Source organism: Talpa europaea (genome assembly GCF_964194135.1).
Source record: "Talpa europaea genome assembly, chromosome: 6".
Taxonomy (NCBI): Eukaryota; Metazoa; Chordata; class Mammalia; order Eulipotyphla; family Talpidae; genus Talpa; species Talpa europaea.
Window position 1 is genome coordinate 29,432,115 of NC_140072.1, and position 72,089 is coordinate 29,504,203.

The 72,089-nt window shown below is 38.3% G+C and overlaps 1 protein-coding gene across 3 annotated transcripts; it reads left to right on the forward strand.

The window, feature by feature from the left end:
- Positions 1 to 4,402: 4,402 nt before the first annotated feature.
- On the forward strand, positions 4,403 to 55,657 carry PPP1R21 (protein phosphatase 1 regulatory subunit 21; the record flags this gene model as incomplete). 3 transcript variants are annotated; one of them, XM_084234948.1, is made up of 22 exons in its annotated part: positions 4,403 to 4,664; positions 13,473 to 13,541; positions 16,259 to 16,405; positions 18,498 to 18,599; positions 20,315 to 20,479; positions 20,659 to 20,717; positions 21,749 to 21,843; positions 26,736 to 26,788; positions 26,910 to 27,059; positions 29,141 to 29,242; positions 29,333 to 29,421; positions 30,858 to 30,994; positions 33,796 to 33,888; positions 36,999 to 37,126; positions 39,469 to 39,621; positions 40,030 to 40,122; positions 42,842 to 43,090; positions 48,672 to 48,704; positions 49,799 to 49,915; positions 52,018 to 52,116; positions 53,234 to 53,362; positions 55,628 to 55,657. In XM_084234948.1, the coding sequence occupies exons 1-22, from the start codon at positions 4,608 to 4,610 to the stop codon at positions 55,655 to 55,657; spliced, it is 2,349 nt and encodes a 782-aa protein (XP_084091074.1). In that variant the 5' UTR covers positions 4,403 to 4,607. The 3 variants fall into 3 exon arrangements, with proteins under 3 accessions (XP_084091074.1, XP_084091075.1, XP_084091076.1); XM_084234949.1 differs by lacking the exon at positions 48,672 to 48,704; XM_084234950.1 differs by lacking the exons at positions 40,030 to 40,122; positions 48,672 to 48,704.
- Between the last annotated feature and the right edge of the window lie 16,432 nt (positions 55,658 to 72,089).

A 72,089-nucleotide genomic window follows, 5' to 3' on the forward strand; every position in this document is an offset into this window, starting at 1 on the left:
CTCTGTCTTATGCAACTGGATGCCATCCCAACTCGACTGACTCAGGGATGGGCACCTCACCCAAGTTGGGCCAGCAGAGACTTCCTTGGGATATTCAGACAGGAACTAAACAACCTAGTTCCTCTCTAGGCAAAGTTTCGAGATGGGAGGTGTGGGGGCTCCCATGCTTACTACTCCAAATAGTAGAGAAGCAGCACAGAGAGTATGGAATGATCCAAGCATTCAGATCCCTGATCTAAGTTGTCCTGGAGGTCTTGCTACTCCTTTCTTCCTATTGTTTTGTGAGTTATAAATACATTCTTCTAGTAAATTCCCTTGTGGAATCCAAGCTAATTTGATTAAGTTTCTGACACCTGTTACTGAAACAAAAATCCTAAAATAGAATACCTTATTTTTAAAAATTGAAATACCATTGGTTATAATAATATAGGGGTTTTAGGTATATCATATTCTAAATCTTTGGAAACTATTGCTAACAAGCATATGAAATAACCTAGAATTTTAAAAAAATTGTTATTGGAAAGGTAACACCCATATAACATGTGAGTAAAATAAAAATGTACCTCACGAGAAATTATTACCAACACCTGTGTAGTGATCACACATGAATAGAAATACTGCCAACATTCCCCAAAACAATCTCATACCCACTCCCAATAGTTACCTTCCTCTTCCCCCAAAACCCTCAACCATGACATTTATGGTTATCACTTCTTTAGTTTTCTTTCTAGTTTTATTACCCAAAAATGTATCCTTGAAACTTAAAGATCAATTCTGTCATTTTTTTTTTTTTAAAGATTTTATTTATTTATACAAGCACTGGGTACAGTCAGAAGTGCGGGAGGGTGAGAGAATTCACCAGAGCCAGAGCGGGGAGCAGAGCAGGCAGAAGGACCGAAGTACACTGCTGAGGGGAGCAGCGGGCGGCAGGAGAGGTCTGCGCGCCATGTGGGACCCTCCTCCGGTGGCCGGGGAGCAGCCGGGGATCGAACCGGCACTGCAGAGGCTGCGGGCAGCTTCGCAACCCAGCGCTCAACCCCTGAGCCACCGGGGAGGCCCAATTCTGTCATTTTTTGAATGTCATTTTTTGATTGAAGTCATGCAGTATTTTTTTTTAATCTGGCTTCTTTTGGACTGGATTATTTTTTGATATTTATCTAGCAATTAACTGTAGCCACAATTCAGTTATTTTAAATCACCGTATGTATTCCATAACATGAATGTGCTATAATTGATCTATTTATTGTGTTGAAAGACATTTTTTGGACATTATGAATAATATTGCTATGGATATTCTTTTTTTAAAAGAGTTATTTATTTATATAAGAACTGGGGTACAGGTCAGAGGCGTGGGAGGGTGATAGAATTCACCAGAGATATAGCAAGGAGCAGAACAGGCAGATGGACCAGAGACACTGCTGAGGGGAGCAGCAGGCGAGACAGGAGAGGTCTGCTGCGCCATGTGGGTAGCTCCCTGGCCTGCCGGTAATTGAACCCTCGCTGCAGAGGCTGCGGACAGCTTCACAGCGCTGTGCTCAACCCGCTGTGCCACCGGGGAGGCCCTACTATGAACATTCTTGCTGACTACATGCATACATTTTTAAAGTATATTTACATCTATATAGTAGATAAGAGCCTCCCCTGGTGGCGCAGCGGTTGAGCGCTGGGTTGCGAAGCTGCCCGCAGCCTCTACAGCGCCGGTTTGATCCCCGGCTGCTCCCCGGCCACCTGAGGGAGGGTCCCACATGGCGCGCAGACCTCTCCTGCCGCCCGCTGCTCCCCTCAGCAGTGTGCTTCGGTCCTTCTGCCTGTTCTGCTCTCCGCTCTGGCTCTGGTGAATTCTCTCACCCACCCGCCCTTCTGACTATACCCAGTGCTTGTATAAAAAAAAAAAAAAAAAAAAAAGAGTATACACTTAAGAATGAAAGATACATGAACATGTTTCCATTCAAGCAAATAGGTAATACCAAACTCTTCTCTTAAACGACTGTTCCAATTTACACTCCTACCAGCAATTTATGAGAATTTTTTTTGTTCCACATCTTCAGTAACACTTGTCAGTCTTTTTAATTTTAGCCATTTGTGTGGGTGTGCATGCTATCTCACTGTGGTTTTAATTTCACTTCCTCCTGATTACTAATGAATTGAAACATCCTTTGCATGCTTAATGGTCATTTGTATATTTTCTTTTGGGAAGTGACTGTTGAAATCTCTTGCCCGTTTTTCTATCTGGTTGCCTGTCCTTTTCCTTATTGATCTGTTATTCCCCTCCCCCCCTTATTGACTTGAAAGAGCTCTTTATATATTTAGATAATAAACTTTTGTTGGATATATATGTTGCAAACATCTTCAACTCTGTGGCTTGCCTTTTCATTCAGTGGTGTCTTTTGAGAAAGAGGGTCTTAACTTTAATATATTCAGATTTATCAATTGGGATTTGAAAACAATGCATATGACAGAACAACTAAACTAACCAGTGGTAAATACATTTCTCAATTCAGGAAAATGACTTTACACAGGCACTTGAGCTAAAGTTATACATTCTTTCTTTAGAACGTTATTTCTGAGATGTCATTTTATTTTAAAATGAAAATTCCACTAAGTCAAAAACCCCAGAAACACACTTACAATATTTAATTCTGCCTCTTGGTGGTGCCATGGAACACTAATCGTCATCATCATTATCATCATCATCATCTTAAAGACTAATTTTCTGAAAGTTTGCTTAAGAGTAAGACTTAGCTATTAGCAAATAGAAATATACAGACATTTAAAAAGTTTGTAATCTTCTTACTCTTTACAATGACTGAAAAATGCATATAAGCTCAGCTTTTTACTATAAAAATCAGGTTTACTTAAAGCCACACAAGGAAACTAAGGTATGGCAGTTTTTTTAAACATAGAAAATTGTCAAGTATCTTAAAAAGTCAATGTCACTAACATTCCTACACTTAGTACCTAAAAAATAAATCTAATATTCTGTGGGCCTCCCTGGTGGTGCAGGCGGTTGAGTGCAGCGCTGTGAAGCTGTCCATAGCCTCTGCAGTGCCCATTAGATCCCAGCCAGCCAGGGAGATACCCACAAGGCATGGCGGACCTCTCCTGTTTCGCCTGCTGCTCCCCTCAGCAGTGTATTTCGTCAGTCTGCCTGTTCTGCTCCCCGCTCTCTCTGGTGAATCCTCTCACCCTCCCACACATCTCGCCTGTACCCCGGTTCTTGTTTAAATAAATAAATCTTTCAAAAAATCTAACATTCTGTTGTATTTATTTTAAAAAGTTAAATCAAGAAGAAAACTTACACTTCTTTGTTCTACCTCCATTTTCCTTTCTCTTTTCATTAGAGGCTACCATTATCCAGAATTTGATATGATTCTTTCCAGTTCTTATTTTTCTATTTTTAATACATATTCAAATACCCATGAGCAATACAAATGTTGCTTTGTATTTTAAAAATATTTAATATATAGCATACTATAATTTTTACATTTAACATATTGCTGTCTCATATATATCTGCACAAGAATACATATGTATATATCTGCCTATATTGACATATACAGCTAGGTCACTAGTTTTAATTGTCATGCTGTAATTTGTAACAGACATATATTGCAATTTATTCATCCTTCTATTAATGAACATTTCAATGTTGCAACAAATGCATAATTTCGAACACTAACAATTTTCAAAACATATTTAATGAGTACAGCCCAGCTTTTAATTCAAGCAAGTGACATATCTCAATCAGACTAGGTTTTGATTACAGTACTTGCCGTTAAGGTTCACCCTATCTGCATGCGTGGCAAGAATCATTCCCTTAAATTTCTTAACGGTTTTTACCCTATTCCCTGCCAAAGGCTCGAACGTGGTTTACGCAGTGGGGCAGTGGTGGGAGGATGGCGTGAACCGAGAATGGACACAAAGACACCGCATTGTCAAAATATAAAACCATGAAAGTTTGTCGAGTCCGGCGCAAGCGTTATAAATTCGGGGGCGATCTGAGAGTTTACAAAGCAAGGCATGCCCGGCGCTACCATATCTGGATGAGACAACAGGACATAGAGGTCTTTCTCTTCGTGCGCATTCGGGAACCATCAAACGCCAGGCGGTTGCCATGGGAACCAGCTCGCGGGTGGAGAGTGTGAGGGAATCGGCCGGAATTCTTGATGCGCTCAGAATGTTTCTTCTTCCGGTCCTTTGCTCTTCGCAACCACCGCCCCTCTCCTGGGTCTCCCGCCCATTATGTGGGCGCTCATCATTCTCTTCCTCTCTTGTCTCTCTCCTTCTCCGTTCTACGTCGCCATCTTGGACCATGCGTCAAGATGGCGTCCCCTGGTCCTAAAGGCGGCTGAGGCGACTCAACTAGGCTGCGCGCGCACGTCCTCGGGCGCGGGAGGGTGACTTGGTGACGTCAAGACGTCGCCCCGCCCCCGGGCCTCACTCCGCCTTCCTGCCACCGGGCGAACCCGGAAGTGGAGGAGGCGCGGCGGCTGTGGCCCAGGAGTCGGGCGCTGGCTGAGCTGTACCCGGGAGCGTGTCTGGGGTTGGGGGCGGGGGGCGGGGCTGAGCGGCCTGGGCAGCCAGGCCTAGACGGGGCGGGTGAGGCCATGGCCTCGGCAGAGTTGCAGGGGAAGTACCAGAAGCTGGCCCAGGAGTACTCGAAGGTACCCACCGTGGGCGGGGAGTAGGGGGACCCCGGCCCTGCAGCCTCGGGTTGCCTTGGCAGCGACCTGTCGGACGGAGTGGGGACCGTGGAGTGTGCGCGCGAGCGCGCCCCCCTTCTCTCCTCCGGCCCCTCTGTCCACCATTACCGTGCCTCCACCTGCAGCTCCCAGGAGATGGGGCAGGGCGGTTCTGCGTCCGTGTGCGTTTCTGCGGGCAGGAGCAGGAGTTTGATTCTTTTCCTCACTGAGCTAGCGGGTTTGGGGCTGGGATGTCAGAAATCCTGGCTCCTGTCGCTGGTGCTGGCCGGGAAGGGATGGGGAAATGAGGACCACCCCTGCCCTGCAGCTTTCTCAGTTTTCTCAGCCCGGTGATAGGGTAGATCAGCCTTTCTCCTTGCCCACAGGGATGATGTGAGGATAACGAGACTGACTTACCCTCGAAGCAATTCAGGAGGGTGAATAGAATCATGCGTGTAAACGGCTTCACCAAGCGTGATTGGTTACGAATGTATTTAGAGTTTTGATAAGATGTTTGGAAATGATTTTGAAATCGTAGGTGCTAGGGCTGTGTCATTTTCTCTCTCCCCTGGGTCACCTGAAGTGCGGCAGAGTACCTAGCAGTTGCTCAATACATGTTGAATTAAGCAAAATTGAGACCTGCCAGCCCTTTATATTTGTGGTATCAGTGCTTTAAATGACGAAACTCTGTCCTTGGAAAGTGGCCACTGCTTCTGGATAGGGTGTTTCTGCCTTGAGAATATTTTAATGAAGTTAATGTAAAAGCAAAATCTTACGTGTTTGGAAATCGAGTCATTAAGCTTAGTTCTCAATGATCTTGGCATTCTTGGGAACAACGGGAAGACAGCCTCCTTTTTACAATTTGGAGAAACTGAGGCTCATTTTTTTCCTTTAGATTTCATTTAATTTTCAGCAAGGTGGAATTAATTGTTCTTTGAAAAATGAAACTGTGCCTCACCATAGACATTTAAGTGTTTTCATCATCAAATAGGAGACCTCTAAGATACTGAACTTACTCCAACAGTGCTACCACTGGTAAAACTTGAATTGCCATTTGACATTTGTCTTAAGAGCCAGTGGTATAGTGTCAGTGATGCAAGTTTTCGTCCTTTGAAGGAGGCTTTTCTTGTTTGGAAGGGCCAGAAGTTGTTTGGAACAATCTATATGATGAAGGAGGGTGGGTGGAGAATGGCAGTACTGAAACTTGGCTCTGTTATTTTTGGGTGAAAATGTTTCATGAGTATTAAGTAAAGGGAACTGGTTTTCTTCTCTGGAGAGTAAACAAACTCATAAGGGAATTCTAAATGGCAACAGAGTACCAAAAATGTTTGGAGCAGTAACTGCTTTGCTGAAAGAATAGAGCTTCCCAAAGTAATAAAAAATTTGAAAGATTTTATTCTTTTGGATATGAAGCTATTTTGTTCAATAGACTTATTATTTATTATGTACCACCCCACTGTGAACAGTCTACCAGGATCTGTTGAGTGAGGCAGAGTACCTTGGGAAGAAGAATATTCTCTAATAGAATTGTGTGTAATTATGATACAGTATAACAAGTGTTAGTTCAGCGGGAACACAGGAGATGGTGGACAAGGATAGAAGTTACTCAGCTTGAAGAGTAGGGAAGTGGGAAGGTGGGAAGAAAGCATTCCAGGCAAAGGGAACAGGCTCTGCTTTCTGACCTGAAAACACACTTAGATACCTACTAGGGAGTTGTGGTATACTTGAAGAGGTAATTTGGATCCAGTCATGTAGGAACATGGATTTCAACTAAGAAGTATGGACTTCCTTTTGAGTAATGGAGAGATGTCGAAAGTTTTTAAACAGGGGACTGACAGTTACTTTTGGGAAGGGAGATGATAATTATGTGGAGGATATGATGAAATAGGGAAAGATGGGTTCAAAGAAGACTAGGCTCTATATTGTTGAAACAGTTTTGGGAAGAAGAATATAGAATTAAGTAAAGTTAGTAATTGTTGAGATGACAGAAGGGCTTAGATATAGGACTTATGGTTAAAATTACTTTGTTGCTTACCTCTTTTGTGTTTCTATTTTGCACATAGCACTACACTTACAAGGCTATAAGAGGATTTAAGGCACTTGTCCTTGTGTCTCATTCATTCTGTAGCTTGTGGAAAGACAGGTGAACCTGAGATTCTGAAGTGAGAGAACGTGACTGTACTGACAGAGGAGGGCTGGTCATCTTGGAATGAAGGCCATCTTGGAATGAAGGGCTGTTTTAAGATTAGATGCAACTATAGAACTTTAGACCTGGGAGGCACATTAAAGCTTTATTCACTGAGTAGTCTGAGATTCCCCCTTAATCTGTAGAATGAGGCCGTTGTATCAAGAGAGCAACAAGTGTGATTCCTAAACCAAGGACATTTGCAGCTGTTTCTCATTCCTGTTTGATGTATATATCAACCTGTGTTCCAGGACGGAACCCATTTCCTGCTTAAAAACACTGCTCATAATCTTCTTTCAGAGAGGCCCTTCTATTAAAGAGAGTTTAGTTGGATAAAATAAGAACCAAAGCAGATGAGAATTTCTGAGGCAGACAAGTTGCTAAAACTAAGTGTTAGAAAAAGGTCAGTAAATGTGGAGATTAAAAGTGCCTTGGACAATTACAAAGTCATTGGAGGCTTTTAAAATTTCAGATTTAATAGAGTATGGGGCAGGTGAAAGGTAAGTAGAGGCTAGTTTTCAGAGATTTGTAAATTAATACGGAATAGACTCAAGCTGCCTTTTTGAGATATCAGGGAAAGCTAGTAAGACCTCAGTTACTACACTATAGTTTAAGAATCAAAGACCATTTCTTACAGCCTGCTGTGCTCTGATGCTCTGGCATATCTCATTAATGGAGAAGAGGCTAGGAGTTCTGAGTCCTGGCTCATTTGATTTCGGTCTGCTTTCTTTGCAGGAACTCCAACACTCTTGCCTGCCACTGTATTTGTGTGTGTTTCAGGTTCTGTCTTCCCAATATTTGTGTTATTCTGGGCTAGTGGTTCTCCAGGCTGACCCTAGATTTATTGAATCTGCTGGTCAGTCTCTAGTGATTTGTTAATACATCAAAGTTTGAGAACTATTGTTCAAGGAATGTTATCCCATAGAGTAGCTTTTGTTCTGCTAAAGAAAGACAATCTTTTGTCATTTCTCAAAGCAGTAAAAGCCAATGAATGGGAACACCAAACATTTGTTATTTCTCCAACAATTTACTTTGAAATCAATGCTTTTTCAGTTATGAAGTAGATTGCCTTTGGGAACTTTTTGGACTTATATTTGCTCAGGAGCTACTTCTAATGGGAAAGGGTCAGTTTTTATTCCATGTATTTGCTTTCCAGCTAGTAGGGCTTGCTTGGCAGAACCTGATTAATCATCCCTTCCTGGAAGAGATATAGATTCAGGAACTGGATTGGATTAAAATTGATTGTCAGGATTTTTTTTTGGTTTATTTTTACCCTCTCGTGCAGGGTTGACTACAGGTTGGATTATAAAGCAGCTTCTGCTCAGTACTATCTAGTAGAACTTCGCATGAGAATTCAGTGTTCTGTGTCAGTGCTGTTCAGTAGCGTGGCATGTAGCGTGGCATGTTTGCTAGGCATGTAGGACTCTGGAGCCCTTGAAAAGTGACTAACACTACTGAGAGGCTAGGTTTTAGATTTTTTAAATGTTAATGAAATTAATGTGGCTATTGGCTATCCTGTTGGACATGCCAACTTAGCTCCTTTGCAGTGCATCACAAATGTAGATGTCTATGTGACTTGCCTCAAGACTTTGTTAAACTGCACATTCTGGTTCAATAGGTCTAGGGTGAGGCCTGAACTTCTACACCCAGGTGATACTGTTGGAGCAGGCTGAAGACCACATTTTGAATAGAAAGGCATTAGAAAGATGGATGTGGTCTTCTCTTTTTAATTCAACTGACCTACTCATCTAGTCACTGAAGGGGCAGCTAGATGACAGGGGTTGGGAGGAGGAGGGGTTTTGTCCTAAAATGAGTTTCCCGAGCAGGAAAAAGGATTCCATTTGCCTTCAGGTCTGAGAGGAGAATTTTTTTTTCCTGCTTTAGTGACAAAATAAACCCATCACTAGTATTTAGTATGTAGCTGCAGAGACTTGATCCCCTTCTAGGGGAAGGAGCAAGCAGTATTTCCAGCACTTTAGAATGTTTAATTATTTTAAATGTTAGATCTAGAAGGAATTTTAGGCATTATCTAGATCTGAGACACTGAAGCAAGGTCTGCAGATGGCTTTACTCTTCTGACACCTTGAATCGGGTACTAGAGAGGCTTAACGATGGGCTTCTTGTGTCCCTTGCACACATTACTTTGTAGTGTAGAAAAGCCACACAATTATAGATTAGTTTTATAGGGTCATTAAACATGTAAAATATCAAAATACTCACTTCATGAAAACAGCTATGTTGGAATGGTTCTAACATAGATTTTTGAGAATTAGATGAGAAAATGCATATAAGGTGATTCATCTCTCTTTTCCCACTAACTTTTCCAGCACTTTGTGATTGAAAGTGGTAAATCTCTAATCTTGGATCAATTATCTATTACAGATTGTCAAAAGTGGTAAAAGAGAGATTCTGGTGGATGCACCATACCACCTTTTCTATCTCAGAGAAATAGTTTTGTGATAGTCTTGACTGAAGTTGGACTTTCAGAAACAAAGTTATATATGGGTCTAGACATACCGATCACTAGAGAGCTAGTTAAGCTCGGCACTTTTGAGGATTCTTGGTGTCCAGTAGGATCATGAGGTTCCAATCATTTGGAGATTTTGGACAGGGACTGTTGAAGTAATAACAGTCTCTTTTAGTTGTATAGTGCGTTACATTTAAATACCTTTTATACACTGTTTATTTAATAAACTTAAAATTACTGAAGTACCTTCTCTATCCATAGCATTGCTCTTTCATTATGGGTGTCAGGTAATACATACTGTAGTCTCTACAGTGAAGGACAGCTTAGATGGGAGATGAGTACAGAAATCATACATCTAAGTGAATAAATGGAAAATTTGCAGTTTTAAAAAGTAAAATTAAAATCTGAACAGTTTAATAAGGGATATCATATTTCTAGTAAGTGCTAAAGGATCTGAGGGGCAAATCCACTGTGGACCATAGGAGGACCATTGGAAATGGTTAGGAAAAAATTATGAAGGAAGTAGGACTAGAGGGAGGAGGTAGACTTCTAGAAGTACAACTGGGATTTGGTCAAAATGAGGAAAGCTTTTGCTTCCACAGTAAAGGTAGTTAAATAGAAGATTAGTGGATAATGAAAAATGATGTTTCAAAGGACTGAATAGGGATTCAGAGGCATCCCTACTGAATGGAACACAAGAGCTCAGCGCGCAACTGTGGAAATAGGCTGTATGGTCCGAGGGCATTGGAGTCTCCATTCGTGTTTCGTAGAGCGAGTAGTGGCCTTCTGGTCATCTTGTACTTACTTCTAAAACAGAAAACTGCAGGTGCCTCCCCTCTGTAATGAATGCTGGTGAGGAGAAAGATTCTCCTCACAGGCTTATCACAGCAGTATCAGCATTTGACAAGCTGCACGTTCTAATACAGTAAGCATAGTGACAGTAGTGATACAAAAATGCAGGAAATTTCCAAATGCATCAAAGTATAATTAACACGGTGGTGGAGTATGCAGGGCTTATCAACATCGTTTTCTCGTCACTAATACAATGATATTTTAGAGAAATATTTCTAAAAGGCCTATATTTTTTGTTAAACATTTTCATTGAAAACCTGTTTGAGGTGTTTCAGTTTAGCAAACAACATTTTCTGAAGGAAGGTCCTAACCATTTTCCTTGTAATAGAATAAATTCTGAACAATAATTTGAAAGGTTTTGTTTTGCTTTTTAATTAAGTAGGCTGTTCAGTGTTAGTAGTTTTAAAAATGTGCCTCAGAAATGAAATGAAAGGTCAGGTTCTTACAGTGGTTCTGGTTTGGGGGCTTGAAGCTTCATCACTGGTACTGGAAGCAGTTTTTAGGCTCTTCTAAAGAAGCACACAAAAAGACAAGTAAGAGATCAGAGACCAGAGTTAGGACAGGGGTATGAAATGAAATCTAGATGGAAGTAGTATGATTGTTTTTTTGCTGTATGGGTTTCAAAGTATTTATTGAATTGTTACTTAGGTAGCACATTATCCAAGAATACATTGACATTACTGTCGACACTAAAGTGGTATTTCTTTCTTCTGAACTTCTAGACCAGAGGTGTTCAAACTTTTTTGTTAAGAGCCTGATGGATATTTTAGGCCTGGAGCCATATGGTTTTGATTGCAGCTACTCTATTCTGTTGTAGTTCAAAAGCAACTGTATAGATAATGCATAAGAAATGAGTGGAACTGTGTTCCACTGAAACTTCAAAATAGATAGCAGGTCAGTTTGGCCCACCGGCCTTAGTTTGCCAACCTTGTTGTAGAGAATTTAATGCTTACATTTTTTTTTTTTTTTTTTGCTTACATGTCATTTTTTGCTCAAAATGTTGCATATCTTACAGTATTCCTGTGTTTTTAAAGCAGGAAATACTAGTATTGGTAGCTATCGTTTATCTTTCCTTTCAAATGATAAGCTCTTAAAAAACAGGGACTTCTTTTACTTCTTTCTCTCCCAAGAATCATTTAGTACAATGATATAACACTAGCAATCTATAATAAATATTGTTGTTGTCCCTCTCATTCATTCCAGTAATAAAAGATCTGTTTCAATTTGTGGAGCACTCTATGGTTTAGAAAGAGCTTTTACATAGGTTTCTTTCTTTTTTTTGTAGGACCCTCGCCGGTGGCCAAGGATCGAACTGGCGCTGCAGAGGCTGCAGGCAGCCTCGCAACCCAGCGCTCAACCGCTGCGCCACCAAGGGAGGCCCTTACATAGATTTCTTATCTGGTTTTCACAACAACCTCAAAAGAAGACAGACAGGGTAGTTGTGTGTAGCCATGTTGTAGACAATATAACTGACTTAGGAAGGGTAAGAGAGTTTCTCAAGTTTATATTATCTAGTAAACAGCAGAGCAAGATTTGGGTCTTTTTCTGTTGTGGCAGTAAAGGATCTTTACCTTTCTCAAAATGGAAGTTCATCTTTTAGTTCATTTTTTTGCTCAAAATGTTGCATATCTTGCAGTATTCCTGCGTTTCTTCTTAGACTCTTAAATACATTTTCTGTTGAGTGTCAAATACTCGGTTTAAGGTTTAGTATGTAAGCATTCCCACTCTTTTGGCACAGAAAAGGGTCATTTTTGTTCTCTGTTCTCAGGAGACAGATCTGAGCTATGCAGAATTAGAAATATAATTTTGTGAAGTTTGTAAATAAAATGGTCTCATTCCTTCCATTTTTTAGCAAAGAACCTGATCTTTTGTGGTCTCTTTACTGTGCCTTGAGAATGTTAGACTGTAGTCATAAACCTTTTGTTTCAGTCAGCCATATATATGTATATATATATATATATATTCACTTATTAAATTTACATCCTTTATGTTCTCCTTGTTAAGGATTTAACTATTTTTGCAGAATTAGATTTTGCCTTTCAAACTCTGCCAGTGGGGCCTCCCCGGTGGCACAGCAGTTGAGCGCTGGGTTGCGAAGCTGCCCACAGCCTCTGCAGCGCCAGTTTGATCCCTGACCGCCGGGCAAGGGTCCCACATGGCGCGCAGACCTCTCCTGCCGCCCTCTGCCCCCCTCAACAGTGTACTTCGGTCCTTCTGCCTGTTCTTCTCCCTGCTCTGGCTTTGGTGAATTCTCTCACCCTCCCGCGCTTCTGACTGTACCCAGTGCTTATACAAATAAATAAATCTTTAAAAACAAAAATAAAAAACAAAAACAAAAAAAACCTCTGCCAGTGGTGGTTGAACAGATGTGTACATAAGTAAAAATTTATCAAGCTGTATGCTTTTTGTATACTGTACTTTATTTAAAATAAAGTTATACCTTTACAAAAATTTAAAAGAAAAAATTACTTTTTTCATTTCTATATAGTTTCGTAAAGTAGTAGCTAGTATTGTCTAATGGCATCATGCCTGTTAAGTCAAAACCGCTGGGGTCTGAAACTTAGCATTGCCACTAATTACCTCAGTTGACTCCTCTGTAAAGTGGGGATAATTTTAGTATTTAATTCATAGGGTTATGAGGATTAATGAGGCAGTACATGTAAATCACTTAGGACAGTGCCTGGTGTGGAATGAGCATTCAAATGTTAGCTGTTATTAATTTTGATTTCTAAATTCACCTGTCTTCTCAGTTGCTCTTGTAATATTGCCTCAAGTAATACCTCAAATTCCTGTGGCATTATTGTGACGACATTTGAATGATTAGTGTTAGGCATAGTGTCCTACTGGATATGCTGATGTCCTACACTTTGATTTCCTGCACGGTTCTTATTTCATAGTTAGTCCAGTTGTATGTATTTTACAAATGAATGTGTGCCAGAGTTGCAAGAAAAATGGCATATTCAGTACCTTATTATTTATGGTACTCGTTTTTATTTAATGAGGTGACTTGGTTTCATAGAAAGAACCATGTCAAGTCAAGAGACCTGAATTTTAGTCTCTATTTTGCCACTGATAATCCTGGGTCATTGGAAAGCTCAGCCTGTGTCCTTATTTATAAATGGCAGAGTGATATTTACTATCTTCTTTGGGGCTAATATTTTTATTCTCATATTTACGTGGGAAGATAGTTACTCAGTGTAATGATTTCTGTAAAGTAATGGTAATTGATTTCCTTGCTCTAAGTGATTGTTTTTTATAAAAAATTTGTTATTTCCTCTGTTTTCAGCTTCGGGCTCAGAATCAGGTCCTGAAAAAAGGTGTTGTAGATGAACAAGCAAATTCTGCTGCTTTAAAGGTATGGCAAAGGATATTTGTGTTGTGAAGATTAAGTTCACAATGTTCAATGCAGGAAATTAAGTTGGTTTTCTAGGTTAAAGTCCCACCTCTGACACTTATTCACTAAGGAGAGGGAGGGAAATAGAATTTGTCTGTTTACCATTCCTGTTTTCTTGAGTATGAATCAGGTACACTTTGATTGCCTAAACTAAAACTCACAGAAAAGCTTTATTTGACTTTATCTAGCCCATTTCTCTTGCACCTCAAGCCCTTTACTGAAATAAATTCATCTGGAATTAATGGGGCTTCTTATCTGTGTCCATCACTGGATGCCACTCTGAGGGGAGCTATATAGTATTCATGTTTATGTCCCCAGCTTTTACCATAGGTTGTCCCCTAATAGATAGATTTGAAAATATGACTCATTTAATCAATTTTTCTTGCTTTTGAGTTGAGCTATTTAATTGTAGTAATCAGGACACTGAGTCACTCTGAGTCTCTCTGAGTGATAGATTTTTACCATCAGTGCTTTTGTTAACTGAGAAATATGATAAAAGATATAGGAATTTCTTTCTGCTCATTCTAGTAGGTACATAGTAAATGTTGCTTAGTGATATTTTTAACTGGATAAATTAATTCTTAAATAGGGAATCCTTCTTGGTCAAGTTTCAGTTAAATATGCTACTTACCTCATTTTTTCACTTTTTGCTGCATCCTCTTTAGACAAAAAGGATTCCGATTTCCTTTTCTCTTATCTCTTTTTGGAGTAGCCCCAAAACAGTGACATATCTCAGGAGATTCCACTCATATAACCAAGGCCCAGGAGTATGTCCTTTCCCTTAGCCAGTAAAGAAATCTGTCTCTAAAAAATAAAAAAATCTCTTTCTTGAGAGCACCTCCTCTTCAGGTGCTAAGACTCAGAGCTGGAATGGTTCAGAACAACTTACCATAACCACAACTGTCTCTGCCTAAGCCAAGATAATTAAAAAGAAGCTTTATGGTGAGCATTTGTTAATTAAATCACTCTTTTGCCTAAATTTGGAGAAATAACAATTTCCCTAAATGATAATCTCTATTTTTACTGGGGAAAGTTTCTTCTAGCTTGTCTTAGTAGCTAGCTCTGGTGTTTGCCATCCTCCTGTTGTTGGTTTTGCTTGATTAACTCTGATGGTGATACAGTGGCAACAATGGTGATGGGGACAGCATATTCTGTTTACTGAATACTCACTCTGTGTCAGACATTGTACTAATAAGCACATAGCATCTGCTACCTCACTTAGTTTCACAGCAACCATGTGAGGGAGGACAAATAAGATTCTTATCCCCATTGCATGAAACTGGGTTTACAGAGAGATTGGGATAGATGTCTTCTGAAATTAATGATAGGTTAGTGGAGTTGGAGCATTAATAAGCTAGTGATTAATTATAAGCATGTCATGAAGTTACTTACTGTTTTTCTGTCAGTTGTTGTGGTCATCATAATAACAGTAGGAATGATAATGTGCTGGTTTGTTTAATGGGAGTGTTAGAATGTCCTGTTATACTAAGCTTTGGATTCTATTGAGTTTGCCTCATCAGTGAGTTATTAAGTGTAGTAAATATTCATTGATTTGAATTTCTATAATTTCAAATATATAATCATTGTGGACATGATTATATAGGACATGATTATATAGCTAGGTAATTAAGATTACCTTTGAAATAAAGTAAAAATGAAAGAATTTCTATAAACAATAAAGAAGTTTTTCTACTTAATGGGAAAATATTCTAGCCTCCCAGCCCCATTCTCAACATGCAAGTGAGATTGCGGTGAGTAGATGGTAGACTCGAGCCTGTGGTTTTTAGGTTGCAATTTCAGTAGACTTAAATCACCTGTCATTAAAATGTGACCTACTCTTAGCTTTATAGTGTTTTTTTTTCCAGTGAATAATAAAAGTATAGTTCTTTACATATGCAGTAGTACATGGTCATTTTTGCTTGATTACTAGTGAATACAAGTTGTCAGAACATCAAAAATAAAATATAGTTAGGTTAACATTTTTAAAAAATAGAGTGAAACTAAATATTTCTCGTTTCCCTATTATGGCATAAACAGTATGGAATTTAGTTTTTAAACTTTGTTTCTAGTTTCCACTTAATTTTAAAGTGAGCTGATACAGAACAGCATCTGAGAAGTATTTTCTTTGTTAGAATAATGTTATTTTACTTTTGAATAATTTAAAATTATCATGTTGAAAAGACTTCATTTCCACTTACATCAGGGAGGATTTATAGAAAAAAATGAATACAATGTATTTCTTCACATTTTTATTCATGAAAGGGCATCATCAGTGATTCTGAGATTCTCTTTGAAAAAATTTATGTTTCTAAGTTTGTAGCTTCAGTCATATATATGTGTACATATATTTAACAACATTTAGTTGTGGGCATTTTACTTTAAGTTGACTTACATCAGTATACATACACACAGTATACATACACACATATACATCAGTATACATACATGCACACATACACAAACACACACACAGTTTTACTTTTATTTTGGAATTATTTTGTCTTGGCCAAAAATGATTTTGTCACTGAAGAGAACTAAAAACATAAGAAATAGAATGATAAATATCAACTTGAATTCCTAAAGAGGAGGCTTGGATTGTATTTTGGTAAAACAAAGGTTTTTTTTTTTAAGCCTTAATGCTCAATTATAAGGGATGGCTTGTTTTCACTTTGATGTAGGAACAACTGAAAATGAAGGATCAGTCACTGAGAAAACTACAACAAGAAATGGACAGTTTGACATTTCGAAATCTGCAGCTTGCCAAGAGGGTAGAACTACTTCAAGATGAACTGGCTCTTAGTGAACTCCGAGGCAAGAAAAATAAGGTATGGCAAATAAAAGCAAGTTTATGTTACCTTGTCCTAGGATGCAGACTTCTAGAAGCTACCCTGGTTTTAACAGAAGACCCCACCTCCAGATTCTCTAAATTCTATTATTACACCTGGATGTGGGATCAAGAAAGCAGACATATATTATTACATACTAAATATTAGAGGCACTTTCACTTGAAAGTGAGTTTTAAAGACTTTATTAGGAACCATCATGCACATAGTATATTTAGTGGCTGATAAATTTATTAATTTATATATTGTTGGTCAAAATCCAAGTTGCTATAAACCTAAACTACAGCAAATAAAACAAGTTGTCAATGTGTAACTGCTCATGTGAAGCTAGTAGGTGAAATATTTGTAACTTAAGTTTGTAAGTTTGCTGCAGGTATTGTACTTATGAGACCTATTGTCCTGAGAAATAAAAAAAAAAATTCCCTATGGTTTTACATACTGAGCAGAATTCTTACTGCTCTTAAGATGGATTTGAACATGATGTGATTAAGAAGTTGAGCGTTTTTGTGTTTTGTAATTTGTAATTTTTTGTTATCTGGACATTCTGTGATTAAGAAGTTGAACTTTTTTGTGGGGGAGGGCAGGAGCTAGTGATTAGTCTTTAAGTCCCATGTGTATATACACAGATTCCCACAAATGTGTAGATTAAAACAGTAATAATAGAGTGATAGGGACAAGAAAGCCCTTGGGATAGAGGGGAGAGCACAGGATTTGAAGTTTAGAAATGAATTCTTTGTCTGCCATTTATAGTTCTATGACTTTATGCAAATGTTTTAGTCTTTCAACCTCAGTTTCTCTGTCATTATAATGGAGATGATTTTCTCAGGTTTGCTGTGAAGATTAAATTGGATTATGTTTTTACAGTGCCTGTAACTGCACTTGCATATGATGGGCAGTTGACTTTATGGGTTAATTTACCCTACATGAAAGAATTCTCTAGATTGGTAGCTTTTCAATAAAATGGAAAGAGAGAGGACTAAACAGATATGTATTAGAGTTCCTTGGAAAATTGTCAAAATACACTTGACTTGGAAATTCTGAAAGACTTGGGGCAGGAATATCCATCTATGCTTCAAACATCTTCTGTAGATTCATTTGATCCTCTCCCTGGGCTATTTTCACAGAGGTTTCGGTGTAACACTTTTAAATTAACATTAATTAGTGCTTTCCAAATTTGGAAGCACTAGGGATATGTCAGGATATGCCATTTAGCCATTATTCTTATGCATCTCCTTCTCTAAACTTGATGGATATTTAGTTGTTTGTTTGTTTTTTTAATCAAATAGCCTATTTCCACAGAGCTTTCTAATCATTCGTTCTTTTTGGATCAGTGGGGTGACTTCATTTTAAGTGAGAAGTGAGGGCACAAGTAAAGCAGAGAAGGGTGGTGACTGATGTCTAAAGAGTTTCATTGTTAGACTGTCCCTTGAATAATCTCAGCTCTTGTATTCCATGACAACAAATGTTCATTGTTGCTACTTTTTAAAAGTGCTATTCTTTTCTGTAAAAAAGTTAATTTTGGTTAGAAAGCAAAAGGAAGGTATTTTTCATAATCTTCAAGCTTTTTTCTTGTTTATAACAGCTTTGTATGATTTCTTAAAATAGAAATTTATGTGAATATTGTATAAACTTATATTTGTGAATGCTATTAAAAATTTATTTCAGTGTCTTAAAGGAATTTAATAGCACAGATTCATGGAGTTGATAAGACCATCATTTTTCAAACAAAAAGATCAAATTAAAATTTTATTTATTAACATATTTATGTAACTACCTTTTTGGGTCTGCTCTGTCTTCCAACGAATCTACTCCTGAATTCATCTGCAAAGTATAGTGATTTTTATCTGTTCTTTTCTCTCTCTTTTGTAAACTTTCTTGCCCATGGCAATATTTGCAGTTCCAACTTTGTCACGTAGGAAAAGTTAAATGATGGACTGTGTACCTTTTGCAGGATTGTTTGAGAATGATGAACACGTAGAAGAGACAAGCTACTAAGATGATAGAGAATCTGTGTCATTAGGATGTTTCTCTAAAGGATAAAAGTTATGTGGACATAACTTATTCTTTCCATCAGAAAAGTGGAGAGTCTTCTTCTCAGCTGAGTCAAGAGCAGAAGAGTGTCTTTGATGAAGATCTGCAAAAGAAGATTGAAGAGAATGAGCGATTGCATATACAAGTGAGAAAATCTGTCTTTTTTTTGTGATTAAAAAAATGGGCATCATCTGGAATGTGGAAAGCCTATGCACATTTATTGAAATAAAGATTATGAGATAGAGTGTTTTGTGTACATGTGGGGGTTTTAGATCTCATGTGATTGTTAGGTATGTCTGTCACTGTCATTTATTTCTTAAATATCGTATCTTAACATGTGGTAAAGTAGTTGTTACCCTTCTCTGAAGTTTGTCTTTCTTCAGAGGATAGCACAAAACTTTATAACTGAACAATACAGAGATTTGCTGATACTACTCATTTTATATAGAAAATAATTGAATGGATTATTTAGATGGGTCTTTATTAATAAGTAGTGTTTACATTTTAATTTATTGCTGTTTAGTTGGTTTGTAATCTGTTCCATCATTAGTCTTTAAGGTCTGTTTGGGTCCAGATCATACTGGTTTTGTTTGTCCAGCCCCAGGATAAAGGCTCCCTCATGACAGGTCCTCAAATATTAATGGAATTTTGAATAATCGGTGTCTGCCCCTAAATTACTCTGCGTATTGTAAGAGTCATAGTGTATTGTATCTAGCTCTGTCTCCTGATTGTTTTTGAAATGGTGAGTGAAGTCAAATGGTAGAAAAGAAATATGCACTAGTTCTCAGACTTTGAAAACATTTAAACAAATGAACTTTTGACCCCACTGCATTTATGTTATCAAAATTCCTAATTAGCATTAGATGTCAAGGAAAAGAGCTATACCTGTTTTCAGAATAATGTCTGTTTGATTTTTGATTATTTAATTATAGATGCTAGCCTAATGGGAAAGTTATACTCTAGTTATTTAAATTCTGTGTGCCAGAAATTTTTTGAAATAGAAATTCATGAGACTAGGAGGAAGGAAGTATAGGCTTTGGAGTAGATTTCTTGTGTTCAGATCTCATTTCTGCTATATTTTAGCTGGGAGACGTTTGACTGATTATATAGCCCCTTTAAGATTCCATTTCAAGTTTCTCATCTGTAAAGGAAGAATACATTGGTGAAATGGGACAAAGCCAGGGGAACAGGGATGACCTGCTTAGTGAATTCTCACAGCTTGCTTCAGAACCCAAAACCACATATGGTTTATTAACACAGGGAGAAGAAGGAAAAACAGAGAGAGAGAAAATGAGGAAAGAAAACTTAATAACTGGTGCATGGCCAGATGCCATCTGTGCTATCCTAGATGTTGTCCATTGAACAGAGTCAGGGTCCAAGTCGAGGCAAGATGGTGATTGCCAAAGTCCTGCTATTAATGTGACTGCTAAGACAGAAACTAGAGTGCAAGTGGGAGTCAGCCCTGCAACTTCTTTCTGGAAGTCAGGGTAGAGTGGAAATCTCTGCCTTTCCAATCAAGCTAGCCGCAGGTGCTGGTGGGTGCCCGGCATGGTGGCTTGGTGCAGCTTGGAGAGGGACCCTCTCTATGCCTCAGTAGAGATACTTCTGTGAATCAGCTGTCAGTGAGAGTAGGAAACTCCAGAGCAGGGCAGCCATGGTGTGGAGCAACACCTTCTTGGCCTTACAGACTAACTGGAAGATATTCTTTCATCAGTAGCACTATCTCTGCCACACTGAGGATTCATTGAGGTGTAAGGTCTGTGTGGGTTTTGCATAATGAGCATATGGGGGCTTATGGAATGTATTAGTTTGTATGTATGTATTAGTATACTGTGAAAAGAGAAAATAATGTCTTTTCAGTTTTTTGAAGCTGATGAGCAGCACAAGCATGTGGAAGCAGAGCTGAGGAGTCGACTGGCTGCTCTAGAGACAGATGCGGCCCAGCACCAGGCCGTAGTCGATGGCCTGACACGGAAGTACATGGAAACCATTGAGAAACTGCAGAATGACAAGGCTAAACTAGAAGTAAGTCCCACTGTTGATGAGAACACATTAAGCAAATAGTCAAGGCTTTTGGGAACAGTCTGTGTACTTCATAGAACACAAAGTTAGTCTTTCAAGAGAAATTGCATATGCACTGTCTTCTAAATGTGCTCTCATCTGTAGCCTGAGTTGTCTGCTTTTCTTTTTCTTCTAAAATTCAGGTAAAATCTCAGACTCTAGAAAAGGAGGCCAAGGAATGTCGACTTCGAACAGAAGAATGGTATGTGGAAACACGAATTCCAAGGGGCCCTGAAGTAAGAATCAGAAGACCTGAGTTTTGGTTTTAGCAGCTTCTCTGTCTTAATTTTCTCACATTTGAAATGAGACAAGAGTAGATAATCTTCAGTGACCTTTTTCAGTTCTGTCACCGATGGGGCCTACACATTCTTGGTAGAGTAGCTTGTGAAGTAGTCCTCAGGGTGCAGATGTTTTGAGTCATGGCAGATAGCTAATGCCAGAAAGCTATTTGGGGCTCCTGTACTAAGGATTCCATACTCTGTTTCAGGGTACTCTCAAAAGAAGGCCTTCTGATAGTCCTAGGCAGGCAAACTGACTAATAATCACTATGCCGACCTTTTAGTGGAACATTCTGATAAAATAAAGGTTATTAGATTTTGTAGATATAGAAATCTCAAAATACTACTTACCAATGGGTGGTAAAAGCACATCCCAATATTTAATTGATAGATGCCATAATAAAAAAAGGTAAATTAACATTATCTTAGGTTTCAGTAGGCTCAATCAATTGAATTTCTTACTTTAGTTACATTGGTAGGATTATATTCATGGTTTAAATGTGTAACAGTGCTCTCATAATTGAATCAAAAACAGAAACATTAACAAATTTTGAGCACAGTATAAAAAGATCTGATATAATATTTAAGAAAATACTGTTATATTGAATAAACTTTTATGTGTTGTAAGGAGAAAATTAATGATTTTGAAGTGGTTCTATGATTACTTTGAGCTTGGGGAAATAAATTTAAGATTGTGTAAGATATAGGACTGTGATAAATACTTCCAAACTTCCAAGTTATTCAGCTGAAGTCTTTAGGGAAGTTTTAGATTTAAGTAATTTTGTAATTAGATTTTGTAATTTTCTTTTCTTTTTCTTAAATGATTCTTAATTACTTAGAGTATCCAAAATGACAGGCACAGTTCTTAGAAAGCCTCGCCACCTGTTAAGGTAACAGTCAAATAAGGATCCATTCTTTGATTGGTGATAATGTGGTTTCTATTTTTGTCTTTCAGTCAATTACAGTTAAAGAATCTTCATGAAGATTTGTCAGGTAGATTAGAAGAATCCTTATCAGTCATCAATGAAAAAGTACCCTTTAATGATACAAGTAGGTATTATGTACAGTTTTCCATAATTTACAGCATTGAAGCTCTCTGTAGTAGCCAACTAATTAAAATAATTTCTAACATATTTGGCAAAAATCTTGAGTTGATGTGTTTGGGCTCTCATTTTTAGGGATATTTTATATTGTTTCATAAGTATTCCAAAGCCAGCTTTCTTGGAAGAAGCCCAGATCTGTATTTTGAAAATTGCATTTGTTTAGCTTGTTTCAAGGTGAAAACAACAATACTTGGAAATCAGGTATCTACATATTTGCACAACAAATGGTGGAGGGGAGAATGGTGATGGGAGGTGAAACTTCTCAGCCTGCTGTTTCCTGCCCCTTGAAAAATCCTCAGTGATAGGAAACTACTCCGGTCTGGTAATTTACACATCCAAAAGCAACAAAAACAACTTTTAAAAAGAAGTAAAATATTGACTTATATGTATACTAGGTGACAGATTTGTGAACATTAGATAAGATTTAAATCAGAATTTTGAAAACAATGAAAATGTTTAATTATTTGGATTTTGAAACTTACATTCTAAGACATACACACTTCCTGTTTTACAGTCACATGATTTAAGTTTTTTACTTCCCATAAACTTTTTTTAGGAAAGACCTAAAAAGAGGAAAGAAAAGAACGGCATTTTGATCTAACGTAAAATAAGTGTTGTCATTATTATATCAAAAACCTATAACTCCACTGTTTGAAAACCAGGCCTATTTGTAATTTCTACATTTAATGTAAATAGCACTAGCATATTTTCATCCACTAGACTTGAAACCTTAGTATTTTATTTTTATTTTCCCTTTAATCCTTGCTTTAATTTGCTATCAGTTTCTAGTAATTTCTTTCTAAATCTCTTGGATTTATTTTTTCTTATACAATGCTATATAGTTGCCACTCTGCTTTAGATCCTTATGTCACATGAGGGTTACTGTCCTAAATGTTTAGATATTGTTTGCTGTCTACCAAGATGATAGGAAACAGGGGGAATGTAAGAATATATGATAAAAATCTTTACCCTTAAGGAATTTATAGTCCTAGTTGGGGAGAGATAAGGTACAGAAATATTTAAAATTTACACCTACTTGTTCTAAAAAGAACCTCTTTAGAATTTCAGAGGAAAGGACAGATTACTGTTGGTGGTAGTGTTTGGGGAAATATTTTTTAGAAGAAGTGTGCTTTAATGTAGGTCTGGATTCCTAAGTTTTATTGCACAGAAATGAGTGAGAATGAGCCAAAGAGCATGGAGTGTCGTATGTAAAATGAAAAGTGCCATCCTAGCCTGACAAGCAACATTTAGTTAATTATGACAGGAAGCCAGAGTGAGAGGGATGTGGAGAGCAATGATGTGTTAGTTTAGAAAGGGAGGGTGAGCCTGGACCCCAGCGTTCTGGGCAAAGAATTTGGCACTTAATTCCCAAGGTTTTGGAGCTGTTGGGGAAACTTTTGATTTAGGAAATGTCATAATGAGGTGTGTACCCACTTAGTTAATCTGGCAACACAATATAGACTACCCTGGAATGGGAGGAGGGGAGCTGACACTGTTGATGGTTCTGGTGTGCTCTCTGGAGACTGGAGCCTGAGTCTTCAGAGATACAGAGAAGCAGGAGTGAGGGAGGAGGCAGTGTTGTGGAAAGATGTGCAGAAATCAAACAGGCAGATGAGGAACAGTTTTCTGGGAATGATGATGAGGCTAACTCTGTTCTTTAGTTTCTTTTTTTTAGTTTAAATTTTATTTTTATATTCCCCATACAATTACAACCCCCTTATTTTGACCCCAATCCCTCCTTTCCTAACCCCCACCTCCCAGAGAGTGTCTCTGGTTCATAGTTGTTTGTTGATTTTGATATTTTCTTTCTTATAGTTATTCTTTTTCCTGGTCCCTTATTTAAGTTTTCTAGATTCCTGCTATGAGTGAGACCATCCGGTATTTTTCTTTTTCTTTCTGGCTTATTTCGCTGAGCATGATCCCTTCTAGCTCCATCCATGTTGCTGCAAATTGCATGTGTTTATCTTTTTTGAATGCTGAGTAATATTCCATGGTATATATGTACCACATCTTCTTGATCCAGTCATCTATTTTTGGGCATTTGGGTTGTTTCCAAAGCTTAGCTATTGTAAACAGTGCTGCTATAAACATAGGGGTGCAGGTGCTCTTTGGAATTGATGTTTCTGTGTCCTTTGGGTAAATACCTAGGAGTGGAATTGCTGGATCATATGGAAGCTCTATGTTTAGTAGGTCCAGAAATCTCCACACAGCTCTCCATAGTGGTTGGACCAGTTTGCACTCCCACCAACAGTGCAGGAGAGTTCCTTTTTCTCCACACCCTCGCCAACATTTGTTGTTGCTAGTTTTTTTAATATGTGCCATTCTCACTGGTGTGAGATGGTATCTCAGTGTAGTTTTGATTTGCATTTCCCTGATTACAAGTGATGTTGAACATTTTTTCATATGCCTGTTGGCCATTGTTCTTTAATTTCTGACTGATAAATTGGTGTATGACTACTTACCCAAAGCTGTATACATTTATAAATAAAAGATTAAGCTTTGGGTGAGAAATTGATGTTGACTCATGGATGAATGAACCCTCATGTTGGGGTGGTAAGAATGAGGGGTTAGTTACCAGATTTGGGATCTCTAGAATGCTAATTTCTAAGATACAGGAAGGTTTTAACTTATGACTCAAACCAAATACATATAACCGCAACATGAATTTATTGGGGGAAACCCATATTATAATAATATATGCATATGGTATAGTTAGCAAAAAAGGGGGAAGGTAACAAACCTCTTGTCAAAGCCTGGGGAGGCAGGCATATAGGACGTGGGACCTGGTCCAGAGAGAATCTGATAGCTCCTGTCTACAAGGATGGGAATTGCCTCTTCTCTGGGCTAGAGTCCCAGGCAGGTCTCATCAACCCTGGAGAAAGCTTCAAGACTGCCTCAAATTTGGTGGCTATATTTGTACCACTTTTCAGAGGCATATAATCAGGATCATCTGTTAATTTTGATTTAGGAGGGCCCTCTCTGCACAGCTAAGTTTTTATATGACCTTGCCTTTTGCATGTTAGTGTTTTTGTAAACAAATAGTTGCTTTTTAATTGATAACTTGCTTGATCTTATTTGCTCCCACCTTTCCATCATCGATGGTCATTACAGTATCAAAGCATATAACATCCATTAGTCAGGATCATTATAGTATCAATAGATAGGATGGGTACTAAGTGCAAAGAGGCCTGCGCTGCATCCTTAGACATTCTCCATCACCCTGATCAGGAAGAAGAGAGGGACTGAGGTGAAAAGGAGCTGGAGAAATGAGATAGAAGCTGCCAGGGAAGGGAATGGTGCTGGTCAGTTCTTTGCAGTCGTGGAGAGGTCAGAGAGGTCAATGATAGTAAAGGCAACAAGATTTGGTGACTTTGAGAGAATTAGTGACCTTTGAGAGAAGTGCTTCCATGCACAGTGGAGGTGGACACCAGATTGCTAGCACAAGGGTTTAAGGTGAATGAAAACAGGCAAAGACATGCTGTTTTTGGAGCAGTGGGAATGAAGGAAATGGGAAAGGGTGAGCGCTGAGTACCACAGCAGTGCAAAAGAAGAGGTTGTGTGCACACAGGATGGCTGAGGGCAGAGCATTATAAATAAAGCATTAAAGAAGTAAAGGGCAGAGCATATAAGTAAACAGAGTTAACCAAGCTACATCAAATGTTGTTTTGTTTTTGCTAATGAGATGATTGTAGATATATGGAGGGGTGATTGAAGGAGTAGGCTTTTCAGGGCTCAGAGGAACTGTTGCTAGGAACCTGAGGATAGGGTATGTAAAGTTGCAGACTACATGATGGAGGCTGTAAAGGGATCCCCTGTGCTTTGGCTCTGGTCTTGGCATTGTGGGGGGAGGCCAACCCATCTGTGGAGTTGGGGGGGAAGGGGAGGGAATGGTATTCAGGCTTAAAATGGAAAGGATTTAGAGTAGATGCCATGGGACAGCATTGAAAATGGGCTGCTGAATAGCATTGACATCTCACTTAAGGTAGGGCACTCTGATCTGGTTTTGTGTTAGCAAAAGCATTGTTGAAAATGAGGGACAGCCTAGGAAGGAAAGCAAGCAAGGATCAAAGAGGGATGATAGCAGAATAGAGAGAGAGAGATTGATGGACACAAGACCAAACTCGGTATACATAGCTGATTTAATAGAAGAGGGAATGTATGAAAGAGTTGGATGGCATAGGGGTTTTCTGATTAGATTTTGGTACTGGTATCTTTCTATCTGAGGACACGGGCAGAGGAGGGAAGCTGTGAGTGACCAAAGTGGTGAGCAGAGTTGAGTAGAGATGAAAGTCTTTAAAATCCGTAGGTCAGGAAGTGTGATGCCAGATGTTGGGAAGCTAGAAGAGGACTGTGAAAAAGATGGAAATTAACCAGGAAAAGTTAGGATTGAGTCATAGAGATCAGTTGTAGCAATGATAGGTTTTTCAAATATTGTGTTGTCATGAAAACAATGGTATTTTTGGATGACTAGTATGGCAGCTGTGTAAGGGTTATTCTTGAATGGAGAATAACTGAAAATACAAGAACATTGTGATTCTTTCTAAGTAATCTTGACAGGCCCCAGAAAAATTTTTGAAATGATTTCTTAGGTACACAGAGTTTTTCATTTTTGTATACTTTTATCCTAAAGGTAAAAAAAATTAAAAGAATTACTTTATCTGAGAAATAACTGATTCTGTGTAAATTCCATTATTTTTATAATGTGATATAGTGGCTTTGATCATTTAAAATTTTTATGTAAAGTTGATTTTATTGCAGAATATTCATTATTTTGCAGCTATGTCATTTTTTTTGTTAATATAAAATGAAAGACTTAATGTGCATGTTTTTGTTTTGTAGAATATAGTCACTATAATGCTCTGAATGTTCCACTCCACAATAGAAGACATCAGGTAAAGATAAAGTTTTATTTTCAGTTATATACTTGTCAGACTTTTCTGAAACAAGAATTTTGAGAATAATGATTTGAAGTTGACTTTAACTGTATACTAAAGCTCTAACTGTATTTTAAAGCTGAAGATGCGAGATATTGCTGGGCAGGCTCTGGCTTTTATTCAGGATCTTGTGAAGGCCCTTCTGAACTTTCATACCTATACAGAACAGAGGATTCAAATTTTTCCTGTTGATTCTGCCATCGACACGATATCTCCATTGAATCAAAAGGTAAAATTAACTCAAGATACCTTATTTGCCCTGAACCAGTAGGGAGACATGTTATTTATTTTCAGATCATTTCAGTACATCAGCCAAGTACTTTGGAGTTGATGGGAACAAACTATAAATCATAGTCTTGACCCTTAAGCTAAGTAGGACAAACATGAAGATTCTTAAGAAGTTAAATACTCAGGGAGCTGTAAAAGGACCTCAGCGTGAGTGAGTGATATGGCCAGTACACCATGGGTCATCAAGGAGGGAGACTGCTGTGGTAGTATCTGTAAAAGATTCTTTGGCAATTTGAATGGACTTTGAAAAATGGGCAGAATTGGAATGGAGAAGCAGAATAGCAGATCCCCATACTCCCCTCCCCCAAGAGGTAAAAACGAGCAGAATCATTGAGCTAAAAGCATAGGAGAGAGAGTGAAAGGGTGTATGTGTAGGGCGGTGAGGGAGCTCTGAGAAAAATGTGTCAAGTGTTTAAAGGGGAGGAATGAGAGAAAAGTTTGGAAGGAGAAAATATGGCTCCATCCTCTATAAGGCTCCTGTGGACAGGTTAAGGTAGAGACCTTCTCTTTATATGTAGGATTAAGCCTTTTTATAGCTTTTTGACCAGGTTATGACATAATGAAAAGTGCCATTTTGTTATTGGAAAGATTAATTTTGTTGTCATTTTTCTCTCTTCCTTTTTTATACTCACGGTATACTTTCATCATTCAGTTTGTTTAAAAGCAAAAACATCTGTGTGATACAGTTGACCTTTTTCCTTCCTGCATGTTTGTGGAGTGGGAGTGAAACTGCTTGTCCAGTTCAGCTGTGAGGGCATTGTGAGACTTTGTGAGGATTAAACAAGGAATAAGAAGAAGGTTAAAAGTCACTTCTCAGTCCATGTGCGCTTTTGGTACGGGACAAATTTTGTTCCTCTTTTTTTTTCTCCCCAACCAGTTCTAAATAAGGATTTAAGGTAGCTTGTAAAACCAGATTTAACTGAAGAGGATAGTATGTTAGTGAGTATATTAGTTATGCATTGCTGTATAATAAATTACCCAAAAAATTTAAAGTAACAAACATTTATTCTCTCATTCAGTTTCTGAGTTGAGAATTTAACTAATTATAGCTGGGGAGTTTCTGGCTCACAGTCTGTCATATTATTATGCATAGCTTGTGAGATTCAAATATGTATTTTTTCTATATTTTACCTTTGATGCTTTTGCCTATGTGGTTTTTATAATGAGTTTAAATTATTGAAGGAGATTTAGAAACCATTTGTTACAAGATGACCTGAGTGTTTAGACTCGTTCAGAGAATCATAAACTGGATGTTTAGACCCATAAACTTTGAGTTCAACTTATCTTACAGCTCTAAAAGCCAAAGTCCAGAGAGATTTCGTTGCCCAGGACATATATCTGTATTGTTTTAGCCCTGTCAATTGAATCACATTTCTGTAAAATGAGACCTTACAGCTCTATATTGAGTAATCAAAATTTGAGCTGTTATATAAGTACTTAGATAATTGAGATAGCTTATAAATGAAAATTTTCTTTTTGCTTTTCTGAATCTTAATACTAAGTTAGTCCTTTGTATATAAAATATTAATAACAGTTATAAAACTTTTTATATCCTCATTTTGATGGCAGTTATATTTCTGCAATTTGTTAACCCTGAATACTGTATACAATAAAAATGAGAAACTGACTTCAATAGACTTGTTTTTTTAAAAAATGAAATACTTAACACAAAAATGTGTCAAATAGTTTAATTTTTCATATCCCGCTCTCCCCCACCCACCCCAATTGGGACTCTAGTTAAGAAGGAAGTGTTTAAGGAAGACCCTTTGGTGCTGGGTTGTTATGCTGTATCCCTTCCCCAAGTCTGCCCTTGCCTCATCTAGTTCATTGCTTTGCAGTGGACTGGGTGCTTGGGAATAGTATCTGAGATTATTAGAGGGGAGCATTTCTGTGTAAAACCCAGATTTCCCAAAAAAAGTTTGCAAAAGAACTTAGGTTTATAAATCAGCAATTCCATTTACAAATGTGTCGATATTTATTATATTTTCCAGTGATATAATTCAGAATTCTTTCCCTTTTTAGTTCTCACAGCATCTTCATGAAAATGCATCCTACGTCCGCCCTCTTGAGGAGGGAATGCTTCATTTATTTGAAAGTATTACTGAGGATACCATAACTGTCCTGGTAATTTTCTTCTGTGTTTTATTTCTGAAAGAGCTAGCCTCATTGTCAAATAACTTTATTTATTAACCTTGGAATTGTTTTCTTTTCTAGGAGACAACTGTGAAATTGAAAACTTTTTCAGAGCATTTAACTTCTTACATATGTTTTCTCAGGAAGATTCTTCCTTATCAGTTAAAAAGGTACTTATATCTCCAGGCCTGGGAGCTTTGGGAATTGTGGGCATTCATGTGACCTTTGCTGGATTTACTAAAGTAGTAATAGAAAGCCTGTCCTTTCTTCACCACAAGCAATTTGGACTTGTGGCAAGTCAGGAAAATCCTGACTTGAACTGCTTAAATTTGTATTTAAGAAAAAAAATTGTACTTGGTCATCTAGGATCTTTCAGCACTTTTTTGTACAGGGGCTAATGCTATGACCAACTAATGCTGTGTGAACCAGTATTTTCAATGATTATGAATGGCACATTTATTGGAAAAAAATGTCCATTTTGGGCATTATTCTTTTGCTGTAAATATTTACATGGGGTTACAACAATTAACATGTACACTTGGATCTATAATCCTAAGGTATCTTTAGAATGGTATGTTCTTGATTTTATTATTGGTAGTTTATTTAGATGATAAGCTAAAACTTTTATCTACTCCAACCCTTACAGGATATGTCATTTAGTAATCTTTATTCTATCTTAAATATTTCTGGAAAGGCAAGAGAAAATAATTTATGTAACTGGAAATTATAATATTGCTTGTATATTTTGATACTTTTGGTCCAAAACTACCAAGAATCTTAATTCATCTAAATCTTTTCACCCTAAGAGTTAGCTTTAAAAAAAAAAAAAAAAAAGAAGGGCCTCCCTGGTGGCGCAGCAGTTGAGCCCTGGGCTGTGAAGCTGCCCGCAGCCTCTGCAGCCTCTGCAGCGCAGGTTCGATCCCTGGCCGCCGGCAAGGGTCCCACATGGCTAAATAGACCTCTCCTGCCGCGCCTGCTGCTCCCCTCAGCAGTGTGTTTCGTCATTCTGCCTGTTCTGTTCCCCGCTCTGGATCTGGTGAATTCTCTCACCCTCCCGCGCTTCTGACTGTACCCAGTGCTTGTATAAATAAATAAATAAATCTTAAAAAAAATTTTTTTTTTAAAAAAAACAACTTGCTCTAAAAAAAAAAAAAGAAAAATTCAATTGGAACATAAGAGAAATAAGAACAAATATAGTACATTACAAAGTAAGTTTTAGAAAATACATACATGAATAACTTATAGATACTAAAAATATACAATAATTATGGTTTATAAGTCCTTGCAAAACGAGTTCTAGGCTTTAGCTTATCAAAAATATAAAACTTCATTATTTAAAAAGATACGTGTTTTAAGAGTCATCTTGTTTTCTAATTCAACCTAAGAAGGTATTTGAGTAACAGAATTCTATGATTTGTGCATTTGACACAAGCATGTGTATGTACTATGATATAAAAAATGGAAACGTATAAATGACATCAGATTTCTTTTTATGCAAAGTTCAGAGTCTTTCTTTGGATATAGTTGCTTGAGATTTATGTAGTTTCTTAGAGATAGTTGAAAATTGTTCAGGATACTCACTTTTAAAAAATCTGCCCATTCCTAGTTTAGAAGAAGAATGTGAATCTTCTCTTTGCACGTCTGCATTAAGAGCCAGGAATTTAGAGCTGTCTCAGGACATGAAAAAGATGACAGCTGTGTTTGAGAAGCTTCAGACTTACGTCAGTCTTCTTGCTTTGCCAAGTAAGTGTGTTTGTTTCTTGTTTAACTTGAAGAACTAAGAGTACTAGAATATGGAAGAGGCAGCTGGTCTAGTTTGTGTGAGTGAGAAGCGCCTAGAACCTGGAATCAGAAAAACTTGAATTAAAATCTTCCATCCCTTTATACATTTATGACCTTGGGCAAATCACTTTATTCTCTGTGTCTGCTTTCACACTTACAAAATGGGGGTACATGTGATTGTTAAGTAAAATTTAAGAATGCACTACAGTTATCAGGCATTGAAGACATCTTTTCTTCCTCTTTTTTAAATGTAGAGGACAAGCATACATATATATAGCAGCTTTCCAACAAGTAGCATTGGGGAGGTATCAGTAAAAGTGCTATTTGTTTCCTTTTGGTGTAATTTGAAAAGAGGATTTTTAGGTCATTGAATGGAGCTCAGTTTAAATGATGTCTTTAAGAGTTCTCCCCACTCTTTCTGGTAAATCCTCTCACCCCCCCATACCTCTGGCCTACATTGTCAGTTCTTGTATGCATAATATAAATAAAATAAATCTTTAAAAACAAACAAAAAAGAATGCTGTGACTTTGCTGTACTGTAATTTGTTTTTTTGGTAATAGCTTTAACAATTTATATGGGAGACAATTTCTGTCTTTATACTTTACAATTCAATGGTTTTAGTATATTCATAGATACATGCACCATCACTACATCAATTTTAGAATATTTTCATCACCTCAAGTAGAAAGACTGTACATTTTAGCTGTCACCCTCTTATTTGCTTATATCACCCCTTCTCAGCACTAGGCAACTATTTATAGGTTTGTCTATTGGGAACATTTCATACAAATGTGTGGTGTATAGTTTTTGTGACTGCTTTCTTTTACTTAGTATGTTTTCAAGAGCCCTACCAGTTCAAATAATTGGTATCCTTATAAGGAGATTGAGAGAGATTGAGAGACAGATTGAGACTCAGGGAAGCCACAGGGGAGAAGGCAGAGGCTGGGATTAGAGTTAGGCTGTCACAAGCCAAGGTAAAGTTGGGGCCAACAAAAGCTGGAAGAAGCAAGGAAGGGTTCTCCTCTAGAACCTTTGGAGGGATTGTGGCCATTTCATCAGCTTTTTTCAAACTTTGGCTTCCAGAACTGTGAGAGAATAAATTTCTGTTGTTTAAATCCACTCATTTTCAGTACTTTGTTATGGCAGCCCTAGGAACTAGTAGAAGTACTATCATCTTAACAATGTCAAGTTTTCTGATTCATGAACCTGGTGTGTTTTCTCATCTATATGAATCTTCACTTTCTTTAAACATTATTTTATAGTATTTCTATAGTATAAATTTTGCATCCTGATTTTCTTCTCAGTGGTTAGACCTTGGACATGTGCATAGTCACCCTGGGATGACAATGGTTTTGGGAGGGATTTTTTACTGTCTCTCTAAACACACCCAGGTTCAAGCTTCATTAATTGCTGGCATATTGTTCTCTTGTCTTCAGTAATACCTTGGTGACATAAATTGCTTCACCATCTGATCCAATTAAATCTAGATTCTTATGTAGGTGTATTTATAGACCTAACACATACCTAGTAGGTATAGATTTTGAGATCCATATTTGAGACCTGAGGCTCTTTTTCACTGTTTCTTTTGATTTTCTCTGGTAAACCAATTCACCTACAGTTTAGCTAATATCTCTACTGAATCTGCCAATTTCCTCTTAATTGCTTTCCACACAAGCTCCTTTATTTTTGGAGCACATTTAGGCTTAAACTTCTCTACACTCTTGTGAATTAAATCAATTCCTTTGGCAAGAGATTGAGAACTTTATTTTAAAGGCCTGCTCCCTCGGGCTAAATCTCTGCACCTTGACTCAGATGCAGGGTCTGTGAACTATGCGTACTGCTATCAGAATGAGGCCTTTGCACCATGGTGGGAGTAGGGCAGCAGCCCCAGGCCTCTTCCCTTGCGTTTCCGTGTGCACATGTCAGTGAGGTGGGGAAGGGTGATCAGGGGTCCTGTATTCTCAGCAACACTGTGCCCAAAGTAGAGACCTCATCCCATGAGTTGGGCTGGGTGAAAGAAAGAAACCCTACCTCAGAGTCATAATCAAAATTTAGCCTTAGCAGCAGGCAGCCCTTCAGCTGGGAATGAAGGGAAGGAGAGTAATTTTTTCTTGGATTCACCAGTCTGGAGTGGGATTCCTAGCTTGCTGAGCTGTGGGGGGAGAGAGAGAGAGGGTCTTGCTTCACATACTACAGACTTGCTCATCTGGCGTAGTTGTTACCGATTTACTCTTGCAAATGTTTCTTCATTTGCTGTATAACCCATTTCCAGAGTTTCAAATACTTGTTTTTAAGTAATTTTCACTAGTTTGTTGGTGAGTGGATCTGTGGAACTGTTCATAATTTCATGCTGGAAGTGGAACTCTGTAAACTTTGAATAATAATAATGTTATTAGTAACCCACTAAATAATATGTAGGGAAAGAAAAAATGAAAGACATCTTAAATAGTAACAAGGTGAAAATCCATAAAGACTTTCATTTCAAGTAGAATCATGAAAGACAGTCCTGCTTAGCAGTTTAATTTTGATGCTTAACCATTAAAAATATCTGTGGACATGGGGGATGCAGATCAGTTAGATACGTTGATATTTTATCACCATTGTATCAGAATGTGTTTGTAATGATTATAAGAGTCATTATTTTAAATTTATCGTAAGCAATCTTCATTTTCTTGCCAAAAGTAGAGGGAGGTGGTGGGTTGTTGATTTTTCAGGTGAAATCTTATGGGAAATGTTTAGGCTTGTGATTTTGGTTTCCCAGGTACGGAGCCAGATGGACTTCTTCGGACAAACTACAGTTCTGTCTTAACAAATGTTGGTGCTGCTCTGCATGGATTTCATGATGTCATGAAAGGTGAGACTTGACAAAGAATATAAATAAGCTTAAAACACTTCGTCCCACTTATTCAGATCTGCCTGAGTGAGATTTAAACAAATACTGCCAAGGCTAATAGACCCCAGATAAAGGCTTAGTAGCATTTGGCTTCCATTGAAGTGCACAGCTCACTGCCTTCTGCTTTTCCCATCTGCTTCATTTCTGAAAGTAAACAAAGTGCCGAAGAGAAACCCTATGCACACTACTTTTAGCCAAAAATATATATCACAGTGACTTAAGGCAGGTGTGTGAATTTTATCAAACCAGACATGCTATTCAAAGGCATTTAGCAAAATTCTTTGCTCTTGTTAGAGTCTAAGCAAGAAAGAATTGAGGAAACTAAAGTTTAAAGTCCTCAGAAAGAATGCACTAATTTCCCATACATTTTTATCTTTACAGTGTCCATTTTAACTCCTTAAGCAATGAAAGTCTGTTTTTAAGCTTTGGTCAGTGCTTGTGTGCTTCTAAGAATATGATCTGTTGAAGGGCATTTCATATGCTTCGTAGCATGTGATTCTGGGTCCTGTCTTTTTAATCTGTGGCCCTGATGGCTTTAGGTTTTCTCCTTTTCCTTTTGGAATATGCTGGAGTAAATGAAGGGACAGAGAGTGGAATTTTGGTGGTATTTTGGTGGTATTTTCTATTCCTGTGCTAATACTATGGTTTGTTCTTGCTAGTGGTTTCTCCAGTATTCTTGTCTAGGAGGGACTAAGGCACTGGAGGGTAGCTATGAAATGAGAGGGGGCTTAAAGCTCCATTTGCATAAAAATCTTAATTTTACTCATATTTCTATTTTATACAAGGTTTTCTAAAGATGCCTTTGTTCATGCATAAGATTGAGAAGATGCCAAGTGGTCAAATCAAAGGATGTTACTGTTATTATTTGGCATAAGCTGATAGAATAAAAGGCTCCCTAAACCCACTTTGTGGTTCCTTGAAAATGAACATAACGATGAAGAGAGGCTATTGAAAAAGACAAAGTATGGCTGGCAAGCAGATTTTAGGGTCTTGTTGCTAGGTTTACAGTTCAAGTCTGTCTTTTTACCTAGCTTGGAAGACTGTTAAGTATCTCATGAAAAGTCAGAGTGAGCATTAACTTGCGTTGACAGACTAAGTTTTGTTTTTAAGAGAACTCTTTATTTCAAACCTTTTCCTTTCTTGCTTTGCTTGATCTAAGTTGGAAGGATGGCAAGAAGGGAGAAAGAGAAGGGAGGAGAGAAGGGAGAAAGAAAAGAAGGAAGGAAGGCTGTTGTTAGTGTAAAAAGATAAAGAAATTTATAAAAATGTATTCTGCAAGGGATTAAAATGGGAGTGACTTAATTTTTAAACAAGTGACATTCTAAGTAAAATTTGTTTGACATTTATTCTTACGTCTATAGCAGATTCATAGAAAAAAAATAAAAGAAAAATGAATCTCTAGTGTAGGTCACGCAATTTTTTTTAAATTTTGGAGTTAAAATTAACGTCAAGATACATCCTAAATAACTAAATATTTGGACTCAAAAAAGTATAAACAATTGGGAGAATTATTATAGTCAAACTATAGTCGCATTGATCCAAAAGAAGCTGTGCCAGTGTTCTTAGTGTTGTATGTCTTGCATAAGTATTTTAGTCACCTACCAACCTACCAAGATTGCCTGCCAACCATGCTGTATTATAGCATTGTATTTGCCAGTGAAACACTGAATAAAACTCTGTGGTTTGTAGAAAGAAAATGTAAACTAGCAAGTTCAGTATACAAAAATTCTTCAGTGTTCCAGTTAAATTTTCATTTACATGAATATGTTGTGAGTATGTAGAGGATCACTGTTTTTTTGTTTTAAAACATGAACATAATATACCAATTAGTTGGTTCCTTCTCTGTGACAACTGTACCTGGAAATTAAGATGTTAGCAATAGAGAAAACTGGTTGAAGGGTATACAAAAACTCATCTTTTGTAAATGTAAATGTATCTTACAGGAGAAGTTTGGATACATATGTATATAAAATAGATAAATAAAAATTTCCTAGTTTTAAAATTTTAGTAAAAATACTCTTGTTCATGAAACTGTAATTTTGTGTTAAATGTCATAATCATTCATATCAGGTTAAATCTCAAGTGCTATTTCTTTATAGTCTTATTTTCTGTTTAAAAGCAACTGAGTTACTTGATTCTAAGTAAATGAAATTTCTGCATACACACCTGGCATAAAAGTTAATTTCCACATTTTGTGATTTATTTTTAGCTTTGTTGGTAATTTTAATGCTGGAAGTATCCTAAAACATTTAAGGGAGGCCGTATTGCAAACACTTTATTATTTAAAAATATATTTCCCCTTTTTTGTAAATCAATGTTGTCTTAATAATACTCCCCTTTTTTTCCTATTTACAGGACAAACTTGTTTTATTTTTTAGAGACCCAGAAAACCCCACGCTTAGCTGTTTGGCCATCTCACCTACTATACTCGTAATATAATTTCTCGTCACACTTTTATGCCTAAGCCTTTTTTCTATGCCTTTCTTCTATGCCTAAGTTCTTCTAACCACAGGCTTCGTTGTAATATTCTTGGACTAGAGAGAGTAGCACATGAAGCCAGACTGGGGAATCCAACCCTTATATGGCTATGTAGATACTTCTCATTGTTAGAAATGTGTATTGGCAAACTAGCTAAGGTCCATTAAGTATTGTGGGACATTGTGTATATATTGGCTGTTCTGTTCCAGCTTTATGGTTTGCTTATAAAAGTATCAACTCAGTTCTCATTTGTGCTTCGTGTGCTATCACAAGGGTTTTTAACTGTTAAATACTGGTCAGGCTTGTTTACCTACCACTAGAATAAGGGCTAACACTCAAATAACTTGAAGATAAGACGCACAAGTTGGTGGATGTTGTAGAGACACCAGGATGGTGGTAGGAAACCCTTTCTTCTCTGTCTTCTTTCCACATGGATTTATGATCTAATAGCACAATCCTGCTATTTAGGGCCATTTTTTGTTCAAACTTACTTTGTAAATTGGTGAGCGTAGATACAAGAAGTTAACAGAATGGTAATCTATATGCAACCTGTATATGGATAGTAATGAATTTTCATATAATTGCTTTTGTAGATATTTCCAAACATTATAGCCAAAAAGCTACCATAGAGCATGAACTTCCAACAGCAACACAGAAGCTCATAACAACTAATGACTGTATCCTGTCATCAGTAGTGGCATTAACAAATGGAGCAGGGAAGGTAATTTTTTTCAGGTTTATATTGACATTAAATTCAATTCTTTTTTATGCTTTTCTCTATCCTTTTTTAATCTTGAATGGCATAGGAAAATTGATATGTAGAAGGGCTTTGGAATATCAGGATATTTTGTAAAATAGAGTTGTCTTCCTTTCCTTCCTTCCTATCCAATAATTAAAATAATACTGAGTAGCCGCATTTGTCAAATAAGTTAATTACTGTTTTAGTGAAATATTTGATGATTTGAAGGTTCTAGTGGTCATAATATACACTTTTGTGTATGTCAGTTCTGCTCTGTAGAAATTGGGATTGTGCATAAAGAGGAAAAAAGCAATAAACCTTTGTTAATATTTTTTTCCCCTCCTAGCTTTGGTTTGATTTTTGTAACATTTGTCTTAATGCTATCTCAGTAGTTTTGTATCTTAACAAGGACTTTTAAGTTGGCTTCAACATGTGTCTTCATCAAACCCTCGATATTAGATAATAATCATTTGGATCATTAAGTACTCAATAACCATTAAAAACTGCCCAAAGTGCAGTTTCTTTAAAAGTCCCTCTATCTTGGATATTCTGATTTTGGCACTTGTCACGTTCTCAGAATGTGTACTCTTGTTGCTATCATCATCGTCTTTAATGATTAAAACTTCTTTAAGAATTACCCATATGTATAAAACTGAAAGAACTGAATTTGGACTGTCTTAGCCCATTTATTTCAGCAGACTCAACATAATTTCTCAGGATAGTAAGTGTAATCTCTGTTATACTGTTATTTTCCTGATAGGTTGATCATGATATGAACACATTTTTTTTCAGGTGGTTTAAGTTAATCAGAAATGATCATAAGATCATGTTAGGTATTTAGTGTCATCTCTCCCAAACTGAGACTGGTTTGGGGCCATAATACAGGGTAATAATTAAAGCTCTTATCTTTAGCTCACATATCTGTGCCTACAGGATCCTGAGCTAGAAGATCATCTCCATTTTTCTCTTTTAAACACTTCCATCTACAGGCATGCCAAAGGCTTTCTAAGATAATTCTAACTTTGATTCAATTAAGAAAAATTCAGGAAAAAGAGAACGTTGACATTTTATAGGAATTTCTGCATTTGCCACCTTTTATGAGAACTCTTCAGTATTAAATACCTGGATATTTCATGGCTTGTTTTAGATTTGCTTTACCTGAAACCTTAAAGTGTTATCTCAAAAAAGATTGATTTTACTCTGAAATTTTTGAAAGTGGGCTAAAATAAGTATCTGAATTAACATTAGTTGGTGGCAACTTAATACTTTACTAATCTCATTTCATGAAAATAAACTTTATAATATGGAATTAAAAAAACCTAGTAGGAAAATATGACATGTTTTTCAAGGAATGTTTGGAAAATAGAGAAATGCTAGAGAAATCTCACCATATACGAACACCATAAACACTGGGTATGTGATTATTCATGTTATTCACAAGGAATCTGTAGCTCAAGATTTCTAGAATCCTCATTTTCTTGAATACTATTTAAGATTTCATTTGACATAGTAAAATATTATTGCGGGAAAAAAAAAAAAACCCCTTTAGTCCAGTAGTGATTAATTGCTTACTTTTTGAGCAATTTTTGCAAAGTAGAATACTTTGTTTTATAAGTTACTTTATCTGATTTATAAAAATAGGTTGTTTTTTAAATGTATCTAAGACATTAATTTTTCCGGCTAAGAACCTTTGCACATTTTTATTTATATCAACATTTCACATAACACTAGATTCAAATTCATGGGTCAGCAAAATTATAGTAATGATCTTTGTGTCTGCTTACAGAGATTTAACAAATGTTAAATCTGTAAATGACAGGGATCTACTGTATTTTCAGTCTTTTTTCCCCTGTTGTATTTGTAATTCACAAATTGAGGTTTATAAAATTTAAGTAGAGAACACATTCAAGATGCTTGTGTCTTTCTTATGTTAGAATAGGAAACTTTCAAGTTAAAAAATAAATGCAATATATAAACCCAAACATGGATCTTTTTGAGAACAGTAGCAGAAATTATTGAGGTAAGCAGATAATGAACATCATCTACAAAATAAATTAGAATCACTCTTGGTTTTAAGAAGAATAGAAATTGTCAAGATTAAGACTTGTGAGAAGTCGGTTCTTAATATTTACACTGTATCCTCTTTTTATTATAAACAATTGCCTAGATATTCTCTTCAAAAAAAGAAATGTGGACTTTTGGGCAGGATTTGAAATTTCATTTCCATTCTGAGCATCTTTGACTTTGCTCTGAAAACTCTTAGACATAGATTTTAGACATATTATTGGAAAACAAAATTTATCTTCTTGTCATACTTCGTTTAGATTGCATCTTTCTTCAGCAACAATGTGGACTACTTCATTGCTTCACTGAGCTATGGGCCTAAGGCAGCAAGTGGATTCATTAGTCCTCTTTCAGCTGAATGCATGTTGCAGTATAAGAAAAAGGCTGCTGCCTACATGAAGGCTTTAAGAAAGGTTTGTAAGTTGCTGTTAACATTTAGATCAGGGACAAAAACAGGAATAATTCCAGAGAATGTTGTGTTTTTTCCATAATTCATATTCTTTAGGTTTTATACAGTTTAGGGTCACAGGTAGTTGGTGAGTGCTGGGGGCAGATTTTGGGAAGGAGGAGGTGACAGAGACCCACACTTCACCTAACATATGATGTGTGCACAGATCCTGCTGTACTCATGTCCCCAGTGCCTGATAACATCTAGAGTTAGGCAGCTAGGCAGTCACTAGGTGTCACATTTCAGAAAACCTTGTAGAAAAAAAAATCAAAATATGTTTATATATTTTTTGAATATAATCATAATACATGGTCATTGCAAAAAGAAATTAGAAGATAGTTTTCTTTTAATTCTTATGATGCTTTTTTCATAGCCCTTATTGGAGTCTGTGCCTTATGAGGAAGCACTGGGAAACCGCCGTATCCTTCTTAGCTCTACTGAAAGCCGAGAAGGCCTTGCACAACAGGTATGGCACCTGGAAAATTATGGTACTTGCTTAAATGTTATATGTTAAATGTTACATGTTATATGGAAAAGATTTTTAATGTACATGGACTTACTTAGGAGGCTACATAATAAACATGTAAAGTTAATGGTTTTAACATGTACTAAAAAAGCACTATAATCAATTTATTTATCAACATTTGTTGATACTTCAAAATAAGTCATCTTGATTCAGTTGATGTTATAATTGCCGTTAATTTCACCACACTTTGACCACTGTGGCTAATTCTTTCTTCAGGCACTAAATTTAAGTGTCTGAAGTAAGCAGACAGAAAAAGTCAACAGGTTAGTGACTCAATGGGTTAGCTTTATTTCTTAAATGAACAGGAATGAAAAATTTCTAATATTCAGTTGGTGAATTGAATTTGGGGGGCAGGTGCAGGTGGGTGGTACTACTGTCTTTTTTAGAAGTTGTACAAACTGATACCAGTTTAGCTTTTGCCAGATATTTGTTCACTCCAATACCTGGCTTGCTTTTAGTTTTGGAAACATTTTAAAGAAAGCACAAATAAACTCATCTGCAACAATGTTTTGTCTATCCTGATCTTATTTTTATTGGACACATTATTTTTAGACATTAATGTGTTAGGATATTGGAGCTAAAAAATTACTCTAGAATCATTTCTAGAAAACAAAATTCCTGACACAAACAATAGAATGTGAAATATCCTAAAAATTGATTTTGGATTTTCTTATTTTATGTGATGAAAATAAGACTCAAAGAAATTAAGTAGCTTTTGCCCTAAATAGCTATAAGTGGTACTACTATCTGACTTCAAAGCTGTTTTTTCCCCACTTTGCCATTTACCAGCTGCAGGCTAGTTTGATAAGCATTCTGAGTCTCTAAAGTGAAGATAATACCTACCTTTCAAGTTCTTATAGGATTAATTGAGCCAATGGAAGGCGGTATGATATAGTGAAAATAATCAGACTTGTGAGCCAGACAGATGGGATCCCAAATCCTGGCTTTGCCATTTGCTAGCTTAACAGGTGGTTGAGTTACTGTGAGCTTTAGTTCTTGAGAAATGAGAATTAGAGGACTGTTAGGTGGTTTCAGTGGGATAATGGGAGGAAAGGCCCCAGAACAGTGCCTGCTACATGGTAATTATTCAACCATGATGGTTGGTAAAGCATATGGAACTCACCGCAAGATTGCTTTTATTTTTATGTAATTCTCAAGCTTTTACTTGCCCTGAGATTTAAACTTCTTTTCGAAGTATAACAAACTTAAAAGTTATACAAATCCTTAATGTATATCCCAAATGAATTTTTACAAGTAAACACACTAATAAACCTAGATAAAATTTAAAAGCACATTTCTTTATGAAAGGTGTACCTTAAAAATTATTTTTTGCCAGGGCCCCAGAAGCCTTTCCCAGCTCTCTTTCTAGTTTCTACTCTGCTGTAAAAGATAACCATTAACCTGTGTCTAATATTGTAGATCAGTTTCGTTACCTGATATTGAACTTTTAAAAAAAAGAGATTATGCAGTGTAATAGACTCTTTTAAGTTTGACTTCTTTTGTTCAATACTGTGTTTGTAGTATTCATTCATGTTGTATGCAGTTGTTATCTGTTCATTTTTCATTGCCATTGAGTATTCTGTTATATGAATATACATAATTTATCCATTTTTGCTTATGAGTATTTAAGTAGTTTCAGTTTTTGGCAATCATAGTGGTGCTATGAACCTTCCTGTACATGTCTTTTTGTAAACTCACATACATTTCTGCCGTGTATATACCTAGAAGTGGAAATGCAGGTTTCTGGATAGAGTTTGTTCTGTTTTAAAAGATCTTGCCAGGGCCTCCCCAGTGGTGCAGTGGGTTGAGCGCAGCACTGTGAAGCTGCCCGCTGCCTCCCCAGCGCCGATTTGATTCCCAGCCGTCCAGGGAGATTCCCACATGGTGCGGCAGACCTCTCCTGCCTCGCCCGCTGCTCCCCTCGGCAGTGCTTTCGGTCTGTCTGCCTGTTCTGCTCCCGGCTCTGTCTCTGGTGAATCCTCTCACTCTCTCATGACTCTGACCTGTACCTCAGCTCTTGTATAAATTTAAAAAAAAAAAAAAATCTTGCCAAATAATTATTCAGTGTTTATCCCCAATTCCATTCCTCCCAGCACTGTATTAGTCACAATTGTTCCACAAACATGCCCACTTTTGTATTTTCTGTCTTTTGAGTTTTGGTCATTTGTGTAGTTTTTAATTGCTTTCCCTTGACAAATGGTAACAATGAGCAGCTATCTTTTTTATGTTTATAATCTTTATAATTTATGTTTATAATTTTTTATGTTCAAATGCCTATTCATGTGTTTTTTCCTTCCTCTTTCTCTATTGGGATGTCTATATTTTCCTTATTGATTTGTAGAGATTCTTTATATGTCCTAACTATTAGTCTTCTGTTGGATACTTGCTTTGTAGATAAATTCTTCCACTTTGTGGCTTTCCTTTTTGTTCTCTTAATGGTGACTGTTGATGAATAGATTTTTGATTTCAGTATAGTTCAGTTTCTTAATTCATCTTTATGTTTTGTGTATCCTGTGTAATAAATCTTTTCCAAGTTTTTTTTTTTTTTAATTTTCAGCTCTGTTAGGTAGTTTTGGTTTACATTTTATAGGTATTTTTTTTAGCCACTAACTTCTTTGTGCATCACCCAATGAGTACAGAATTCTCTGTTGCTTTCAAGGTTCAGCAGAGTTTGGAGAAAATTTCCAAGCTGGAGCAGGAAAAAGAACATTGGATGTTGGAAGCACAATTAGCCAAAATTAAGCTAGAGAAAGAAAACCAGCGAATTGCAGATAAGCTAAAGAGTACAAGTAGTGGGCAGGTGGGTAGCCTGACTCAGGAACACGCTGCGGCCTCCGTGGTGTCTGCTGCGGGTCAGGAGGAAGCCTCAACTAAGTCTGTGACAGAGTCACTTCACAGCACCAGTCTGGTAAGTATCTTTTTTTAAATGCTAATCGCTAAGGATCATACCTAGTATTCAGTGTTAACCATCTTAATTACACATTAGTTTTATAATAAAAATAATCTACGTGTTTTAGAAAAGATAGGTTGGTAAGCAAAATGCTTCTTCAAAAAGCAACTTCATTAAACTCCCTTTGATTTTACATGAGACTTCCCCATGATGAGGGCTCTGTTCCTGTGGAAGATATAGAGTCAAACTAAAGATGATAATGTTTTTCTATAGAAATATCTCTAATATGAGGTTAGGTTTCGGACCAAGGGCTAAATGCCTAACTAATAGAAATGACTACAGGTGCCATTTTTAACCAATTATATGTCATATTTTCAATCAGTATAAAAATTTGTGACTTACATGTAAAACAGAAGCCTACCAGGTTAATTATATTTCATAAGGCAGTATAGTGCCAAGCTATCTTGCAACTTTGTATTTCTTGCCTTATATGTAACTTAAGTGATTTAGAAGGAGAAGACAATCTGTATCTCTTCAAGGGTTTCTCTTCTCCCACCCACCTCATAAGGTGCTGTCAGAGTAATTTTCCTAGATTTAATTACTGATGGTTTTTAAAATCCACTCAATTGTTTGGCATTCAAGGCTGTGGATACCTATTCCAAAGTACCTTTCCAGCTGTATCTTCTGTATTTCCTTGTATAGATCCAAACTGAGTTGTCTTCCTGGTGAAATGTTCTTTACATTTTTTTGCTTCCTTGTCTTTGTTCAAACTGTTTCTTTTGTCTAACTTTCTGTTTATTACACCCATCACCTATCTACTCAAATGCTTTTGACTTCCCACACCCTTTCCTTCTCCTTAACTTTCTTGAATTCAAAACTATACCTGTCCTGGGCCTCCCCGGTGGCGCAGCGGTTGAGCGCTGGGTTGCGAAGCTGCCCGCGGCCTCTGCGGCGCTGGTTCGATCCCCGGCTGCTCCCCGGCTGCCGGGAGAGGGTCCCACATGGCGCGCAGACCTCTCCTGCCGCCCACTGCTCCCCTCAGCAGTGTACTTCGCTCCTTCTGCCTGCTCTGCTCCCCGCTCTGGCTCTGGTGAATCCTCTCACCCTCCCGCGCTTCTGACTGTACCCAGTGCTTGTATAAACAAACAAATAAATAAATAACATGCCTCTATAAAAAAAAAAAATTTAAAACAAAACAAAACAAAACAAAACTATACCTGTCCTTTAAAGTACAGTTGAGGGGCCTCCCTGGTGACTAGGAGTTAAATCTCAGCACTATCACTACTATGGCCTGAGTTTGATCTCCGGCAAGGGAGCTAGCCCACTTATACTGCAGTTCCCCTTAGCAGTGTATTTCAGTAAATCCACCTGCTCTGCTCTCCACTCTGTCTCTGGTGAATCCTGTCACCCCTGCTGCACCTCTGGCCTACACCCTAGCTACTCTATACACACACACACACACACACACAAACAAAACCAAGAAACTGAAGTATAGTTGAGATGCCACATTTTTTCCATGAACCCCATTTTCAGACATTGTCTTTTGATGGTCAAGATTAGAGAACCATTCTTGGTCAGCTTCCCTTTTTTTTAATTTATTTTTTTTAATAATGTATTTTTAAATCTTTTACATCATTGTTCATTTTTAAACAATGCCTGCTTCCCCCCACCCCCTCAGGTGTAGTCCCCATAGAATTTCCTTCACCAATGCACCTGTGCACCATCACCTCAATTCCCTGTGTTCTCCCTCCCTCCCTCTGATCCCTCTCTCTCCTCCCCTGCAGTATGTCTCTGATTTATAATTGTCTGGTTTTGCTTTGTTGTGTTTTGTACTGTCATTATTTTTTTACACTGATGTATTATTTGGTTCCTCTATATTCCTGCTATAAGTGAAACCATCCAATATTTTTCTTTTTCCTTCTGGCTTATTTCACTGAGCATAATTCTTTCTAGCTCCATCCACATTGTTGCAAAGGCCTGAGTTTATCTTTTTTGATTGCTGAATAATATTCCAGTGTGTATATGTACCACATCTTCCTGATCCAGTCATCTATTTTTGGGCATTTGGGTTGTTTCCAGGTTTTGCCTATTGTAAATAGTGCGGTCAGCTTCCTTTCATTTTGCATAGTCTAGTCTATATAATTGAATCTATTCCCCTCTCTTAGTTGCTTCAGTCTAATGTAACTAGAACTTGCATAGACATCTGTATAGAGTGCTTGTGGGATCACAGAGAAGGTTGTTGAAGGACTTGGGGAGCATATCACACAAGGTAACATACATGAGTTTCAGAAGTGAGCAGGAGACTCAGGCAGAGAAGGTTTCAGGCTGAGAGAAGGGTCTCACCATGTAACTCTCCTTTCTGTGCACGGCAGATCCCTGCCAAAAATGATCTGGAGACAGTGGTGAGAAACAGAGATGGTAGTTTCTTTTTTTTTTTTTTTTCTTTTTTATAGAGGCATGCTTTATTTATTTGTTTTGCTGGTTTTGTTTGTTTGTTTTGTTTATACATGCACTGGGTACAGTCAGAAGTGCGGGAGGGTGAGAGAATTCACCAGAGCCAGAGCGGGGAGCAGAGCAGGCAGAAGGACCGAAGTACACTGCTGAGGGGAGCAGCGGGCGGCAGGAGAGGTCTGCACGCCATGTGGGACCCTCCTCTGGTGGCCGGGGAGCAGCCGGGGATCGAACTGGCGCCGCAGAGGCCGCGCGCAGTTTCGCAACCCAGCGCTCAACCGCTGCGCCACCGGGGAGGCCCAGAGAGATGGTAGTTTCTGCTTTCCATGTTGTTTCTGCTTATCAGCCTTCCTTTTTATCCCTACTTCCCCATTTTCTAAATAAGCTTTTAGCTCTTTGTTTGTCTTCTTCCTTTTGGGTATCTGGAGCAAGCCTGTGCCCATTTTAGTTAATTGGTTAAGAAAGGGAACCTGTATTACAAGTGCCCAGGTGATTACTTAGGTTCAGGCACTTTGGGGCAGAAAAAGTTAAATCAGAAACTTCTGTACTAAGTGCCCTGTAGCACTTCAACAGTTAAATGCTTACTTTTTTCATTAAAATATCTAGTACTGTAATTTGAACATTCAGCCACCTGTTATTTATTATAGTGAAAAACAGCAGTAACAGATAAGTAACCAGTAAGAAAAAGCTCAGAAAGATACAAATTTCCATTTTTTGCTGGAATTAAAAAAGCACTGCTTAAATTAATAGAATTTCTAAGTGTGAACTTTAAGTATAAAAACAATATATGTACATTGTAGGTCATTTAAAATATAGAGGAGTAAAAGAAGAAAAAAAAGTTAACATTCTTCTGAATATCTAATCAGTGTTAACCTTTTTTTTCCCCTATAAAACGTCATACTTGGGCCTCTCTAGTGGTACAAGGGGTTAAGTCTCAGCACTAGCAAGCTATCAACAGCCACTGCAGCATGAGTTTGATACCTGGCCAGGGAGCTATCCATACGGTGACGCAGACCTCTCTTGTCTTGCCCGCTGCTCTCCTCAGTCAATCCACCTGTTCTGCTCCCCACCCTGTCTCTGGTGAATCCCTTTACCCCCTGCACCTCTGGCCTACACCCCAGCTCTTGTATGTATAAATAAATAAAATAAATCTTTAAAAAAAAAGTCATACTTGGGGCCTTCTTGCTGGCCTAGGGAGCTACGGTCTGAGTTCGATCCTTGGTCAGATAGCTAACCCACCTATGGAGCAGCAGACCTCTCCTGTCTCGCCTGCTGCTCCTCTTTCAGTAAATCCACCTCCATCTCTGGTAAATCCTCTCACCCCCCCACACGTCTGGCCTATACCCCAGTTCTTCTACACATAAATAAATAAATGTTTAAAAAGATAATAAAAAATAAAATGTCATACGTGGTTGGGATTGGTTTTATAAAATTTCAGATGTTTTAGCATAATGTTAATATACATTCTGTCATTAGAAACTATGTAAAAATACTTATTGATGCCATAGTGTTATATATGGAATATATGTTAATGTACTTATGATTAGATATTGGCTATAATTTTTTTTAAATAACATCTCTTTTGTGCATAAGATTGTTACTGTGTCTCAGATAATGTCGTTGGGATATAGTCTCTGGGTTAGAATTACTGGGTCAAAAAAGCATGAATGTTTTCAAGCACCTTGTTTTTAATTGCCAAATTATTCTAAGAGGGCTGCTCTGATTTAGCAGCATATGAAAAAAATGTTGAAATCCTTTATGTTAGAGCTTTTCCTTCCACTCATATAATACTGTTCCTTTGAGGGAACAGTATACCACATTTTTAAATCATATCCCAAGAGTGAGTTGGTGAGAGCAAGGAGGTAGAATAGATGCCAAATGTCTTATTTGAGTATGTAAAATTAAATGATGGCATGGTACTCTAAACAGCTTTTGGTGGAAGGAGAAAGGCTTATTGTTACTCCTTCTTCAGTGAGTAGAAAATTAAGACTCTCCTATAAAAAAGTTTCATCAAAGATCCTTTTACCTAACATTCATTAGTACATGTTCAGTTGATACACTTCTCATTGTTTAGAATAATACTCTTTTGAGGATATTATTTAGAATGTGTGAAAACTGTTTATTGGGAGTCATCTCTGACAGAATCCATTGAATCTGAGTTTTCAATGGTTTTCTTATGTTATTGTACCCAAACACTTGCCCTTCCATCTTGAAAAACCTGAATTTGGTAATCATGACTATTTGTTTTTGAAGTCTTAATCCACAAAAGCAAACTTTAAAAGGCCTGGCAGGGGCCTACCTGGTGGTACAAGGGGTTAAGCGCTGCACTATGAAGCAATCTACAGCCTCTGCAGCAGTTGGAGTTCCATCCCAGGCCAGCCAGAGAGCACCCCACATGGTGAAGCAGACCTCTCCTGTCTCTCTCGCTGCTCCCCTCAGCAGTGTGTTTCAGTCAATCTTCCTGTTCTGTTCCCCACTCTGTGTCTGGTGAATCCTCTAAACCCCCCACACCTTTGACCTGTACCCCAGTTCTTAAATGCATAAATGAATAAATCTTTAAAAAATAAAATATAAAAAAATAAAGGCCAGGCAGTACTTTAACTTGCTTAAAATTACATTTCCTTTTTTAATTAATTTCAACCTGAAATGAATATATTTTAATGTCATAAAAACATCATAACAAAAGTACATTCTTTTTTTTCCTTTGGAACTGTCAGCTTATGTTTATTTATGTTTTCTCTTTGGAATGTTTCATTATTATAGTCACCATAAAACTATTTTTTACCCCTTCTTGGCTACTGCTTTGGAAATAAGCATAGGATTGAGGGGTAAAAAGCTGTTCTTCCGCTGTCTCTTCCCAGACAATCGTTGATTTTAGTGGAAATGCTTAACAGCATTTTCACAGAAGGTATAGTGATGACCATTATCCATTACTGCCTCATGCCAGAAAGTGTGTCTACAGTTAACCTGTCCGCAGGCCCAGCTTTTCTGTAGCAAGTTACAGTCCAGGGGTGATCTCTAGTACTCTGCGTACACTGCCCTTTAAAAAGTAAGAATGAAGAAGAAAAGAATATGAGTACTTAAAATATTGTGTTGGAAATATAAACAATCTGTTCTAAAATTTCACCCCCCCCCCCTTATGTTCTAGATTGGGATTTTAACCAGGACATCTGACAATGAGGTAATGTGTGCTTGGCATCATGTTGTTTGTTAGTAAATATTTGGCCAAATGTTTGTTCACAAAGGCCTCTGAAAGTCAGCTTTGTCTAATTGTGTTTTCTGACAATTCAAGCAAATGTGGAGCCAATGTTCCCCCCTCCATCAGTAGATCCATGTTGCCTTTCTATTTTAACTGTCACCAACAAATTATAGCCTGTTTTTGTAATTGCCTTGTTGAATGCCTGACTTGGCAGTTTGACAAGGTGTGGCACGAGCTCGGCCATCAGCTGGCATGCTTTGTTGAGACTGAGAGCTGTCCCAGTGGGCAGGCTGAGAGAGCTTTTTAAGTCTTTGACAGAGTGCTTGGTAGTTCTTTCCAGCCCTCAAGTGAGTGAAGCCAGGACACATTTGACTAGTCAGATAAGTTTACACATTTGAATTTTGAAATATTGTAAAGGTGTAACTTTATAAATAGCTATCAGAAGAACATGGAGTCATTCACTTTACTTTACCACTCAGTATTAACTGGTAAATAAAGTTCAGCAAAGTTGATGAATTCTTTGTTTTCCCTCTTGGCCTTAAACTTTAGGTAATCTTGAATTTCTGTGTATATTTTTATATGATAATCTCAATAGTGTATCAATGCTAGAGTAACTAGAAGAAATACAAGTCTGAGACAAGGGCCAAAGATACTCATTTATTAGAAATAGGTTAATGGTATTTGAATTGGGGGTTTCAATAAGTGCTTTTTATTCCCTTGCCCTCTTCCAGTTGGAGAACACAGGAGTCTGACAGAGATTTTGCCAGTGAAGTTTGTGGCTCTTAAAAGCTGGATGGGGGGGACATGGCTCCAGTGGTTGTTGGCTTTCCATTATTTTACTTCTGCTCTGTTCTTTTAAAGCAACAACTTCATTCTTAGATAGGCAGCATGCTAAATAAGAGAAATTTGGAATATACATTAAGCTCCCTTATCTGACAATTCTTTGAGGGGTAGGAAAACTAGGATTCCTTATCAAATTTCAAATGTACAAAATGTTGTCCTTTATTGCAAAAGTGACGTTAACATTTTCTTCTAGAACTGCTTCATCTCACTATTTAGTTTTGTGCTCTATTTAGGTTCCAGATGTGGAATCTCGTGAAGACTTAATTAAAAACCACTACATGACAAGGATAGTGGAACTGACATCTCAGCTGCAGCTGGCTGACAGTAAGTCAGTGCATTTTTATGCTGAGGTGAGTGGAGAGTTAATTTAATTGGGTGGGATTTTTTCCCCTAACCCCATTAGGAGTTAGTTCACTGTCCTGGTCTCCTATTCACTAGAAGAGAGAAGTCATTCTCAGAGCAGCCATATGAACTTGGTCAAAGCTCATATTGGTTGGTCTACATACCCACCCCAAGTTTTCATTTCACTAAATGACTGGTTTGTCATTTCCAAGTTACTGATAGTTGAGAAACTTAGGTAGGCTTTCCTGTTGTCACATAACATGTTTTATATCATCATTATTATTATAGCTTACTTTATAGGCAAGTGGACAATTACAAGTCAAGGCATTTTTAGGTGGGGGTATTTAAGAGTAAAATATACCTGGCTTTTTTTTTTTTTTTTTAAGTACTTTCCCATTTCTAAATCACAACTTGAACTAAATTACTATAAATGAAAAAGACGAAAGAATGTGACCTTTTTCAATCGTCAAAAATCATAAAATATTGCTTTTGTTACATTTTCTTCTTCCCTCACCAAATAATTCATTTTCTTAAGAAAATTAGAAGAAAAAAAAACTATGGTAGATAATAAAATTATGCACAATTCATTAGAGAGGGTAGAATGAAGCAAGGAAATACAAGGAGCAAGAAATAAATTAGAATGGATTTACTCAAATATAAGAATACCCATAGGTCTATGATTTGAAAATAAATTAAGAAACTAGTTATAGGTGGCAGACAGAGAATGATAATGCTTAAAATTGTCAAAGAAATTGAAAAGGGCAAGAATCATACCCTTTATCAGGATGTGACTTTGTGGTTGTCTCCTGTATTGTGGAAATGGAGAGGTTGACGGCCATTTGCTAGAAGTGGAGAGGGGCTTCCACTTGTAGCGCAGTGTTACTCTCAAGGAGCCAGTGCATACCTCCTTGGTAAGATGGTAACAGTGACTGCTGTTGGGCCGTAGACAGTGGGGAGCAAGGCAAACAGGATAAAACAGGATGACTTAAAGGGAACTGCTGCAGTTTGCTGAGCCATAGTGCAGCACGTGATTGTGTCCTTGTTTGGCCCTCGCCTGCCTTTGGACTTGTCCCTGACTTGATTGTTATCTTCATGAGGACCTGTGCCTTGCAAAATACTCTCTCTCTTTTTCAGTTTCAGTGCTAAGCACACAGTAGTTATTTGGTTAATAGAGAGTAGCTAATTTAGTTTAACTTTACTGAAGTTCTCTTGCGAGGAATAAAGTAAGTAGGGAATTTTGGGGCTGTTTTATTACCAAGAGATTCGCTTATCTTCGAATGCTTTCAACACAATTGCGATACAAGAATTTTTAAATCGTCCTAATTTTTTCTCCTCTGTAAACAGGAAGTGGTGACCCTGTGTAGGACTTTACTGGAACAATTAGTCTGAGAATCTGGTGTTAACACAGCATTCAAATTTGTCTCAACAGATCTTAACGCCTTGTCATTCTTAAGGCCTTTATCACAAAGTTTTGTGTTCCTTTTAATAACACACCCTCTGTGAACAATATTGTGAAGTAGAATTTTTTTCTTTTTTCTTCTTACTATACTGTGTCTCTGGATAGTCTAAGTTTGGTAGAACCTTTGAAGAAAACAGCTGGTATCTTCAGTCTTGCATGCGCTTTTGATTCCATGTAGACAGAGCATAATCTGTAAACTAAGACTGTAAAGCTATTGTTCCTGTAATGCAGTCTCTAATAAAGGATTTAAAACACAAGGAAAGTATCTTAGGCTGTGGATTGCATGATCAGAAGCCACTGATAACATCTGAAACAACCATCTCATTTAGTGTGTAAATAAACACAAGGACTTAGGTGTTTTGTAACCAGTGGTCATCACACTGGAGCTAGGAGATCAACACTGTTGAGCTTAGGTTAGTAGACTTTTTTCACTTATGAAAAAGATGAGAATGGGGACCACATCTTCCTTGTGTGAGCCCTCCTGTGTGACACATGGCCTGTAGATGTTTAACAAATATTTGTGGAAGGAAGGAAGGGAGAGAGAAAGGAAGGACTTTCGGCTGTGGGGTTGTGTTCTGTTAACCTTCCCTGAAGTAAATTTGGTTTGGGGAAATGCCCCCAGGGATAATGGAATGTTTTCTGATTTCACAGTGCCGAGCACTCTCTAAAAGACTGGCCTTGGCTGAAAAGTCTAAGGAGGCCTTGACAGAGGAGATGAAACTTGCCAGTCAGAGCATCAGCAGACTTCAGGTGCGTTCTTAAGCTAACCTGTGCCATTTTTATGTGTCTTTTAATTGAAATTCTTGTGCAGCAGAGTCAGCATTTCTTCTCTTAAGTGGTGGCATTCACTTTCTAGATATGTTTCCCTAACCGCTTTATTTCTTACTCATTTTAGAGTGACATCATCTTTACATCAAGCAAAGAATGGCTGTATTGTTTTTGTCTGACTTGATTTTAATCTCAAATACTTTTGTAGTCAGCATTTCCTTAGAGTTCTTTCTTTCCTCTTTCCCCTTCTTCCCTGTCAAGTGGCTGTAGTCTTCTCCTCTTGTTCCATGTTACTCTTGTTCTTTCTCTTCCTTGTTTTATAAAACTGACAAACTCAAAGATAGGGCTATGGAAGATTCCTCCTTATTTATGGCTTTGTTTTGTTTTATTTATTTTCAAATTCTGCCTTTTTTTTTTTTTTTAAACCTTGCTTCAAGAAATACCCTATTAAATATAAAGATGATACTGGGCAAAACAAACAAAAACACACACACATTAACACAGCTACCTCCATTTCTTCCTTGTTTCACATTCATTTATCAGATAGCCAGGAGCGCAGGATTAGAATTTAAGGGGGCCTAAGAAGATGAGAAATGGGAAGAGAGAAAAATGCCCTTCTTCTAGCAGGCTTCTGCCTGGATCATCTGGGTGGGTGGTGTGAAGTTGTGGGGATGTGTCAGAGACAGATTTCTCTGCCTCACCGGACTATCCGCCTCACCATACTGCCCACCTCACCAGACTGGTTCCTTCAGGGAACACCTGAGAGAATTTGGAAAGATCCAGGGACCTTCTTGGTTTTTTGTCTTTGTTGTTGTTTATGCAGTTTTATCCCTGCCATAAAAGGAAACTCTTTCATTTGGGCAAGGAATTTCAGAATGTATTTTGAAAGCTGAGATTTTTTTTTTTCTCTGTTTCTTTTAACTTTGTTCTCCTGTTAGGCCTGTAGTTTAGCCTTCTTCATGTTAATTGATCAGATAGGTTATTTTAATAAGTTGCTTTTTCAAAATTTTTTATGAATTTACAATCCTTTAGAGTGGCATGACTAGTGGGGTTTTGTGTTTTCTTTTTTCTTATTTGCCTCTTTTCCCTTTCCATTTAGGATGAGCTGACAACTACCAAGAGGAGTTATGAGGATCAGTTAAGTATGATGAGTGACCACCTGTGCAGCATGAACGAGACTTTATCTAAACAGAGAGAAGAGATTGACACACTAAAGATGTCTAATAAGGTAGGGAAGAGTTGGGAGGTAGTCTGCAATATAATATTTAATATTTAGTGTATTTTATATAATGTAATGCATTGCTATGCATTTCCAAAACCAAAGATTAAGAAATACAGTGTTTGTAAGTCAGTTTTCTTATTTTCAACTGCCCTGTTATTCAAAAACTAAAGTTGTTTCTTTGACTGAGTTTTAATTAGAAAAGGTCTAACCTCTGAGGTCCTGATACCATCATCTTCACTTTTTTGGCATTTCCGCTGCTGCTGTGTGAATTAGTGGAACTCTAGGGGGATTCTTAGGAGGAATTGTTCCTTTTACATATGAATCTAAAATGGTGATGCTAAAGAATAAGCTCCTTTAGCAGATATATTTTCACACATATCCATATAACCTAGAACTCTTTTATCCTTTTAATTCCAAAAATTTCCTTTGGTTTTGTTTTCCATAAACCTCTAGTTGTCCAGACTGGGGTCAGTAGATATTGGTAGTATTTTTAGTTGAAATGCATATCCACATGTCATGCCTCTGTTATTCTCACATCATGTATATACTCTTTTGCCATGAAAGGTAGGCTTCTGAGATGTGGTTCCATGTATCAGAGACTGAGACCATCTCAGAGACTGAGATGACTTGGCAACCACCACGTCCAGCTGGGATTTACAGTCTCTAGCTTGTGCTTTTTGTAATCTGTGGCTGCCACTTATTGATCTAGCAGACATGTATTGAGTTCCTGCTATGTATTGGCACTGGGGAGGAAATAGAGACACCATACCTTTATTTAGCAACTGATATTGGTGGTTCAGGGCAGCATTCTGCTCAGTTGGTGTCTCCCCTTGGAAAATATATCATGTTAAAGCATTGGAATCTACATTATATAATTTTGTTTCTCATGTAGTTTCATGATACTAATTGGTCTGTGGCTACTTTGGAGAATGTGATGCTTTTCTGGGACATCTTGTTATGATTGTAACCAGACAGTATGGTTCTGATTTTGGTTCTCCAGTTACTTGTGCTTCAGGAAACTTGAGATTGGAGGTGGGGCTTTGGGGGCTGGTCCTCTTGAAGAATGCCTCCTTTAACCCTTTTGGCCTCTTGATATTCCAGCAGTGCGACAGCTCATTCACAGTTGATATTTCTAATACTGGTAGAAAGCACATACATATTAGTATGAGGATGTCCATTTTAGCACCTAACATTTATAAACAAACAACAGCAATTATAAGGGAAATCTTTATACTCCAAGCTGCAGAAGGCAATTGGTTCTAAATAGAAAGGGTTAGTGTTGAGTATAGCAAAACTTGTCCCAAAGGTAATGGTATTGCAGCTACATTAGAAATTAGGGACCTTCTAAGCCCTCTCAGAACTTTCAAATTTAGTTCTTAAAGTACCTAGTATTAATAAAATTCTTGAGTTAGAGGACCTTCTTCATTTTGCAGTTGTTAACCTTTCTGTGATCTTCTGTGATCCCTTTATTTTGTCCTCTCCCACCCCCCTACCCCATTTATTAGTAATTTAGATTGCTTTAACATCATCTTATGGCTGAGTTGACATAGTCTTCACTGGATACCAAGTAAGCATCCTGAAACCATTTGTTTGCTATTATCTTGCTCTTAATGTTTGTAATTTACAAGCATTTCTCACATACATGGATAAAAAATGCATTTGTTCCTAACAGTAAGTATAGGAATTTAGTTAATGTATTTTCCAAAAAAATAAATGTCTCCAGAAAGAAGTAAAGGTACACAGAACTGGAAATTCCAAATCTCCATAGATGAGGGATATATGTTTCTCCATTGATAACTTGTTCTCAACAAGTATCTGAACTTTTTTGATAATCATTGCCATGGAAGTATTAGTTGGTACACATTTAATATCAATACCTATAAATATCTTTAAAGCTATTTAAACAACAAAGAAACATGTTTAGACTAAAAAATGTTATTCAGTTTTATGAGGTCATAAATTCCCTTGTCTTTGGAACAAAATGAATATTTGAGGTTTGATAAAGCCACAATAGCTTTCTTTTTTCTTTATCGCCTGTGCTCAGCCCCGGAGGGGATAAGGGTCCATGGAAACAGAAAATGGAGAGTTAAAAGTAACAAACTGCTTTGTTTGTGATTACTGAATAAAAATGAGCAATGCAAGGTTATCTGCTTCTCCCTTCTGGAAGCTAGTTTTCCAAAGTGATATGTGACTCACAGACATTAGTCTATAAACTATGTGAATTATTTTTGTAAAGGTGTGTTTTTATTGTTGGTATTTTTCTTTGCACAGGGAAATTCTAAAAAGAACAAGAGTCGATAGTTTACACATAGCTGGTTGGCGACTTCTTTCCAGAGCTGCTACTGCTGCACGGAGCTGCAGGGCCAAGACCCCTCGTCCAGTGCTGGCTGCCCCCAGGAAGCTGGAGTGTTGTCGGACTTAGTAAACTAGTCAGTGTTGTAAATGGCCTTGAAACATTTAAAATGCATTTGTAACCAGTAAGGCAAATACAGAAATTGATGTTGACAGTAAAATGGAAAACAGTACATATACCATGGATATTGTAGGTTTCCTTATGCTGTTTTTACTGTGCACTTTTTAAAATTAGGTTTTAATTTCAGTATGTAAGAACAACAAATATTTTGTATATTTTCAAACTTAATTATATGGTAATCAATTTGGTATCTATGGAATAGATATATGTTTCTGGATAAAATGCTTAAATTGTCAAACCGTCATTACTTCTTGCTATAATTGGGAACAGATTCTTTTTGAGGACTTACTCAAACTCTCTCTCTCTCGCTGAGTGAGTGGGCTGTGCAAACTTCAGATCTTGTGGGTTTAGTATCATTGTCTTCAGCTCTTCACTACCCTCTCTGTGTTGGAATAATAGCTTAAGGATATTGATGTCAATAAATTCATACTTACATCAAACTTTTAGTCTCTCTGAAAATTTGATAAGGGCAACTGAATCCTATTAAAATAAGCTGAAAAAATTTAGCAAATTTCAATTGATTTAGATCTCTAATTCCCTAAATTGGAATAGTTCTGGTTAATTCTTTATTAAGGCTTTGAGTTTTGCCTTGAGAAGTATTATAATTGTAATCATACCTCATGCAAAGGACTCTGAGCTCTTTCTGGCTTCTCTTGGTTTATTTTATAAATATTGTTTATTTCAGTGTATGCCTCAGGGGAGTACTTGCTCCATACCCCCAGTCACAAGGCCTTAAAATACATTGCTGCTTTCTTCTTAGTGACTTGCACAGACCCATTTCATGCCATTTTCAAGTCTCCACATTAGCTGAGCTGTTCCTAAAACCCCTTCCTCTCCACTTCTGCTGACGTCTCACTCTCTGTGAGCATCTTTTTATACAGTTACTAATCACCCTCCAAAATTCTAGATTCTGGATCACCCAAGGGCTCATCCCTGGTTCCCTTCTGTGTGCAGCACAGAGGCCAGCTCATTGGCTCTTTCCCAAGTCCTCAACTGACTGCAATGGAGAAAGACTGAAGTTGTTCTGCCCATTCCTCAAATAATGGAAGTGTTTGGACCCTGCCTTGAGGATCTCTGGACCAGCCAATGCAGTCCTGTTCTTCCTGGCCCTTCAAGTCCCTCGCCCTTTTGTCCTTTCTGTTTTCTGTCACCTGCCTGTTTCCAGTTCTCTAGAGACTGAACCAGCCATTTTCACTACACCCCTACCAAGGCTCCCAAGCACTGTGAGGGAAAACATCAAATAGCCATTTTGACTAGCTCTGTCATAAACTTAGGGTTTTCGTACTCTGCCAGGCCTTCAGTGTACCTAGATATTATATTTGGAATTTCTAGTCAAATCCATTTCTATTCCTTCTTTGGAGGGTTTGGAACAAAAGGGTGATATCAGCTGATTTAGGTTGTAATGGAATTATTGGCTGCTATGTTGAGGAGTAGTTGTGGGGGAGCAATGATGTAAGCAGAGAGATACTGGCTAGGAGGGTATTGTGGGATGCTAGTGAGAGGTGATTTTGGTAGTGGAAGTTGTGTGAAGTCTGTTTTTGGGTTTATTTGGAAGATAATAGACTTTGCTGTCAGCTTCATCTAAAATTGCAATTCCTTCCCCATATACTTTATTACTCTTCTCTGCTTTTTTCACTCCTTAATATTTACCAGTGTGTTTTGCTTATTTATCTTATTTATTGCCTTTCTTCCTTTAGAAGGTAGTAACTCCATGAAGGCAGGTGTTTGGATCTGGCTTGGTCACTGCTGGACCACTGGCTTGGAACACTACCTGGAATTCAGTAAATATTTGTTGAAAGAATGTTGACTGGATGATATGTGGAGTGTGAAAGAAGTCAAAGATGAAGACAAGGACTTTTTTTCCTCCTAAAATAATGTACTTTTATGTACTTTTTATTTAACATATTAAATAGTATTATTATTTATTTTTATTGAGGTAACACTATGTGATTCAGAGGCTTATAAGATCAAACTTCCCCTGCTGTATGTTACCACATCACACCTACCACCAAGGAACCATACAGTACTCCACCATAGTTCATTGTGCCCTCTCTTCTGTACTATATGTCTCCTCCCCCATCTTGTATCCTCAATTCCACAGATTTTGGTTAAGTTTTATTTATCTATATTCCCACATATAAGTGAAACCATCTGCTATTTGTGGATTTCCTTCTCATTTATTTCGCCTAGCATTATCTCCTCCATTTCCATCCATGTTGTTGAAAGTGGCAAGAGTTCACCTTTTTTTTTTAATAGCTGAGTAGTATTACATTGTGTATATACACCACATCCCCCTAATCCACTCATCTGTCCAAGGATTTTAGCTTCAACAAACTTGACAGAGGGCTGATGCAAGAGCAACTGGCTCTACCTAGTTGTAACTTAAGCTGGGGATATGGGAATCACCTTTGATTTCTCCTTGCCTGGCATATCACACTGGTTATCTTGTTGAATCTTCCCCCCTTTGCAGTATCTCTTAGTTCTAACTTGCTTTACTTGATAACCTTAAATCAAGCCCTGGCTACCTACTGTCCGGACTACTCATCTTCCTCTACTCCAAACCTCCCACCTCTTTCCAAACCATCTTTCTAAAACATATTTTTGCAGAGCCATTTTCCTGATGGAAAGCACTCACACTGGTTCCTCCTTGCCTGCTGGGCTGTCCATCTAACTGTGTGTATCTGTGAGGTATATGGGCGACCTGAGCTCACTTTCCCCTCATTCTCTTCCATTTACTCAGTGTACTCTCTGCCTTTGTGGAAACACTCAGACCTTTGGGTCAGGAAAATTTTTGGTTCTCCTGAGCAATTGGCCCATTTTTCTATTAAGTGACAAAGCAAACCTTGGCATTGTCTCCCTTTTTGCTAACTGGCTGAGACTTGCATCTCCCACGGTCTGTGAGCTGCCCCAGCTCCTAGACCAGTTGCCCCTGCTCCTAGACCAGCTGCCCCTATTGCCCTGCAGGGTGTCTGGCCCCAAGGGTCTGCAGGCCATCCTTGTGGACTGCTTGACTATTATGTAAAGGTTAGTGCTTCCTGGGCTATCTCCTAGGGCTGAGGGACAGCGCAGGACTGTAAAGGGTACGGTTGGTTCCTTGGCAGAATTATCCTATTTTAACTGCTAAGATTTTTGCTCTCTTGGCTGACCTTTCTCAAGGCAAATAATAACCACCAATTATTAACCATTCACTATAAGTCAGGAAAGGGTATGACTTAACATATATAAACCTCCAATAATTGTATCTTATTTTACTATCCCCATTAACAGATAGGAAATTAAGACTAAGAGGAGCTCAGCAACTTTTCCGTGGTCACACAGCTGGTACATGTTGAACCAGGATTCAAATCCAGGATAGCCTGATTTGAGAACCTAGATTATTCACTATTATAGTATGAGACTTCTCAGTTGGGGGTTTTCAGTTCTGTTCTTGCAGGTACTCTCTCGCTATGTATATATGGAAGATAAAATGTTACTTTTTTCTATAACTGCAGTACTTCATTCAACTTTCCACATCTCCATTAAGTACCCCTTACACCTTCTTTCAGTCAATTTTTAGTCAGCTTCTTAGGCTAATGGCCTTCCCACAGTGTTGGCCTTTGACATTATTTTTTTCTATTTTTTTTCTTCTCTTACCTTTTGTTTTAATTTATGTCTGTGTTATGCAAACCTAACTAGCTAATCTGAATTTAATGTATTTAATGCCATGATGCTGGGTTTCTTTCTAGTCCTATTTCTCTATAAGTTTTGTTACTTCTCTGTTTTTGAGGGCATTTTCTAATCATACACTAAAGTCAAGAGATAGCATAATATCTTTATGTCCCCATCACTTGATCGGAACATTTTGTCAATCATGTTTTATCTTTTTCTACTGGCAGTTTTTAAAGGCAATTCCCAGACACTGGGTCATTTTATCTCTAAGTACTTTAGTTATGTATACCTTTGTAAAGAAGGTAAGAACAGACTTCTTAATCTGTCTTATCCATTTACTTCTTTATTCAAGTATGTGTGGAGTGCCTACTATTAGCTTAGTGCTGAGGAGACTGTGGTAAGCAGAACAGACATACTGGCTGCCCTTGAGAGCTTGCATAGCCCACTAATTAGACAAGAAAACAATCACATAAGTGCATTATTACAAACTGTGATGTGGATCCATCCTACCCTGGAATTCTCTCACACAGGGCAACAAACAAGAGATAATAACTGGAGGCTTTAATTTTTTTTTTTTTAATTAAACAGTGTCTAAGTTGAACTAGGTTTGAGTCAAGCTGTTCTAAAATACTTATTACAGAACAAAACAAAACAAGGGAAAAGAAATTGAAAAACAGTCCCTGATCCTCTTCCCCAGTTCCTGCTGCCCAGTAAAAACCACTTTTACTCAATATTTTGGTGTCTATATCCATGTTTCCAAATGCATGCTACTTTCGCTTTCTCTCAGTTATAATTAACTTACTTCACACTTGGGATATGAGGATTTGCCTCTGTTTCACCTGCCTTCCCCTCCCTACCACTCACATATACTTAAGTACTTTCCCTTTCCCTGGATTCCAACTAGTTATATCCACATTTTGATTAGATATGCACTGAGTATATATCATCATTTTTCAAATGTTACTGGTAGCTGAGTCGTGAAACATGCTATGCTTTCTTTTCCTTTCCTATATAGATTTTTGCTTCCCTTGTAATTAATAATTATCTTTAAAATCTTTATTTGCTATTCTTTCTATTGTATTTATTACTAACTTATCCCTAAATTCTTTCCCAGGTCTATATCTCAAAGTGTGGTCAAATTCAATGGGGTGTTTAGCCAACTTCACCTTCTTTAAGAAGGCTCTCTTAGAACCCTTTTTTAAAAAAGTTTTATTTTGTTTTATTTATGCATACAAGAACTTCTGGGGTATAGGCCAGAGGTATGGGGGTATGGGGGGCGGTGAGAGAATTCTCCAGAAACAGAGTGGGGAGCAGAATAGGTGATCTACTGAAATACACAGCTGAGGGGAGCAGTGGGCAAGACAGGAGAGCTGTGCTGCACCATGTGGGCTAGCTCCCTGGTCTGAATGAACTCTTGTGTCAGTGTAGATTGATAGCTCCGAGACTTAACCCCTTTACCACCAGGGAGGGCCCTCTCCTAGAACCCTTTGACCAGCTCCAGGCTGTCTCAATTGCTTGCCAGGCCAGCAGTTTTGGCCTAGAGTTGCTGCCTTAGGATCCCTTTCCTTATTACCCTGGGCATCAAGTGTCTTCAGCTCTTAAAATAACTCTCAGCTCCACGAGCCCTGTATATCACTGCCCCATCCTTCTACTTGTTACTGCAGCCCATCTCTCAAAAGAGTTGTCTGTTTTATATAGGCTCTTGTGGCATAGGAAGTGAAAAATCAGAGAATTCTCAGTCTGTCTACAGAGTAGAGAGTCAGATAGATGGCTGAAGTCAACTTAGGCGTGAAAGCAAAAGAAAAAATATCACTTGTGCATTGCTTCCTGGAGAAGATGAAACTTTCAGGACATTGAAATGAAATTGCCTACTTTTTTGGTTATATACTAAATGTTGATTGTTGAAAATTTGGCAAATGAGGAAAAATAAGCACACATCTCTCTGTAGAGATGTAACTATTATTCCTGCTCTTTTTTTCATGCATATTATAAGCTTTGTATTTAATCAAAATTGGGATTATGTTAGAAGAAATTTCAAATGAGAAAAAATAAGGCTCTTTAATAGGAAGGGTGGGGTTTTGGTGATATGTTAGTTGACTATACAACTCCAGGGGGGCATTGTTTACATTCTATTCTAGTCACTCTGAGTGAAGGGATAAGAACCTCTAGGCACAACTTAGAAACTGGTAAATGGCATGTGTCCTATGATATTTTTAAATAATCCCCCTCCCCCATTACGCTGTTAGGAGTAATACGACTAACTTTTCAAACTTGATGAAACTGGATTCTCCATTGCTTTTGGTAAGAAAGCTAACAGATAACTTTTAACAGTTCAAACCACTTTCCAAGTTCACTATTCATTAAAACAAATCCAAAACCTTGTTTATACTTTTTTCAAAACAAAAATATGAGAAAAACCAGGTAAAATGAGGAAAAATTAGCTAAGAAAGTCACCAGAAATTGGAGTAAAAACTCTCCAAGTGACCATGAATTAAAACCTTCTTTAATAAATAATAAAATCTCCAGACAGAAATGTGTATGTTTTATGCAGCATTAACCCTGGAAGTTGCTCCCAGCTCTTAAAAGGCTTTAAACTCCTCTAGCTTAACATAAGAAGACAGCAACTTGGTCCATGATGGCTAAGACACCATTTGGCATTGCCACACTCACAAGGGATAGTCTGTTCTGTGACAGAAGAAAAAGCTCCTGTTTTAGGCTAAGGGCCATGTCCTCAGACATCATGGTGATAAAAAAAGAAAAAAAACCACAAAACTTGTCAGGAAGCGGTTCATGTGGCTTAAGTTTTTAAGCAGTTTAGTAATTAACTTTAAATTAGGAAATTAACTGGCAATCAAAGTACTGGAGCAGGAAAACCCACTACAACGCCTCTAAATCTTTCAAATAAAAGGTTATAGAGCATTCAAAATAATTATTTTCATAAAGAGAGTATTAGAAGAATTGACTCCTGGATGGAAACATGCTGGAGGCTACTGTCCTGTTTGCCAGGGTACAGGCCTCAAAAGGCACCTGCTCTCTTAGAGCCTTTGTTTGTTTTACCAGGAGCTTTAATGATCCCTGAACTCAACTCTACTGCTCCTTAAACACCAATGGAATAAATAGCCCAGTGGGACACCCCACAGCTCCAAGAATAGAAACAACAGTTAACAGAGAACAAAATGTCATTCACATCTTGCTCAGATGCTGAAAAAGACGTTCTAACTCACTTCAGCTTTCCTGTATATCGTTAGTATAGCTGTTCTGGAGCATTAGACTGTCAGCCTATGTCCTGTAGTTATTTCCATGTGTGTCATCTCCTGAACAGTACAGATGCTGTGAGGCAGAAGCCATGCCTTATATTTACTCCCCACAGTGCCTAGCACAGTGTCTTATAAATAGTAGGTGTCCAATAAATGCTAATATGATACATTTTAGGGAGCAGGTTGAGATGCTGGCCAGTTGTAGCTACAGTCAGTGTAGCTCAAGTCACACCTAATAGTGCCCCATCTCTAAGGACAAAAGATAGCTAATCTTGGGCCACTATGCATTGATTAAATGTTTAACCCCCAAGATATTGGTTATAATTGACTTTCTCAGTGAAAAATGTGTACTTTTTATTTCTCTCTGGAAATTACTATCCAAAAATACAGGTTTTCTTGTAGAAAAAACTGTTTAAAAACAGTGCATTTTTCAAACATCAGGCCAGAATGCATCATGCCCTAAAATGGTGATTCTCCTCCACAACTGGACCCCCATTTTTGTTTTACTGTTGAAGCCATGCACTGAGTAATATCATTTGAATATGGTTTACAGAAACTCTTGCTCTGTCTAGAATAAATATTATAAACAGGCACTTATTGTTGTAAAGAGAGGAATGTTCTTATGAAACTTTTAGAGCTGAGCTTGTCCCTGAAATGCTTGCTTGTTCCCACCAAGTCCCCTTTCTAATTGGACATTTCTGCAAACTGGTTTGAATTTATATAATTGACACTGACAACTTCAAATGATTTGAGTTTTGAGGAATTCCAAGTTAATCTGTTAGGTTATATCTGTAGACACTTTGAGGACCCTATGCTAAATAGTGTGCAAGTTCTATATGGCTTCCTTGAAAAGGCTGCCAAGAATAGGAAACCTGTTAATGAAAAGAGAATGACACAGTCTGAGGGTCCACTTACTGTAGGTAAGAGAAAGAACAGGTAGTGGAGTAAAATGAGGTTACATGAGCGGAGAATGGCTGTGGTAGCTTGGCTATTGAGGCCAGATTGGGCTGTTTACCACCAGATTTTGATACAAAGGGACATTGCCAGAAGTAGTCCTTTGATAGCATGTGGTGGAGTAATAAGAAAGAAAATTTACATTCATGAAAGCGGCAACTTTGGGTCAATGCTTGAGTCACACAGAAGGGCCTGTCCTGTCCTTTGCAAAAGATAATTTTCAACCAGTAATAACTGGTCTTCAGAAAATTATGGGCCTATTTGTTTTGTAGGAGTGTCAAAATTTCTAAAAGGGATTTCTTTCACAAGGTGGACTACTACTAATTAAGGCCACTCTGCTTCTTCAAAGATGATAGAATTTAAAAGGTGCACTCAGAACTCTATTTAAATGCAATGATAATTGCTATTTGTCAAGTGTAGTGTTTCCTATTGGAGTCTTCTCTCCAGCTATTTCCGGTATTTTTGAGATGGGCTGCCCTCCCTCTAAGGGCTACTGGTGAAGGGTGGGTTGGGCACAGGACATAGGAGGTTCAATTTGGGGCTTTAGCCAGAAAGCCTGGGGTCAGGGCACAGGAACAAAAGAGTTGCCTCCTTTCCTTCCTCCATTTCCCTCATCCTCCCTTGCCCTTGATCTGAACCTTTCTCAGCTCATTACCACAAGGCTGACTCCAGCCCATTTACATAGAAGAATATGAAAAGTTACCAGTCATTTTCCCTCCCATTTTTTTTTAAAGATTTATTTATTTTTTTATACAAGCACTGGGGTACAGGTTAGAGGCACAGGAGGGTGAGAGAATTCACCAGAGACAGAGCAGGGAGCAGAACAGGCAGAAAGACCGAAGTACACTGCTGAGGGGAGCAGCGGGCGAGACAGGAGAGGTTTGTTGTACTATGTGGGAATCTCTCTGGCCAGCTGGGATGAATCCGCGCTGCAGCTGTGGACAGCTTCACAGTGCTGCGCTCAACCCGCTGTGCCACTGGGGAGGCCCTTACTTCCTATTCTTTATGCTCCCACTCGCCCTTCTTCAAATCTTGACCATCACTGGAATAGTAGCTAGTGGAAATGGGGAAGGGAGGAGGACCTGGTACCTTTTTCTGTTTGTTGAGGGTGTCTTCGCATAAATACAATTAGGAATTTTATCTGAGAGTAACAGTATCCTAAACCCCAGCTGTGTAATGTTAGACAATGTCATGCCTTCTCTGAATGTCAGTTTCCTTCCTCACAACTCTTAGAGCAGATTTTAACACTAGCTGGTGGCTGAATAAGATATTGAATATTTTTACCATTTCACCAGTGAACTCCAAGGGCAAAATCAATACTACACCTGAAAGGACATTTAAAAGAGAATCACCAAAGAAATAAACAGAACCAAATTGCTTTGCCAATACAAGTGTTTAGTCATACTTCTCTCGTTTCTGTTCTACCATCCATGCCTAGTGCTTGAAGTTGAGATGTTCACAGGGGCCTACTAATTCCTCCTCTTGGGCTCAAGTTCTCTCTTGCCAGATGGTCCATCTTTCAGACTGTCTAGCCAGTATTCCTCAACTCCCATTTTGAGTGCACAAGGATGTATAGAGTACCTTCCCTATGCCAGGCAGTAGGAATGCACAAGTGAATAGGATACCACTTGGATCAAAATATTCTTTACTTAAAAACTTTAATGGATTTCCTATTTTCTGCTTCATACCCAGCTCCATTTTCCCATCCAAACCGTTCCTGCCTCCCCTAATCCTTCCAGTTCTGCCAGCCTCCAAGCACTATGTTCCTAGGCCTGGAATGCCCCGGTGAGTCTGTTCATACCCAATTAAAGCCTCCCATTCTGGGGTTGGGTGTTCCTCCGGCATAAAAGACTTGGGAGGAACTTCCTTCATTCTGACTCCTTCCCCTTGAGGCAGTGCACTTGCAGAAGAAGCTGAGATACTAAGTGACTTGTCCAGAGTCGCCTGCTAGCAGGTGATAGAGTAAAGACTAGAAGCCACCTCTCCACACAGGAAAATGCCCTCCCTTCTCTTCTGCCCTGGGTGCAGCACTCTGGACACCCTGTAAATATTTACCTTCTGCCCGGTCCATACAGCTCTGCCTTTTGCTAAGTTATCCCATGTCCTGATACTGACTCGCCCAGCAAGGTGGGACTCCATCTTTCCCTGTTACCTTACTCTGTCACCAGTCTAGATCTACTTGAAGGAAAAGAGCAGGTATTCAAAAGAGGGTTCAAATATAACTCTTTAGTTGTAATTGCAAGACAAACTCAGCAAAGCAACTCAGAAAACAGCACAAAGCCCCCATCATCCACCACCCGAAGACGACAAGACTCCAGGGAGTGTGGGGTGGCTTTAGACTTGCTGAGGGCCCCGCCACCTGCCTCCAGGGCCATTAAACATAACTCCTATACTCCCTTCCCTCCTCTTTTGTGGGGAGTGGGGGGAACACCCTTTCTCCGTCTTGGGGGCTGGGGACTGGGGAAGAAATATGCAGGGGAGAGAATGGAGAGTCAGACACCAGAAAAACTTTGGGGGAATTCAGGGCGAGAAAGGAGGGTGGAGAGGAGGGAATGTGGCCCTGGACGGGAAGGAGGTGGGGCAGGGACGGGAGAGTCTCCGAGGCGGGGCCGCCCCCTCCCCGCCCCTCCATTCCAATCCCCGCCGGCCCGGGCCTGCCCCCCCCCAGCCCGCAAAGCCTCCTCCGCCCGCCCCCCGCCCCCCGCCTTCCTTACCTCCTCCTTCCTCGGCTCCTCAGCTTTTCCTCCCGGTGTGGATGGCGGCGGCCAGAGTCGGAGCCCCAGGCGCGTTGCCCGTGAGTGACCAGCCCCAGGGGACAGATTGGGAGGCCAGGGGCGCCCCCTCCCCAGGGTGGGGTCACCCGCAGGTCTCTGGGAAAGTTTTCGGGCGGGAAGCGCGGGCGTCCAGGGAAGCGGGCATTTCCCGGGCTCGTGCCCGGCGCTCACGGCCGCCCTCCCTGCCCGCGGAGGGGGCCGGGCCCGGACGGGGCTTCCCTGCCGCGCTTCGGTTCTGCGGCCGCTGTTGTGACCTGGGTCCAGCGCTAAGAAGAAAACGCAAACCTCAAAGATCAGAATCCAGACACAGTGCCCAGGGCCGGAGCTGGGGGCTCGTGCGGACCCTTGCTCTCCTCGTCTTCCCGACCTGGGTCACCATCCTCTGCTCTTCCGTCGGTCCCCGGGGGCTTCTGGATCCCCTCACGCCCAGGACTTTCACGGCCTTTCTTCCTCACCCCTGCTGTTCGTGCTGCTGCCACCCCCTACTCCTTTCCCTGGGAATCTCTTGTCCCCCAGGCTTCAGCCGCAGCTGGTGTCCCCGGCTCGGGGTCCCCTCCTGCCCTGGAAGACGGTGACCCCGGCCAAGGGCCTCGGAATTTCCTGCAGGAATCGCATTCACTGGGATTTGGTGTTGGTCCCATGGACCCACAAACTCTGTATCGTGTGTGTGTGTGTGTGTGTGTGGGGGGGGGGTTAAAATACATTCTTTTTAAGGATATAACTATTTCTTCTGATTGGGCATCTCTTTTTTTAACCACTCTGTGCTTTCTTCCAATAATAATATTACTTCACATAATTAGTCCTTTTATTCCAAAAAGAAAAGGAAAAAAGCAAAAAGAAGAGATAAGAATGCTTACCGAAAAAAGACTGCAGAACCTGATCTTTGGCAAGTAAAGACTTCAACCCACACTTAACTCTTTTAGTGGGAGCTGCAAGTTCAGTGTAGATTGTTTTCAGGCTGCACTAAACAGACTATTAACAGCCTCCCACAGGCTGCAAGTTTTAATTTGCCTGACAGAAATTGCAAGTGTTTGTTGGCTTCCCCAGCCTGGTTTTTCTCTCCTCTTCCTCTAGATCTTCATCTCTCTCCCAATACCCCCGTTTCCCCTGGACTTTCTTATTAACAGGAGTTGTGAAAACAAGGCCATGGAAGAGACTAAAATGAGCAGGACCAGGACCACAAAGAAAAAAACAGCCTCACTTATTTTAATCCTGAGACTGTTACTTCAACTTGACTCTGATTGGAGTAAAGAATGTTTAGTTCATTTGTGTGGTTTTTATGTCAGTTCTCATTATGGTTGAATCAGTGTTTCCATGACATGCTCATTTCTCTGGGTTATGAAGGAGCTTGTTAATTCTCAGATGGGTCTGGACAAATCAAGTCTGGAGACTGAAGTGTTTTTTAAGGGATTGATCTAAGTTGATAATTGCAAACCACTGGCTCGTAGCTTTAAGGGAGCAACTGAAGCTGAGGTTTGTTTCCATGAGAACTTGAGAGAAAAAACTTTAAGGAGTGAGCTGTGTGACCAGGATCTCTGGGGGTAGTTGAACTTTTACTGTTTTTAGGGAGAACAAACTTCCCCAAGACCTTTAGCCATTTGGTTTCTATGCAAACACTGAATGTGGTTAATAATGTTTTAGATCAGTTTCTGAACAGCATATCAAAACAGGTCAAGGTGTTGAACTATATGGACAGAAAGATTTTTTTAAAACATGAATTTCGCATAAAGAAGTTTATTTTAAAAAGAATGGAGTTCCTTTTTCTCTGCTGAATGAATTTGACAGTATGAATTAGTAAGTAGGGTTTTACTGTGGCTCAAAATATTATTGATAAGGAAGTGTTGTGACTTCATTCAAACAGAAAGTCCTTAAGTTTTGAACTTATTTGACCCTGCTTAGAAAAACAATGCACTCAGATAAAAATCTTCAGTCTCTTCCGCTTCCTGAGAATTTTTAATAATATATTTAATAGCCCAGAAGTCAACCTCATACTATTTGGAAAGACATCGCCTCTCTGCCTTATTCAACTTTTGCACCACCCCACAGAATCTTGTGAAACTGGGTTTGCTGTCATTCTTGAGGGTTTGCAGATAGATTGCTAGACTCTGGGTTTGTAAGAAAGGCAACAAAGGCATCCCAGGCACTCTTGCATTTCTGGTTTCGATGTCATTCAGGGTGGAGGAGAGACTTGTGCAGGCGCTTGGAGAGACACACACAGGGAGGATGTCTGTGACAGAGACAACGGCAGCAATTGTCCTGACTTCCTGAATATTTGGTACATTTTGAACTCTGAATCTCTTATTTGCGCCCAGCTCTTTGGAACCTGTTTAACCCTTCTCTTGTGGTTCCCTGACAGAAGGGACCTTAGAGTTATGGCAAGCTTTCAGGCCTCCGTTGCCCCACTTTGGGAGGATCCTATTTGGCTGGGCATTTTTACAGGAGGGGATGGGTAATTTAGGGGGCTTTATTGGGAAACTATAATAAAGAATATCCTTCTCTCCTTATGCATACCAATTCTATTAAGTCTTTCATACTGAAGAAAAAAAAAAGACACAGGAGCAGGTGGTTTGGATGGTGAGATGAAGGCTGCCTCCCCAATTAACCAACTGAAGGCATCCAATTAACATTGGGGTGGGTCAGATGAGTAGAAATATATGAAGTGTGGTACTTGCAGAGAGGAAGGAGGGCAGGGGTCAGTAAGAAATGAAATAACCCAAAGGAGTACAATGTGGTTTTTTAAAATCATGTTGTACAAGAATATAAAATTATATAGGATTTGCCTAGAGTATGATTTTAAATTTTAAAAGCAAGTTATAAAAGCCCTGTAATCTATTTTTTTGAAAATACATCCAAAAAATACTGGAATTAAATGCATTGGAATGGATGGTAGAATTCTAGGTGATGTTGATTTTTTCCATGCCTGCCTGTATTTCTAAACTCTTTAAGGATAATAGCTAACATTTATTGACCATTAGGCACCTACATGTGGTGTTTCACTTTAAAACTCTTTGTGATAAGTACTAACACTATTTTTACATGATACAAGCCAGTTTCAGAAACTAGAATCAGAATGCTAAGTTGCCCAAGGGCACATAGCTACTAAATGCTAGACTTAAATCTTGAATTTAGGTCAGTGGCCAAAGTCGATGCATTTTGACTCACTACAGCCTACCATTCCCTATACATCTATCATTATCATTATCTTCATCATCATCATTTTAATTTTTTTAATTATATGAAAAAATAGAAAAGAGAAGGAAAAGTATTTTGTCCTTTAGTAAGAACATATTTTGATGAATTGTAAAATGTCTCTTCTGTCTTACAGCTCTCCTATCTCCTACTGTCACTTCTCTGAAAGTCCTTGGGAATTGCTCCAAACTTAGCAAGAGGTAATAGTCATCTATCCTTGAAAGCCAGCTTTGCCTACCAGAAGTATCAGAATTTCTTGGAAGCTTATGAGCCTGACTAGAGTTTCAGGGGCTCCATGGGATTCTGGAGCAGCTTGGTATAAGGCAGCCTTTTTAAAGTAAATCAAATTACCTTTTCAGAGCTCTGCCAATATGGTATTCAGGGAAATGCAAATCTCTCAGGCTCCCATTTACCTGTGTCTTCCATGGGATGTCAAGGTTGTTGGGTTGGTCAAGGATTTACCATGGAACAAGAAAGAGAAAAACTAATTGCTTTTCAATACTTATTACTGTGAAAGCACAATGATAAACTATTTCTTGAAAGTCTGACTGTTATCTTGTGTATTGGCAAGATGAACTGGCTTAGTGGAGGTGGAATATTCAGTGTGAGTGGTTCTGGGGGCAGTTGTGGGAGAAAATGCCTACATCTTAGACCACTGTGAACTCTCACAGGCAACCAAATCCTCAGAGGTCACCTTATCCATCTTCTTTCTGGAGTATACCCAAAGAGTCCCAGAAGGACCACCTTTTCTAAAACTCCTTTTAGAAATAGCATAACTTTTATCTCTTCTGTTCTGCAAGGAAGATTTCTGGAACACTGATACTTCTAATCACTTCATTGTTGAAAAATTTTAAGAGTCAAGGACCTCTTTCTCAAGTTACCATGTTTGGACCAGTATTCCAGATCGTGTACCCATTTAACCATATGAGAAATGTCTAGTCTCAGTGCCAGGATAGTGAGCAATTTGTTTTGTCTCATGGATCCTGTGAATCCCTTTAACTGGCATTTTTTGTTTTTTTTTTTTGTTTTGTTTTGTTTTTGTTTTTTGACCAAAGGGAGCAGAGAACCAACTTAGTAGCTTGTAAAAGTCCTTCTACTTAAGGAAAAGGCCCACTGCTAACTTAGGTATAGAATTTCCTGGTCTGTATTTTTGATAACTATACTTGAACTCTCATTTCTGAGACTTTTGATGTTCAGGAATACAATTACTCTAAAGTTTACTTTAGGAAAGAACTTCTAACTTTACATTGACTCAGAAGGAAGGATGGGGTCTCAAGTAGAGCCTCCAAAATGTGTTGAATAAATAAAAGTAAATAATGTAAAATAGATGAGAAAATTGAGACTCAAGAAAAGTATAAATAGAAAATATGAGATTCCAAATGATGTAATTAGCTATCTTTCAAGATTCACATGAAATAGACATTTTCAAAACAAAACAAAAATACCCACACGACAGAGTATTACAATAGCAGAACTTTGCTAAAAAAAAAAAAAAAAGATCAGTATGGGGCCTCCCTGGTGGCGCAGCGGTTGAGCGCTCGGTTGCGAAGCTGCCCGCAACCTCTGCAGCGCCGGCTCGATCCCCGGCTGCTCCCCGGCCACTGGAGGAGGGTCCCACGTGGCGCGCAGACCTCTCCTGCCGCCCGCTGCTCCCCTCAGCAGTGTACTTCGGTCCTTCTGCCTGCTCTGCTCCCCGCTCTGGCTCTGGTGAATTCTCTCACCCTCCCGCGCTTCTGACTGTACCCAGTGCATGTATAAATAAATAAATAAATCTTTAAAAAAAAAGATCAGTATGAAGAAAATAAACACAAAAGTAAGGAATGGTTTACAAGAGGCCGCGATGAAAAAAGAAATTGGCAAAGTTAAATAAATTTCGGTTTTAAAAATTAAAAGTAGAAATAACAATAATAATGACTAATTGTATGGGTAGGGGGATGACTACATAGTGTGGGATAAGCCACAGGACCACAATAACTAGGAAGATGGGAAGAGAAGCAGATTAAATTCAGAGTCATCTGAGGCCACTGCATTGTTGAGAGGAAAACAGAATGAGATTGACTTTAGACTTCACTAAATGATCTATGTGTTAAAAAAATGTAAGAATAACTACTAAAAAGACCACATGGAATTATATCTTTCAAAACAATTGACAGGAAAAAAAGCAGGAATATACAAATTTTGATTAAGGAAAACTATGCAAAGAGGAATAAAAGAAGCAACCAAAAATTAAATAGGAAACAGAAATAAGATGGAAGAAAGAGGTTATATACATATGTATAATTATAAAGAATGTAAAAGTTTAAATTTGGTTAATAAAATGACAGACTTTCAGTTTATAATAAAAACAAATATGAAACTATATAAATGATGCTTCTAGGATTTACATTTAAAGCAAAATTATTGAGACATTAATCTCAGAATATAAATAAACATACAGG